Source organism: Zingiber officinale, chromosome 2A, assembly GCF_018446385.1.
Source record: "Zingiber officinale cultivar Zhangliang chromosome 2A, Zo_v1.1, whole genome shotgun sequence".
Classification (NCBI taxonomy): Eukaryota; Viridiplantae; Streptophyta; class Magnoliopsida; order Zingiberales; family Zingiberaceae; genus Zingiber; species Zingiber officinale.
The window spans coordinates 134,314,916-134,366,392 of NC_055988.1; the positions used below are offsets into that span (position 1 = coordinate 134,314,916).

The 51,477-nt window shown below is 34.7% G+C and overlaps 1 protein-coding gene across 6 annotated transcripts; it reads right to left on the reverse strand.

The window, feature by feature from the left end:
• Nucleotides 1-1,317: 1,317 nt before the first annotated feature.
• On the reverse strand, nt 1,318-38,474 carry LOC122042375 (psbP domain-containing protein 5, chloroplastic-like). 6 transcript variants are annotated; one of them, XR_006129208.1, is made up of 12 exons: nt 38,318-38,474; nt 38,086-38,231; nt 34,869-34,989; nt 20,868-20,917; nt 20,664-20,731; nt 20,391-20,489; nt 18,152-18,211; nt 17,983-18,042; nt 17,784-17,851; nt 17,486-17,535; nt 1,769-1,883; nt 1,318-1,624 (listed from the first exon to the last, which is right to left on the reverse strand). XR_006129208.1 is itself a non-coding variant. In XM_042602466.1 (12 exons), exons 1-11 carry the CDS (start codon nt 38,398-38,400, stop codon nt 1,785-1,787), a joined length of 891 nt encoding a protein of 296 aa, XP_042458400.1. In that variant the 5' UTR covers nt 38,401-38,474; the 3' UTR covers nt 1,318-1,624; nt 1,769-1,784. The 6 variants fall into 6 exon arrangements, 3 of the variants coding, with proteins under 3 accessions (XP_042458400.1, XP_042458401.1, XP_042458402.1); XM_042602466.1 differs by having other exon boundaries at nt 17,797-17,851; XM_042602467.1 differs by having other exon boundaries at nt 1,318-1,627; nt 17,797-17,851.
• Between the last annotated feature and the right edge of the window lie 13,003 nt (nt 38,475-51,477).

Consider the following 51,477-nt stretch of genomic DNA (forward strand, 5'->3'; position numbering starts at 1 on the left):
GTCCTCGTTGCAACGCGAAGGGGGTCGTTGTCCTCGTTGCAACGGGAAGGGGGCCGTCGTTGTCCTTGCCGCAGCGCGAGGCGACCGCTGACGTCCTCGCCGCTACGCAAGACGGTCGCCGATGTCCTCTCCGCAGCCGCCTTGCGCAACGCAAGGTGGCCACCGACGTCCTCACTGCAGCGCGAGTTGCGCGACCTCGGGCGTCAAGAGTGCGAAGGAGAGGGTTAGGTTACCGAGAAAGGAATTAGGCTAAGAGGGAAATAAAGTATTGGGAAAAGAAATTAAATAAGATTAATAAGTTTAAAGAAAAATTAAAATTTATATATTATTTTAAATCTATTTTATCTTTTATTTGTAATTTTTATTTATAAAAATTTATTTTCAACTTTATCTAATATTTATTTTATATTACATTTTAAATTCATCTCTAATTTACATATATTTAAAATAGATTTTATTTATCTTAAAAATATGTCTCTAATTTATAATATGTATTTATTTTTATTTATAAAAAATATTTATAATTTCATCTCAAATTTATTTAAATTACATTTTAAATTAATCTCTAATTTACGTAAATTTAAAATAGATTTTATTTCTATCTTAAAATTCCATCTCTAATTTATATAAATTTGAAATAAAATTTTCTATCTCAATTTTTTATTAAATTTTAAACGATATATTTGATAGAAATTATATTATTTTAAATTTCGTAACAAATATATCTCTAATTTAAATCTGAAACATATTTTATTTATATTTAAAAAATTATCAATAATTTATATAAATTTGAAATTGATTATTTTTTATGTTAATTATTCATTAAATTGTAAATAAATTTATGGCAGAAATTATACAATTTCAAATTTTATTTGTAACAAATAAGTTTTATACCGAATGTGGCTCTAATTTATATAAATCTAAAATCGATTTTAATTCTATTTAAACAAAATTTATCATTAATTTATATAAATTTAAAACAGATTATTTTCTATCTCAATTTTCATTAAATTTTAAATAAATTTTGTGACAATTTATATGAATTCAATTCTATCTATAATTTATATTTATTTTTTCAATAAAAATTTATTTATAATTTCATGTCAAATTCATTTCAAATTCTGTCTCAAATATTTTTTTTCTTCTAAATATTATATTTTATTAAAATGAAACGTAATTAGTAATTTTGTAACAAATCCATCTCTAATTTATCTAAACCTAAAATAGATTTTAATTTCATATCAAAAATCTATTCCAAAGCCATGTTTTCTCGTAGCGATAGCAGCCACTGCATTCACATGTACAAACATCTCATAATTAAATTTGAAAGAAACAATGATTAATTTCTCCCAAAAAACAGAGGATTGAGTTCCCCACGCTCATTTGAAAGAAGGAATGAGGTCTCAAGGAGAGAGTATCAAGGGGGCAAACATTAACAGTTCAAACATACATCCACACTGAGAAAAAAAGAATCTAAAATATAATGCAGCTGGCTAAAAATGTTGGGAAAAGAACTGCAGTAGGCTACTAGTACAGGATGATAGTTTTGCTTCACAAGCTTTCCACCTAAAATGGTGCAAATTCTCAGGGAGCAGACGTCATGTAACCCAGCGTGCTGATGCAGCTGCTTCAGAAATAAAGCATAGTTAAAGATCCCCAGTAGATGATGCAGTGCTCATTCCTTGCATAAACAAATCCAAACACCAAGCAAGGTATATACAAAAAATACAATGAAAGCCATCTGTAGACACGTTGGAAGGTTTCATACCAAAACATTGTAGTCGTCACCAAAACCTCCAAGGGTCCTTAAATGGGGGAACATAATTTTCCGTAGGAGGGAGGAGACGAAAAGATTCTACCGTCTTTTGAAGTACAGGGCCCAACTGCAGAAAAAACCCAACCGTTCAGAATGTTACGGATTTGAAAGAATTTTAGTTCTGAAACTGGAATCATATGATCCTGAAATCAGGGAGATAATAAAACCAATGGGATAGTGAAAATCAACAATATGTGAGTTTGAACATAGAGTAACAATAGTGAATCCTAATCAAACAGAACGAGTTTGATAAATTCTAATGAACTATAAAATTTGGAGGGTGAGATAAGAAGTTGGAATCGTCCATGGAAAACTTGAAATATTTAAAAATGGTGAGGGCAACACAAAGTTTTAATGTAGAAATTAAAAAATAAATTAAAATATTTACGGACATAATATTAAGAAAAAATGAAAATTTGAGGGTGAAATTAAAATCAAAAGAGTAAAATTAAAAATTAAAATATATGGGATTAGTAAAACTTTAGTGGTAAAGTTAAAATTAAAAAAAAAAAAAAACTAGTGCAAAGTGTGATGTGAGAGAAATCTATAAATTTAGTGTAGTTTTTAAAGGGTGAAATAAATATTAAAAAATATTTAAGCGGGTGCATTGTAATTTTTATGCATGATATGGAGGATAAAATCTCACATTTTGATCAAGGAGTATATTGTAATTTTATAGGGTAAAATTGTGTTACAAAATGAGGGATAACTGATCTTTTAAAAGTTTAGGATTGAAACAAAAATAAAAAAATTTTGATTGGTAAAGTGAAATTTAAGTGTCAACTTTTGGGGGCACATTGAGAGATTCAAAAATGATGATGGTCAAGTGAAATTTCAATTTCAAATTTAAAATAATAAAAAATTAAGGGCAATAACTAAATTTGTAAAATGGTACAACGTGAAATTTTGAAGGTGAAATTGAAATTTAAAGTACAATTATATATTATAAATTTATTAAGTTTAGTGAAATTTCATGGTGAAATTAAAATTATATATCTCTTAAGGAATTTATGAAACTATTAGTGAAATGATTTAGGGTAAAATATAAAAATATATTTGTAGTTACATTAGTTGACTACCTATATCCATCACTCAGATTGGTCAAAACTGACCAATCTCAAAGCTTAGCTGACTCATAGTTGCATTAATCAATTGAACCAAAAAATGACAAAAGCATAGTGCTAATGGTTACATTAGTGTGTTGGCGCAATCGAGATCTCGGGTCAAGATTGACTAAACTCGAGTTAGGTTTCGATGTTTAATCAATATGTTTGATGGTTGAGCAAGACGTAAATAGATCAAGGACTAGATACTTGATAGTGAAAAAATTCAAGTGAGTCACAATTGACTTGAAACTTGCTACTTGAAAGTCCAATAAGGAGTTGGCAAAAGCGAAATTCACGTGGATCACGATTGACTCAAAACTTGCTAGTTGAAAGTCCGACAAGGAGTTGGCAAAAGTGAAACTCACAGTTGATCGGACACTTGACAATTGGAAGTCCAATAGGGAGTTGGCAAGAGTGAAGTTCAAATAGGTCACTATTATCCGAGCACTTGGTAGTTAAGGCTAATAGAGAGTTAGCAAGGGTAAAGTCTAAGTGAATCATGATTGACTGAATACTTAATAATGAGAGAAGTCCTAACAAGTCATGAAGAATTGGATGTTAGGCATGTGAGTGAAGTCCTAATAGGTCATGGAGGATAAGATGTTATGTATGTGAGTGAAGTCCTAATAGGTTATAAAGGACCGGATGTTAGGCATGGGAGAGAAGTCCTAATAGGTCATCGGATGTTGAGCACAATAAGTTATGAAGAATTGGATGTTAGACATGTGAGTTGAAGTCCTAATGGGTCATAAAGGATTGGATGTCAGGCATAATAAGGGAAGTCCAAGCAGTCAAGATGGTTCGAATATTTTGCAATGGTGAAGTCCCGATAGGTCAAGGTTAATTGGATGCTAGGAAGTAAAAGTCTTGGTAGGTTAGAATCAACCGAATACTAGACAAGGTAAGAGTTTAGCTTTGGTAAGGCTGAAACAAAGGTATGAGTCGGTTGATATAGCATTACCAGGCGATTGATGAGAGTCACGAATTATTTATAGTATGAGCAATCGACTATTTGATGGTAACAGTCGACACAGAAAGCTTTCCAATCGATTAAGACAGTCGATTGATTATCAATCAATCGACTGATGCTTTGATAGATGGAGTCGTTAAACTAATAGAGTAGAGTAATGTTTGAATTGTAGCATAATAGTCGATTGCAAAGGAGCAAGCAGTCAACTAATAGATGAATTCCAATCATGACAACAACCTTGAAAGAGGATTTTCATGGATATTTCAATAGTCGATTCTTCGAAGGTTGGTGACCTTTAGGAAGCAACCTAAAGTAACCACAACACGATCAAAGCAAAATTCTTTTGTGCAAACTTGTTTATTTCAATTGCATTTGATATCCTTTATATATTTATGTTCGACTTGTATTGTTTGTGATCCTGTCTGAAATCTACGAGATGACACGTTAGCTCCGATGAACGATACTCCTTGCTGAAGATGATCTAGAAGAAGTCCTCCGCGATCCTACGCACAGTGAGACAAATCAATAAAGCGTTAGTGACCTAAGATCGGGGTGGGGATCCCTGGCTAGACCCTCCGACGCTCAAGTCAATTTCTCTCTCAAATGTGGAAGAAGAAGAAGAAGAAGAAGAAGAAGATGAAGAACAATAACTAAAATACTTTGAAACAGAGTTTAAATGCTAGAACTTGCGTACCTTGCCAACGTAGAGGATTCCCCTTTTTATACTACCTCACACGACCTCCGTAGTCGTGAGGTGATCCTCGATTTGTTAGAGTTTGTTACAAGATGAAGTCATCTTCTATGCTTCGTGCAATAATCCTTTAAGGAATCTTTTTTTATAACCCAGATGTACCTTTTTTGTCGTTTGTGAGATATCACTATAACTGAAGAAGCTTCTAGAAGATGTTTCCCGCTAAATTTGATAAGCTGTCATATTTATGTGCTTCTATAGAGAATGTTTCGGCCAGTTGTTTAAGCTAGCCGCATATGTAATAAGAATGCCCTCTGTCAAATGTCTCGGTCGGTCATTCAAGTCGGCCGTATATATATATATATATATATATATATATATATATATATATATATATATATATATATATATATATATATATATATCATCGGTTAAGCATGTCACGGTCGGTCGTTCAAGCCGACCGCATTTATAAGAATACCTTGGTCGATCGTTCAAGCCGACCGTATATATAACAGGAATGCCTCGGTCGATCGTACAAGTCGGCCATATATATATAACAGGAATACCTTGGTCGGTCGTTCACCATATATATAATTAGAACACCTTCTGCTGAGTAGGCCCTTACACTCAGTCGGTCTTCACCCGGTTGAGTGTACATAAACGCCTTGATGCTTGCTCGACCTTCATTTGGCCGGTATCATGCTAAAAGCGATATAAGGCTAAGTATCTCTGCGCTCGATCGGGCTTTGCCCGGCCGAGCGTATACGAGCACATGGGTGCTCGCTCGGCCTTTGATCGGCAGTAACGTGCTGAGAACCATATATAAGGCTAAGTGTCTTTACACTCGATCGGACTTTGTTCAGCCGAGCGTATATGAGCACATGGGTGCTCGCTCGGCCTTTGATCGACCTGTAACGTGTTGAGAACCATATATAAGGTTAAGTGTTTTTACGCTTGATCGGGCTTTGCTCGGCCCAGTGTATACGAGCACATGGGTGTTCGCTCGGCCTTCAATCGGCCAGTAACGTGCTGAGAACCATATATAAGGCTAAGTGCCTTTACGCTCGATCGGGCTTTGCCCAGCTGAGTGTATACGAGCACATGGGTGCTCACTCGGCCTTCGATCGGCTGGTAATGTGCTGAGAACCATATATAAGACTAAGTGGCTTTACGCTCGATCGAGCTTTGCCCGACCGAGCGTATATGAGCACATGGGTGCTCACTCGGTCTTCACTCGACCGACTATATGCTTCTCTTATCTTTCTCGACCTTGTCCCCTCCTTCATTCGCCAGGCCGACCTATCATAACCCATATCAATTTGTAAGAACAGATTCATAAGAGGTTTCTTTACCTCTGGAAAATCTCCAACAAAAAGAAAGAAGAGTGATGCTACTTAGAGGTTTCTCTACCTCTAGGCTGTAAAGTAGGAATAAGGGGCTCCGAATCATATAAAATTGAGGTATTCTTGAGTTTGTTATTAGGATGTGTTTTTATTTCCACTGCATATTAACCTTTTGTAGACAAGCATGATGTGTGTAATTCATGCATAGTTTTTAGTATTGTTTTGCATACCTTTAGTTTCATCACATGAACATATCTTGCATACTTTCATTCTCTTTTTGTTGCTTTTACTCTTTTCATTCAAAGATTTGCTCTTTGTGCTTTTAATTGACAGGATGTGAAACCAAAGCTTAATTAGAGCTAAAACACCTTGGAATGCAAACTTACAGCAAAGAACACACTCTAGTTGTGTCCCATGACACGAGCGTGTTCCTCTAGCCAAAACCAGACGTGAAATGGAGCAACCATGACAATTCCAGAGCCTGTCACGCCATGGTCGTGCCCCCAGGCACGACCGTGTCAATCTCTATCGCAAACAGGCCTTTCCAAATCCTATCAAATCTATGATCTTCATTCCCGAGCCAGACACGGTTTGGCGGTGCCAGCTAACACGGTTGTAGTAGGCCCTGTCTCCAACTGCTTTGGCACAACACGAATTGGCAGTGGCTCGAGGGCGGCACCTCGCTACTTTAGGAATTCATAATAGATTTGGACGCGTTTGGAAGGTTATAGAAGCCTCTAAGAGGCTCTTGAACCAGGGAGGAGGTGTTTCCTCGTGAATGGGAACCCTAGGAGAGTTGTTTCCAAGGAGCCTTAAAGTTTCCGTCCACCATAGAGCTTGGAGTTCTTTCAAAGACGCTAGCAACCATCACGACTAAGCTTCCTCTTCTCTTCTCTTTGCTTTGAGTTGTAGAATGTCTTCCCTCTTGTCTTCCGGTTGTAACTTCATTTCCATGAAGTAGTACTTTAAATTCTAAGATTAGGGAGTAGCCCAAATGTATTGTCGACGTTCGTTTTATTATCTTTCTTTGCTACATGATATGTTTATTCCATGGTCTGACTTTATTGCACATACATGACTAACAATACATCTTCATATTTCATGGGAGCGGAAAAGGACCGAAAGGTGAACCCAACTCTCCGACTCATAAAAATCGAGACATGAGGGGTTGTTTACGAAATTAATTTAAAACCTCACAAGGGTAGCATTAACTATCACAAAGCTTAATGGGTTTACCCTGATTCGGTATCATGAAGTAGGGGATAACACCTACGTGCAGTATCATAATAGGGGCCTCCCTGAGAAAGCAATCGCTTTAGTAAGGTTACCCTGAAAGTAGACATCACGTTTGGGTAGACACACTGATATAATTCCAAAAGTCTATACCGGTCACCTCAGGATAGACTACCTACATGTGTATAAACATTGAGGCAAGAGAGTGAATAGTATTTAGTGTGCAAACAATCTTCGTAGCAAAACCGAAATCCTAAGATTACTCTTAAGACCAATTTTCTCATACGACTTCTCGAATTTTCTTGATTTGTTTTCTTTCTCTTTCAACTCTTGTGTTTTCGATCATTTAGATAACCTGCTTCACGATTCTGAGTAGTATTTGATTTGTCCATGTAGGATGAATAATCTTTTATTACTTGACGACAGTCATACATTGCGGTTTTTACCCATCAAAGCACGTGATCAATGAACAAGAAATGTGAATCGCTATTCACCCCACCCCAACGCTGTCAATGGACATGACACATGAACTATCTAATTTCCATCTGTCAACCGGTTAAACCTTAAAACTTAATTCACATTTGTGGTTGCATTAATTGATTGATGTCCATCGTTGACTACACCCAAAACCACATATCTTGAGTCTTTATTATTGTTGAGTCAATTGTTTGGAAATCATAAGTTAACTAGCCTAAAACCACAAATTGAGTCAATAGGATTTTAGGTTTTCCGATTGTCTACTAAAGCTCAATCATTCAAATGATCGAGTTTTGCCTATGTTTAAGTTCTACACGCCCTTAAGCATACAATTCACTCAAGACTCTCAAAGCTCACCAAAGCTTATAATTTGCCAAAAGGCATTCGTGCATTCGAAACTTCCATGTCTCAAGTCTCATCATCTCTGGGTCTTTGTTGCCTAGCATTCAGTCCGCTAGGCCTTCATCGTTGTCAAGAATATGCTCCTCGACCTTCCTAAACTTCCTTGCCTAGCATAAGACATCCGATTTCCCTAACCTGGACTTCATCTATATTAAGAATATGATCCTCAACCTTTCTGGAATACCTCACCTAACATCCAATCTCATGACCTACTAGCACTAAGTATTAGGTCATTGTCGACCTACTTAGATTTTCATGATTACACTAGCATACCTGTCAAGTTTCTTCCATTTGCATCCTTGACACACCATGTAAGATCAAAAATAATACCTAAGTTAAAACTTGGTCCAAATATTGAAACCACATACCCCCTTCCTTTTGATATTTGACAACTCATTTAAGTTAAGTCAAATAAGAGCAAATATACATCCACAAGTAAGAAACATGTACGCGGAAAAAAATAATATAAGAAGTAATGCAACATCAAATAAGTATAACTTAAACCTATCTTCTTCCCCTTGTCATCCATCAAAAATAGTTATAACCTCAAGGATCAAAGATACCTGTGACTTCCCCTCAAGAGCGGCAGTATCCTATGTGGGAAAAATTACTTTTAAAAAAAAAAATTCTTAGGGGTTGTCAGTAAAAATTGATTTTGGTAAGCGCCAACCATGTATCAAGAGGGCGGTATTACAGTGAATTGTTCTGTTAGTCCTTTATCATGGGCGATAGGGTGGCAAAATACAAAGATAGTCTAATGGGCAATTAACTAAGACCTACAAATCAATAAAGGCATATTCTAATCGTGTTTTACCTGGCTAATTTGATGATTCATACAAACTGTATAAAGTGAACAACCACAAGCTGTATGGAATGTACCATGCACATCATCAAATAAGGAGGATCACACACAAGTGATAACAATAATAAGAAAACACAAGCTAGTATTACGAAAAAAAACATGCATCATAAACATCAAAATGTTCATACACATGGAAGTGCAAATAAAGTGTATTCTAATGGACAATTAGCCAAGACCTACAAATCAATGAAGGCATATCCTAAACGATTTTAACCTCACTAATTTGATATGACTCAAACAAAGTGTATAAAGTGAAAACACACAAGTTGTATGAAATTTACCATGCACACCATCAAGTAAGAAGGATCACACATAAGTGATCACAATTGTAAGAAAGCACAAGCTACTAGTACGAAAAAGGAAACATGCATCCATAAACATAAAAATGTTCATACATATAAAAGTGCAAATAATCATCACTGAAGAGAATGAATATCAAATACAAGCATATATGACATCTAACCAAAGTGCAACTAAAAGCCGGAGGATGTTGGCCAATATGTCACTCCCTCATCATCTCACACATCTCGAGTTGCCAATGTTGGAAGACGTTGAACTGGGAGCTGAGCACAGTAAGTCGAGTGTCAATCGTTCTATATTCCCGCTCAAGCTCAACTAGGTGAGTGTCAACTACCTCCTCAAAGTCAACCATATGAGCAAATCCAATGTTCATATTCTCCTCCATAGGAGATGCTCATGGATCAGGCTGATGGCAATCTAGATATATCATGGTCATCATCAACTCTCGCCTATTCTGCAGCATGGTGACCTTCCTTCTATCCTTTGATAATGTTGGTCAAGGAGAGTTGATAATAATATTCAGATACTACTTTGACATTTCCCCTAGATACATTAATGCCCCCAAGAATACTAGGTATGTAGTTATGATGTGGCAAAATAACACGCAAATCTTCCCCCAAGTGGGATTAATAAAATAAGTGATGTAATGGAAGAGTAGAAGAGTTATGTCTATATCCGTGCATTGTTTTTAGAGAGTACATCATTGAATAAATTAGGTCTACACTTGTGATTTAATTTGTGTATCTAAGTGTGGGGCTTAAGTATATTTACATGTAGTATTTGATGATTCAAGGTTTAAATTAGATCGGAGAAGGTTAGTATGGAACACACGAGGTATTGTAGGACAAGGACAAAACAAAGGGATCGCAAGACAATAAATCAAAGATCCTTGTGTTGAGAGGCAAAAGATGTGAATGAGCATAAAGGATGACACGGAAAGGGAGCTAAGAGGCTTCGTGCATTCAAGGAACAAGGACTTTGGTAGAAGAGTATGAAGAACAAGCAAGTGGAACGAGAAGGATGGCACATAAAAAAAGTTGGAGGATCTGGTATATCCAAGGGGCGAGAATTCTAGCGGCAAACTATTGAAGATGGCAAACGGTAGTTGTTGTGAGTTGAGAGGTAAGTGAACTTGTAATTGGGCAAGAGTAGAACTTTAATTACCAATCCACTAAGGGTAGCAAACTAACCTATTAGATAAATCAGAATTAAATTATCATTCGTCTAAGAGTCAATCGACTAGAAACTAACTGTAAGTTTATCTTAAGTGGTATAGTTGACTATCCGCTTATAACTAGTTGACTGCAACTTCAGAATCAAAATGGTCAATACTAGAAAAAACGATGAAGGCAATCCACTTATGAGCAATGTTTAGTCAACTAACGACCTTGGATGAAGTGTTCATCTCAAGATTCAATCTGATGTCGGGAGAAATGATTAAACTAGTCAACTGTTGATGGACAAGTGATCCACTTATGGTCTTGGATGAAATTGTAGTCGCAAGAACAATCACAAGCAGAGAAGCGATCAATCGACTAATCTATTTTATTGTTCTTTTGTTGAGGAGCTTTCTTACAAAGCTCTAATTCCTTGTCATACTACTCTAAGATATAATTGACAATTCTGTAAGAGATTTCTCCATCTTCGATATTTTACTGAAGATGAGAAAGTAAAAGAATTCCGGGAGTGATCTTCCAAAAGATCATAGATCATGGACTAGGAGCCTAGGTGTTGTTGAACCATGTTAAACCACCTAACCACGTTAAACCAATTGTACCATTGCATACAACATGTGCTTATTTTCTGTATATATTTTCCACTATTAATGTTTTTATGAACTTGCTAAGATTGTAGTAGGATAAAAATAAATTTTATTTGCGGCACCATATTCACCCTCCCCTTTAGCAATCCAACATAGCGCCATCACTTTTAGCCTCTTGCATGATCAACAGAAGATATCAAGTGATTCTTTCTATCTTCCATGTTGATCACGAGCATGCGAGAAAATCATGGCCGACCACGCAAATTGTAGTAAAATAGAGAGAAAAATTTTCTTATCTTCATTCACAAAAATATACATTGTTTAGATATAAGTATGTCAATCAAAGAAATAAGGAAAACTACTCTAATAAAGCATATAATCGGGTTACAAATTAATCCCTACAAATTAGGGATTATAATTCATCCAATCCCATGAAATCAGTGATAAGATCTTTCCAAATATATATCCAAATCTCAACACTCTCCCTCAAGCGGGTGAATGAATATCTTCCATTCCAAGCTTGTTAATCATACGTTGGAAAGATATACCCAATTGTCCTTTTGTAAAAATATCTGCCAACTGGTCTTTGGTTGAGATAAATGGCGTGAATTAGCCTGTTATCTAGCTTCTCCTTTATGAAGTGTATGTTCACTTCAATGTATTTCGTTCGACCATGTTGCACGAGGTTATGTGCAAAGCTAATTGTTGAATTGTTATCGCAATATAATCTCATAGGACCATCCCACTTTACTCTTAAGTCTTCCAAAACTATTTTTAACCACAACAATTTACATATTCCTAGTGCCATTGATCTGAATTCGAATTCACTTGATCTTGCCACTACACTTTGTTTGTTACTGCTCCATGTTACAAGATTGCCCCTAAGAAATGTATAATAACCCGAGGTTGATCTTCTGTCAACTAGAGAACCAACATAATCAACATCTGTATAGGATTCTAGTGTTATGTTTCTTGCTTTCTTAAGCAAAATTCCTCTTGTTGAATTCTATGAACAACTTTGAGGTGCATCGCTCTTGGAATGTGCAAAAACTGGCTGGTCACACTGACAACAAAAGCTATGTCAGGTCTTGTGTATGACAAATATATCAATCTTCCTACAAGTCTTTGATAGGAATTCTTATCAACTACTATACCTTCAGGGGCATCAGATAATCCATGGTTAGTTTCAATTGGTGTACCAATTGGCTTACACCCTAGCATTTCAGTTCCATTCAACAAATCTAAAACATATTTATGTTGTGATATAAAATTTCCTTGCTTTGAATGAGCCACTTCAATTTCTAAGAAATATTGCAATCTGTCAAGCTCCTTAATATCAAATTATTTTTCTAAGCACGGGCTTAATCTTTGCATTCCTTCAGCATCATTCCCTATTACTACAATATCGTCCACATAAACTAGTAATGTGGTTACTTGCCCTGAATTTGAATGTCGCACAAATAGTGTATGATCCCCTTGGAATTGCTTGTAACACAATGCGATCATTGCTTTTGTAAATCTTCCAAACCAAGCCATGGGGTCTGCTTGAGTTCACAATGCCTTGTTTAATTTGCAAAGCATCCCAATTTCTGATTTAACTCCCGGAGGAATTTCCATATAAATTTGCTCCTCGAGATCACCATGCAAAAAACATTTTTTACATCAAAGCAAGTTCCATCCAAAGTTAGCTACCAATGACAAAAGTACTCGGATTGTATTCATCTTTGCAACTGGAGCAAATGTTTTCATGTAATCTATGTCATAGGTTTGGTTATATCCTTTTGCAACCAAACACGCTTTATATCTTAACAATGAACCATCTGACTTGTATTTAATTGTCAACGCTCATTTGCATCCAACCAATTTCTTCCCTTTCGGCATCTTAACCAATTCCCAAGTTTTATTTTTCTCCAAGCCTTCCATATTCACTTTCATGGCATTTTCCCACTTCTTGTTCCCTAATGCTTCAGTTAAGTTTTTTGGAATGGGAATAGAATGTAAATTAGTAAGGGAGGCTCGAAGATTCTGGGATAAGTTCTGGTAAGACAAGAATGAATGCAAAGGATGTTTGGTGCATGTTCTAACTCCCTTTCTTAGTGATGTAGGTATATCCCAATCATTTGGCTCTGTGGTGTCATGGTTTGATTCCTTAGGGGTTGGAGCTGCTTCTTTATTTGAGTCCAAAATAATCTTGGAGTTTGAACATGATGGTTAGGTGGTTGAACTATAGCTTGAAAGGTGATGATTGAACATCCTTAGTGAAAGTGTTGAGCTTTGGCCTTCTAGCATAAAATTTTAGTGGAGGTGTAGTGGTGTCTTGAATTCCTTGTTCCTTGATCATTTCATGTGAGCTAGATTAATGGGTAGGATTTAAATCAGCGATAGTAGATGATGGTTCCATAGTGGTACAACTAGATTGACTTGGAAACTCGAGAAAAAACTGATCTTTTGCTCTATCTTTACTTAAATTCTCCCCCCGAAGATAGGAATTAGGAAAATAGGATGCTGCTTCAAAGGTAACATCAACCGATACAAAAAAAAAAGTTGGGGGATGGAAACATTTGTACCCCTTTTGAATGGAAGAATTGCCGATGAATACACATTGAAGAGCTCTTGGGTCATGTTTTCCCCTATTATGAGGATGAATATGGACAAAGGCAATACTACCAAAGATCAAAGGGATCAGATTGTTTGAAATTGTGAAGTTAGGAAAGAATTTCCAAAGGACTTTTAAGCTCAAGGATCTTTGTTGGGAGTTGATTTATGAGATAGGTTGATGTAAAAAGATGGTCATTTTATGAGCATTTTTATGAAATGAGGATGCTATTGTGATAGCAAGAAGATGGTCATTCTTCCATTCAGCTATCTCATTTTATTGAGGGGTGTAAACACCCGAGGATTCATTAATGATTCCTTGTTTTTGAAAGAAAGGAGTGAGTGTTTGATTGAAGTACTCCCTAGCATTATCTGAATGAATTCTTTTGATTCCAACATTAAATTGAGTTTTGACAATGTGATAGAAATTCTGAAAGATAATGCTTACATCATATTTATTTTTCATTAGGTATATCAGGTCACTCGAGTACAATCATCAATGAAAGAAACAAGTCATCTTGCCCCAGAAATGTTACGTACTGTAGAGGGTCCCCAAATGTCACTGTCAATAAGTGAAAAAGAAACAAATGCCTTTGTATTACCTATTGGAAAAGAAGAGTATTTGTGTTTAACAAGCTCGCAATCAATACAATGAAAATTCTTAAAGAAAAGACTTGTTAACCAAGGACGGGAACATAAACCTAAGAACATGAATTGATGGATGACCTAAAAGACAATGATAAAGTCAAACTTTATCTTTATTGAAAATGGTGGACAAACAAGAAAAGGAAAGGAACTCGCAACTCTATTACTTCCACTGTGTTCTTCAAATGGTAAAGACCTTCACTTTCACTAGCATGTCTAATCTTCCCCTTCGTGCCTAGTTCCTGAAATATACAATGAGATGGGTAGAGGATCACAGTACAATTAGAATCTCTAGTGAGCCTTTTGATAGAGACTAAATTGGTAAGGAGTATGGGAACAAGAAGAACATATTTTTGAGAGATTACCATTTATATAAACATCACCCTGACCTGCAACAGTGACAGTGAATCCATTGGTTACTATGATCTTCTTTTGGCTAGAGCATAGGGTATAGGTAATGAAAATTTTAGAAGAATAGGTCATATAGTTCGTGGCACCCGAATTAATCACCCATGTGCTTAAATTTGAAGCATTAGGATAACAAGGCAGAAGAAATACCTGAAAACCCAACAAACATGTACCTGCTATAGATGGTGCTTCACGTGCCCCTAAGAAATTCTTAAACTTAATATCTTCTTTGCTTAACCCAGAATTTGAGTTTTCTTCCCTGCTTGGATGGCTATTAGCAGTATGTGCTTATCCTCATTCTTTTTTAATTTTGCTGGAGAAATTTCTATTCATGTTTGGAGGTCTCCCATTTAATTTCCAACAAGTCTTCCATGACCTAATTTTCTACAATAATTGCACCAAAGAGATTCCCTTGATTGCTTGAAAAAACAACTTTGAAAATTCTGCTGGCTTATTGACTTCTTCAAGAGACTATAAAGTGATACATTTTGTCACAAGGGCTGACCCATTAGAGGTCTGATCTTCAAGCATAACACTCCTACCTTCTTCAGTGTGGATGATGGAGATGGTCTCATTTAGAGATGGTAAGTCCTCTTTTCCCAAGATCTGTATCCTTAGTGTATCAAATTCAACATTAAGGCCAACAAGAAAATCATAAATGTGTTTCTTTTCAAGAATGACCGCATTAGTCCCACACATTTCGATACACTAATAGTGATTTAATTCTTGCCATAAGCCTTACAAGAGGTTAGAGTACTCAATGATTGTACACTCTTCCTTGTTTCGTGGCTAAGGTTTTGGTCAATCTCATATATTTGGTCTGCGTCATGAACTTTGGAATATGTTTGCTTGATGGTATCCCAAATTTCCTTGGCTGTCCCAAGGAACATGCATGTGTCACTTATTCCTAGAATCATTGAATTCCACAACCACGACATCACTAATGAATTTGTTTCATCCCACACAGCAAACTTGGGATCTTTTGAATCAGGTCTTGTGCATATTTCCTTCAAGGTTATGCGAACAAGTTGTGACCACTTCAAATAATTCTTTCCATTCAATCAATATGCAGCTTGAATGTTATGTAAATCACCTGAAATGAGGGTTGGTTGATCTGTTGAGTGCATATCCCAAATATTTTCAATTGTTTCCGACATGATTGATTAACCGGAATCTCAAAGAAAAGTGAAGAAATAATTGGACAATCCCAAGATCAATTCGATTGCTATGATACCATGTGGTAAAATAGAGATAAAGCTTTTCTTATCTTCATTCATAGAATATACACTGTTTATATACAAGTATGTCAACCAAAGAAATAAGGAAAACTACTTTAATCAAGCATATAATCTGGTTACAAATTAATCCCTGCAGATTAGGGATCACAATCCATCCAATCCCATGAAATCAGTGATAAGATCTTTCCAAATATATATCCAAATCATAACACATCTTGTGTAGTATGACCGATACATTAATGCCGATAAGATCTCATCGTCGACACTATAACAGAATAGTAAAAATCCCCATATCCAATGGCATAGGTCAGTATCGAAAACACTAACATTATATCAAAGAGGTAGAGTTATATGACTAGAGCTTTGGCCTCGACCTTTGAAAGAGTTTCATGATTACTTATAATATGAAGCTTTGGCTCGCTTTTTGAAAGAGTTACATGACTACTCATGTTAAATTAAACAAAAATTAAATGGTTCTACTATAGAGTTTCAGCTCAACACTCTCTAAAAGTTATTGCATTATTACTTATATTAAATTAATGAATTAATAAATGCAACACTTATACTATAAAGCTTTGGCTCCTCATTCTCAAGGAGTTGCATGACTAATTATGTTGAAGTAAGAAAATGTAGAGCTTCAGCTCCAAGCTGAAGAAGTTGCGTGACTACTTATTAAATTAAGCAAAAAATGAATTACTTATATAATAGATCATTAGCTCCGTGCTCAAAAAGGGCCTTTGCGTATTTTTAAGTTTTGATCATTTTACATAAGATGTCCTTCTCAGGTGGATTGCGGATTGTTCACCACTTAGTTTTTATAAGGTGCATCTCTAGGACACACACACACACACATACACGATGCATCTCATTCACCATATATATTGATATATGCTTATGATGCACTTTGTTCTAAATGAATTGAGTCATTCATCCTTATATGTGATGCACCATTTACTAGGTAAATTATAGCTATCTTCCCTTATATTCTGCAAAGGAGAAATCAGTCACCCCCCCAACAGAGTAAATCATGTACCAAGCAAGCCCCCATGTGAGAGGGCATGCCCATGGTTTGGTTGCCGGGAGTCGACCCTTGCTTAATTCTGCAAATCTACCACATGGTTACCGGCTCGGCTATCTTCCCTTATATAATATTATATAAGTTGGTTCTTGAGTAATTAAATTAAGAATACATGTAGAATGTAGAATGCGAAAATATGAGAAATGATGAAACCCATGGAGCGTAAATTTAAGAGAAATATGTGATAAGAGATTAATGAGGTTAGGTATTAAAATGTTGACCTTGATTATTTAGTACTCATTGGATTCTATTATTAATATATTATTTTACATCGTGCACTTCTTTCTTATATCCACTGTATTTTTATGATCACGTTTAAGAGTTTTTTACCTTTAAGTTATTTGTTGAAATTTATGCCAAATAAATATCCATCCATTCACATAGACCTAACAAGGGAGTTCATGATTTAACATTGTTTGATTCATTGGAACAAGTTGATAAATTTAGTAAAAAGTTAGGAACATGAATATTATTTTGAAAAGTAAGCAAACAGACTTGCAGGCAGTAAATAATTTTATAGATTTCTATAGTAGAATTGATAGGATTGAGAACATACATTTTCCCACTGTTTGCTAAGCGTTGATGCATTTAAAGAGTACAAATATCCTGCAAAAGGTAGCACAGGATTCAAAATTAGATCATTTAAGGCATTGAAATATCAGCCAAACCTACAATTTTTTGTTATCGCTAAAAGAAGTAAACATGATGAAGCAAATTATAACAAATAGAATGGATAAAATAGAAATTCTAGGCATGTAAAGATATCAATAAGCAATAATTATTTTACTGCATCCTTTGAAATAGACAATAGAGAAACATAAAAGTAAGCAGAAACAAGGACGAAAAACACAAACCAAATCAATATACCATCTCGTTCGGCTGTTGAAGCCACATTGTGTCTAAATAGATTTGGCTCTGGTGCCTGAGAAAAAGGGATTAATCAAAATATGCACATAAATGCTTCCAATTAACCAATCAAATTTTCATAAATCGTGAAATGAGGAATGCTTAGTTTCCAAAAATAAGTGGTCTGGAAATATCAGGCGTACATACAGATTTTGTTGGTGATTTTCGAACAAGGTACTCATAATACCAGTAAGGTTGCTCATTGACCTGCATAAAATAAAAATCTGAGTTGGCATCACTATTTTCTTGGAAAAACGAAGAGCTTTTAAATAAATATAAAAAGGGAGAAATTTTCTCAAATGTTAACTTTGCTTACTATCACTGAATGTGAATCAAGAACAGAACTCTCAGCCATGCGCTGCCCAGTTGTTATACGCTGCAGATGAATAGAATAAGGATTAGTATACCCGTTGGATTAGAATAAGGATCATATCAAGATTAAAATTTTATCAGAACTTCTACAGGGCAGAATAAAACTCTATTTCACGAAAAAATAGAAAGATAAACAACTGTGAATGTGTCTACAAGAAATCTCACTTTTAAGTTTCAACTAACTAAGCAAATCAACTTCTCAAGAAACAAGTAATTTGTTTTAGAAATAATTTGAATTTTAAGTTGTTTCAAGTTGGCTGGTATCAGTCATGTTTATGGTGATTTATTAGTTTTGACACTCAATCAATAATAATTATTATATTTCCTTAAATGTTTAAATTTATTTCCTTAACAAGTAATTTATTTTATGTGCAAACCTCGCCGTCAGACCACAATAACTGCTGAGTTTTTTAAAATTATTTTTTAACTATTAATTATTATTTTATTTTTTAACAGTTAATTCTTTCCCCTCTTAATTCTTTCTCCTTCCTCTCCACATTTTTTGTATTCCTTTTCTTAAACACATGGAAAAAAAATTCCTTTTTATTTTTTTTCTTATTCCTTTCCTCCTTGAATATATGGGAAAATATTAAAATAAATTAAATTCAATTTAATTTAAACCTACTTCCTAATCATTATGCCTACACTTTAATTAATCCTAATTTGATTTTTACTCAATCCAAAATTTTAAAATACTAATTTAACCTAATAGTAAGTATTTTGATGTGGACGCCGAGGTGGATGCCTTTGTTGAACATCGCTATAGTTGGAAGCAAATTAATTACTACCTAATTAGCTATTAGAAATAAATTAACTATTGCTTAATTAGTAGAAAATAAATAATGATCTAATTTAACTACTGCTACAGTAGAAAACAAATAATGGCCTAATTAGCTTTTCTATTTTTGATTCCTTATTTTCCTTTATGATTGGTCTTTCCTAATCTTGTCATGTTTGACTCTTTATATAAGGAATGTTATTATTAATAAAGGGAAAGAAAAATTGAGTAATTGGGACTCTGTCTAAAACGAGTCTTCCCCTTTGAGTGATTTGGACTCTGTCTAGGACGAGTCTTTTCCTCCTCCCTTTCCCCCTTACGTGTTGCATGACCAAGTACGGATCCGGATCTCGACCTGTGACTCGATTCTATATTCGGGATCATATCATATTTATAGTAATCAAATATTATAATAATATTTTTTAATTAATATATTTTATATTTAAAAAATACCAAAACTGTATTGGTACGACACGATACTAAAATCGTATTTTGTTCTAGTCATAAACTGAAACTATGGTTCAAAATTTTAAACCATATTGTATGCCTTAAATGAATAGGTTCTAGTATACTTGGTGCATTAGAATAAGCATCATACCACCAAGGCTTAAATTTTTATCATAACTTATCCAGAATAAAACTTTATGCTTCATACAACTAAAAAGAGAGAGAAAGATAAAAAAATTTGTGAATGTACCTACAAAGGAATCTCGCTTTCAAGCATGCTTTGACATCTCGTATCGTGTCAACATCGAAAAGGTCGAAACATATTATTTCGGTAAATTACCAAAACTTGACACAGTATTAAGATTCAAAATCTCAAGTCGTGTCGTACTTTCAGTCTTTGACGGGAAAGATATTATTTCAGGATTGTGTCAATGCTCCGATGGCATGGTGTTGATGACAAATTAGAGGTTGAAGGAGGAAGAAGATGAAGCAAAAGGAGGCATTATTTGTCCAGAGTGGTATTGAATTTAAGTAATTTAACAGAATAATATGTTTCGACTATTTCTCTCAACATGGTACGAGATTTAAAACCATGTTTGGCACAGACAATGTCTCCTTCCTTTGTAACCCATTATCAGCACCATACAAGAAACATCATCATGATACCGATACAATATCGTTCCAATTAAAGTCAGCATGGCTCAAGATTTTGAATGTTGCTTTCAAATTGCAACTAAGCTAGTTGACTTATGCAGAGGTAGTTTGTTTAATCTAGAAGTGTACAAGCAAAAAAAATAGTGATTCTAGATCAAAAGTAAAATCATAACTTCAGATTTAAAAGTTGAAATATATAATTATACACAACCTTATTAGTATACATTTCTACAAAGTTGAATACGACACTTCCATTTAGCTTCTTTAAGATGTAATTACTAATTAAGAAAAAGGTATTAATTACCAGTGAAGACTTGTCAGCAAGAACAGAATTGGCCACATCTTTGGCGTTCCATGAGCTCGTATCATTTGAAGTTAAGAAACGTGAATTTGGAGGTCCAATCTGCAAAAGACAGATTAATTTCAATAGATAATAATGCTGGATCCTCAGGGAGCTCTAGAAGTCAAACATGGGCATCGAACCTACATTCTAGAACTACTAGGAAAGGAAACTAATAACTCCACAAATTTAGTATATCTAAATAATGTTCAGTGGAGAAATAGTTGATCAATTTACTGATACGGAAATGACAAGATTGTTGATCATGTCAACACGCTCAGACACAATGCGTTGTCGTGCATCAGCTGTATAACAAGTAATTAGTTATTGAATGGACATTTATTATAGTTACAAGGAAAATTGAGAAGATAAGATTCACACAAGTTTAATAAAAATTTTGAAAAAAGTTTAATAACCCAAACATTATATAATAATACTCACGTGATAGAGGTGCAGCCGAAGAATAGCGTTCGGGTTTTCTGGATTCTACCCTTCAAAATGATTCAAAATTCATTTATAAAAAAATGTAATACTTTTAATTCTAATGAAAAATGAAAGTTATTAAGAAATTGTTCATCTTTTTGGTTTCACTATATACTCTAAAATTGATTAAAGTATAAGAATACCAATTTCTGAATAAAAAGCATAGAAATATGTTCAAATCCAGCTAGTTATAGAAAAAAAATGAAAGGGAAAGGAAAGCACAGTAATTTACAAGTATTCGATTGGAAAGAAATAACAAAAAAAAACTTACAACAATCTAGCAACTGAAAAGAATATTTGTTATATAAGTTACAGATAAAGATAACGGAGGCATCAAATTTCATTTCTTGTTTTGTTAAGATGTTTTGAACAACTAAAGGACAAGCATGCTAACGCATATAGATATACAATGGAAACATCAAAATCATAATCAAAGTTAACCAAGAACAATAGCCTTCCTTTTTTGATAACCAATTCAATAGTCTTAAACTGAGCAACATGATAATCAATTCACAAGATAACCATTTCCATTAAAAAAAAAAAACCAATCCTGATATTTAAACTTGATCAAGTTTTGTCCTTTATCATCTCCACCATCAATTGAGACAACCCACTCTTAAGATGTACTAGTCTGATAGATGCACAGCTGGGACATGATTATACTAAACCAAATACATTTCAACCTACAATATTCTATGTCTCTGCTCTCAAATGCCTGAGACTGTAATCGCATAATTGTCAATTGTTGAATATGCAACCCTCTCATCCTTTCGTTAAATTTGAAAATCATTGACTTCACAATGTACTTCAAGGGAATATGAATGGGCATTAGTATCAAGGCTGCTTGGGTCAAAAAATCTCAGTATCCATTCAATCAAATAAGTAAAACATTAAAATTAAAAAAGAGAGTTCAATCAATGTGTTTAATAAATGAGAAAAATATTGATAATATATTGCTATTCAGTATTTAACAATGGTATTTTATAAACAAAAATTGAATCATGTTTTTTCATTTTAAAATCATCAATTACATCTATAGATGAATATTCTGCTAAAATATTATGAACAAATACTATTACATTTCTTACATATGAGAATTACAATATTGTATAATTTATTAACCATAATATTGTTGCAATGATGCTAAATAGAATAGTAATATCAATTGATAACTAACATATATTATCATATTATTATCAATGGATAATATATATTTGTCAATATTTTATATTTGATTAAAAAACACACTCATTATATTTATTTTATTATAAATAGATATCAAACAATATTTTATTATTATTTATTTTTAAATATACTGATATTTTTAATACTATTTGATTTATAATTAGTAAATAATTCTAGTTACCAATTAGTAGTACTATTAAATAAGAGCAAATATGAACACAATTAGTATTAACTAAAATATCAACATCTTAAAGATCAATATTAATACATATTGGCATTATTAACTTCCACCTCCTGTACTCAATCTTGTTTTCACCCTAATCACTGATCCTCCATCTCTGGTGTTGTGCATTTACAAACACTTCAATAATCTTCCACTATACAATGCCTAGCAACAATGTTCTTCCTCTCCTTGCCAAATCTTTGCAGATTGAGTCAATTTTTTTTCTACTGTTAATTCAATTTAAGAGGGAATAGACCCTCTCCGATGACTTTGATGAATCCCATATGCCATTCAGGTTGCTTGGACAGAATCAGATTGATCTTTGCTGATTTCAATCCAAATGAACCAATCCGAACCAAGATCAACTCATCCTTAAAACTATGCTTCACAAATCTCACCACCTTTTCCCAAACCACACAAAACCTTGAAACAAATTGGATTCAATTGTTCTCTAAGAAGAAATCTATTGGGACCAACAAACAAAACTAAGTAGGTCTAAGGTTAGAGAGCTTATATCTTTCCACATTGCATTGAACCACCTTTGTTGTAATCATGCACTCTTCCTTCTATCAACAGTCAACTGGAGTACCATCACTGATCCATACCCAAAGCAAAGCATTTCAAAATCAATTATTATCCATCATTCAATCACTTACAACCCCAAGATTTGACTAAACCTAGACTGCCTTTTCCCCTCTTCTAAATACACAGCCAACTTCAACCTGTTGCTAATGACTCCTATACTCTTAATGGCCTCTTCTTTTTTTTAAATTTTACTAAAGTTTCAAACAAGGTTTAAATTATCATTCAATTAAATAACAAAGTTTTGGCCTCTAGTTGGAATGCTATGCTTTCAGTACCCTATTGTGTTGATACTCAGCACACTTCAACATGTGTTGAGATCATCTTGAGAGTTGTAATCTCTAAGCCTCTTCGATTTATCTTGTTCACATCCAAATATAAGCTAATGGCAATTAAAACTCAATTGAATTAAAATTCTAAAGCAACAAGCTACAGCCTATAACTAGCATCCTCGATTATGACTTGTCAATACTAAAATAAATTTGTTTCTCCACATGCTCAAAAAATATATCATAGTTAACCACTAGACTTAGATTTGATCTGCACAGCTGGAACTAGAAAAGGAACAAGTACAGTATGTGGATTTAAGTCAATTTCTCAATGTCACTTCTCTACGTTGCTGTTAATGCTCAGATTAATGCTTCTCCATTTTTCCTTTCTTATGTTCTTATAGTGTTTCATCTCCTCCCAATGACCAACAAACCGAATTGAAGGATACATCCTAGAAAGACATTCTTCCTTTCTGGACTGATTCTGGATGATATCAACCAAGACACCCTATCTTAGTCTCTATCACCAAACCTATGATTAGCATGGGTGGCACAATCATTTATCTATGCCAGCATAGCATCAACATTAGTTGGAAACTAGAACGATATATTTCGACTATGTCATGCTAACTGACACTTGATGGCTGCACACTTAACCATTCCATCCATCGGTTTTAATGTAAATGGGGTTTACCCTCCTATTATTGATTACTATGGAGATTCTTAACTAAGACTTAGCTCCTTGACCACAAGGCTCACTTGCATAGTAGAACAACATCTCCATTAGAATTCAAGTTATATAAGCAGGTGACTAAATTGTCCACAGAATCAATCCTATCCATTTATGAAAACTTATTTGGATTACACTAAATATAAAAATAAAAATATGTTTTACAATGTCCATGGCCATGATCTGATGATTTATCCATTACCTTTGGGCACACTTCTAGGAATATGCCATGAAACAACTATAATCACCATTATTGAAATTGATTGTCATAGAGAAAATTATCCTTCTTTCCTTTCTCTTTGAGAAAAGGGAAAAAGTTGAGGAACTTCGTTTTACAAATGTAACTCCTTTTGTAGGGGATATTGTAGATGCAAAAGACATCCCAATGGACACAAGTGTTGGTGTAATCAGCCCCAACCCAAGTCTAATCCTAATAGGTGAAGTTTTGTGCTTTAATGTTTGAACAATAAATTTGGTGCAAATCATATTGTGGGCAATATCATTGAGGTGACATTAAATATGTCGAGTAAGTCATGACTATACTTGACATTGGACGAAGTCTAAATGGATCGAGGTGAATCAAACATTTGGCAGTATTGAGTCCAACAAGTGTTGGCATTAGAGAAGACCAATAGGCGTTGGCATTGGAAGACCAACACGTGTTGGCATTGGAGAAGGCCATCAAAGAGTTGGCATAGGAGAAGGCCATCAAAGAGTTGACAAGATGAAAGTCTAACACTAGTTAGCAATCCAGAAATTCAACAATAGTTGGCAATGGAGAAGTTCAATAGTAGTTGGCAATAGAAAAGTCCAACAATAGTTGGCAACAAAGAAGGAAGTTGGCATTGGAAGTCTAAGCACATTAAAGAGGCCTAGATGCTCGGCAAACATACAAGTCGAGATAAGGTGAACCGAATAATTGACCGTGAAGAAAGTCTGTCAAGGTCAAGATTGCTAGGATGTTTGGCAACTGATGAAGTCCTTTGCCTCTAGGCAAGTGAAAGTTTTGCTTGTAAAGGTTAACTTGAGACCGGATAAGTGGAAGTTCTGAAAGGTCAAGGTCATCCAAATATTAAGCAATGGATAAACCCTGGGATAAGTGGTATATGAGTACGGGTATCAAAAATGGACCCGACCTGCTGACCAAACATGAGTCGACCCGAAAAATATCGGGGTTAGGGTTGGGTTTTTGAGTTCGGGTTGATTCTAGTTGGGGGGTTTTGGATTGGTTTAGGTTCAGGTTGGATTCAGGTTGACCTGAATTTAAGATTTAGGAGTCTTTTAGGGTTAAATCAAATTTTATTTTGAAAATTAAGATGTTTCATCTACATAAATAGCAAAATGTTAGTATAACAATGATGAAATATTGAGATAAACGTGAAAAATTATAGGGAAATAACAAAAAAAAAATCGGGTCTAGCGGGGTTATTAGGTTTGGTGGGGTTATCTAGGTTCGGTTTCAGATTCGGGTTTAGGATTTCCCTGATGAGTTCGGGTTTGGGTTGGAATTTTTTTATAATATTCTTGCTTCGACCTGGTCCACCCGAATTGATACCCCTATATATAAGCATTGGAAATACTTGTAAGTCAAAGTCAACTTATATTAGGTAGACAAGGAAATGTTAGAGACATAGAGTGTCTTGGCACGATGATGATTCAGCCTTAGAGTGGTTGGATATGAGCATTAGTTGATTGGTACAGAAATTCAAATGATTGATAGTTGAATCGATTAGCTAGACAACTCAGGCTAGTTTTCCATAGAACATAATGTTTTTTATTCAAGAGTCAGTTGACTAGGTACTAGACTAATGGTAGAGGTAGAAAGCAAGAAAAAGACACTAATCAAAAAGTTGCATGGTAAGAGTTAACTACAAGACGTCAATCAACTAATATGTGGTTTCAATCAACTGATCGACAAATTATAGAAAACAACATGTAGGCTACAAAAGGAGAAAGACTTGGGTTAAAAGAAACCAACAAAAGAGCAAAAGCTTAATTGTTGTGATTTCTTCTTTGTGTTGTATGTTATTTTTATCTTTGTATCCTTCTTGAACCTCGGATAAAAAAGAGTGAGGATTACGCGTTAGGTTGTCGGCCAATGTGGACTTTCTGACAAATATTCAATGAATAGATTCATCAAATTATTGTGTTAATATTAGGTTATTCCCCGGAAGGAACGCGTTGCAAGTAACCTCTAGACAAGGACTGCTACATCTCCATGATAACTCGGGTGTAGTGTTAATATGCAAGAATTCACGTTACAAGCTACAACGTATTGACAAGGACTGCTTCATGTCACACCATAGGTTGACTAAGAATAAATATTATAGGAAAACTAATCATCTAAGATTTAAAACATGAAATCTAGGAATGTTCACGGGTAAAGCCATGGAGGTAGTAGATATGATGATTAATAGAATAATTAATATTTTATATGTACAAGAGACAAAATTGATAAAAGAGAAGGCAAAGATGATAGGGAATTCGAGTTTTAAGTTATAGTAAAGAAGTAAAATAAGAAATGGAGTAGATATTGTTGTAAATAGTTCACTAAAGGATAAAATAATAGAAGTAGTTAGAAAGAGGATACAATTATAGCTCCCAAGATAGTGGTGGCGAAAGAAACTATTAATGTAATTAGTATATATGCACCTTAAGCAAGATTAAATGAAAACACCAAATCTAGATTTTGGAACAACTTAGATGAGACATTATGAAACATTCTGCCAAACAAAATGATTTTAATTGGAGAAGATCTAAATAGGCATATCAGAGTGAAAAATTAGTAGTATGATAGGATATGTGGGGTTATAGATTTGGAATAAGAAAAGTACGAAAACTATATTTGGATTTTGCAATAGCATATGACCTTATACTAGTAAATACGTTTTCAAGAAAATAAAAAAAAATGCTTGGTTACATTCAAAAGTGGGAATAATAAGTCATAAATTGACTTTCTTATGGTTAGGAAGAAGAACAGAAAGATTTATAAAGATTTTAAGATCATCCTTAGAGAAAACTTAACCACCCAACAAAGGTTAGTAGGGTTCAATATGCGCCTCAAGCATAGTATCGATAGAAGACATGTGCACGACTTCTAAAATTAAATAGTGGAAGTTAAAGGACAGAAAACAAAACATATTAGAGAGTAGGAGAACAAGTATTAGAAGAAATACATGACAACTCAAATATATGTTAAAATTGAAAATAATAGCCAAGAGTGTACTCAATAAATCAACGGGTCATTCACTACCCAATAAAGAATCTTGATGGTGTAATGAGAAAATACAAAAGAAAGAAAGGAAAAATGAATGGCTAAGTTATTATAGGCTTATAAGAACGAGGAAAACTTTTAACAAATATACAGTAGCCAATAAAGTAGTGAATGAAGTAAAAAAATGAAACCTATAAAAGCTTATATCGAAAATTGGATACAAAAGAAGGTAAAAAAGATATTTACAAAATAGTTAAAATGAGAGATAAGACATGAGATCTTATTCAAATAAGATGTATTAAAAATGAATATCTTATAAAGATGAATACAATAGGGTACTATTGAATGATGAGGAAATAAAAGGAAGATTGAAGAGGTATTTTCATCAATTTAAATAAGGTTTAGGTGAACACCTTAACTTAGGTAATTTAAGTAGATCAAATGAGTATAGAAATTTAAATTTTTATCGTAAAATTCAAACTTTATAGAACAAACTTTAAATGGAATGCAAAATAATCTCTCTCTATATGGAGCTGAATGTTGAGCTATAACTCAAGAACATGGGTAAAAGATAAGAGTTGTAAATATGAGGATGTTAAGGTGTGTGTGCTGACAGATAGACAAGATAAGAAATGAAAATGTTAGAGAGAAAGTCGAGGTTGCACCTATTGAAGGAAAACTATGAGAGACGTATTTAAGATGGCACAGACATGCAGATGATCAATAGAAGCTCCAATTAGGCAATGTGAAATTATGACAAATGTAGACATCAAACGAGGAAGAGAAAGACAAAAAATCAAACAACAACAACAACAACAACCAAGCCTTTTCCCACTAGGTAGGGTCGGCTCAATAATAAAATAAGATAAAATTTATTTAAATATAAATGATGATATAGTAAAGGATAGAGCTCAATGACATAGAAGGATCCATATAGCTTACCCATCTAGTGGGATAAGACTTAATTGTTATTGTTGTTTGTATCCTTCTTGTATTTGTTGTAAGCAACAAGAGTTCTAAGAAGTTTCTCCACAAAGATAGAGGGTTTCCAAGAGTGATTCACCAACAAATCATAAGTCATGGAGTAGAAGTTAGAGTCAATTGTCACGTAAAAGCCACATGTTTATATTGTTTTCATATGTGTTTATGCTTTGAGTAATTGTTTTATATTTTTCATTGTGCTAACTTACAAATTGTAGAAATAAAAAGCAACCTATTCAACCCCACCCCCTACACTCTAGCCTCTCCAATGATCCAACAAGCGGTTCTAGTTGGACTAACCACTAATAGAGCCAAAGCTAGAGACGCCAGATTCAAGATGGATTTCAAAGATGAGCTCGAACACCCTTTAGAATAGAAGGTTTCCCAAATGGAAGTTAAGAAAGGAGATCTTATTTCAAATAAACATTAAAAGTTGGTTTGCCGTAACCAAGGTTTTTAATCTCCAAAGGACAAGAAGGGAAGCCCTCTCAAGAGGAATAAATGGACCAAGGAGCAAGTTCAAAAGTTTAAGGCAAATAACAAGGAAATCAAAGTGTTGATTAATGTTTTGCCTAAAAATATTGAGTCAAATAAGTACAAGGATGCACGAGAATTATACAATAAGGTGATCAAACTCCATGAAAATTCTTCGTAGGAACAAGTGGAAGAACCCAAGGAAAGAGATTATTTACTTAAGAACGAGAGTCGGAGGATGAGAGGAGCTCAACCTCCAAAATGGTAGGAAATATCAATTTCCTCATTTGAGAGTAAAGAGGAAGTGGAGAGATTTAAAGAAAAATCCAAACCTTCACAAATTAAAGAAGAAGAAATTTAAAGTCCAAGCATTAGGAAGCTAATGAGGACACTAGACCTCTTTATTGGATGGGTCAAGTGGGGAGCTATCCACGTCTTCAAGAACTAAAGATAAGTCCAAGCAAGTTGAAAAAGAGAACTTGGAGAAACCTCCAAGTACCTTAATTTAAGTGGAGACCAAGGAGCACATTATATACTTTAGATGCAACCAAATGGGGCACTACAAGAACAAGTGTTCATTAGCCAAGAAAGAAGTAAAGTAGAAGGTAATTCCTAAACTTGGTGAATTGTTTCATAATTCTACTAATCCAAGTGATAGGAAAAAAATAAAGACCATATAGGATGCTTCAATTGTCAAGAGAAAGGTCACTACAACACTAAGGGGGTGCTTGGTTGGAGGGAATGAGAGTGGGGAATGAGAAAGGGATTGAAAGTGGATGTTTGGCTGGGAGGATTAGTGGTGGGTCCCACGGATTCATTACCCCAAACATGGGAATGAACCATTCCCTAGCAAAAGGAGGGGGAATGGGAAACCCCCCATTCCCATTCCCCACTTCTATCAATCCCATTCTCATTCACATTCCCTTATGTGAACCAAGCACCCCCTAAGTTCCCAAGAAGGGATGTAGTGAAGGAAAACAAGTCAAAGAAAGAATGGAAGAAAATTAGAGTCTCAAATGAAGGGGAGCTCCAAACATAAAGAAGGTATCCCTAAATTGAATTTAAATTCAAGATTTAGCAAGGACTAGGATTGAAGTTCATAATAACTCTAGGAGAATATGTCATGATAAGAAAACTTTAACTAGGAATCAAAAGGTAGAGATGGAATACAAGTAACACAAAAAGAGTAAGCATATGCCAAGGAAGAATGTCCAAGGAGCCATAACAATTCTAGAATTAGAAAACTAGAATTGAAAAACCATGCCTAGTCTTGAGGACAAAGTTTGATGACTTAGAGAAGATTCTAGAGAAATTCACTAATGAGTCTAAGGGTCTTGACATAGTACTAGGAAGGTAAAGATCTAACTATAATTGATCAGATTTGGGATATGAATCATCATCACATAGGATTGAAGAACCATTAGATGCTAGGGTGGCATATGATTATGGTACGAGGGAACAATCGGGCGAGCAATGTCAAGAAGATATTTGGACCTAGAAGGGTTGATAGAGATGGTATTTCTAGTGAGTGCCCTAGGAGCCAAATTGAGACCTATGATCTTTGGATCACAAATAAGGGATGCATGGGTTACTAGAAAGGTTTTAGGGTGTACCAATGTGTTTAAGGATAAGAAGCTTATCCTAAAAAATTGGCACAATAAGATGGTTCATTAAGATGGACAGCTAGAGATTTATGGCTAGAATGCATGAAAAATAATTTCTAGGTTGAGTTGGATACATACTCTAGAAATCCTATGTGTGCCAAATTTGATAAAGCTATATCTTATGATTTTAGCACATTGTTAGGTAGTTGATACATGACAGGGAAAGGCATGCTTAATTATGTCAATTTGGCTATATCTTTGTAACTGATATACATCTACACTTATTCTATGTGATGACTTGTATGGTTTTATTCATGCCTTAATTAATTTACAAGTTAGATTTATCAATTAGTTCATACAATTAGCAAGGTTTATAATTTCAAACCAAGTTGACGTTTAGATCTCTAACCAGAATTATACAATTCCAGTCTCATGTTGTGTTAGTACAGTTTTGATACTTCTTTGATTGAATTTCTATTAATATGATTAATTTTACTTCGTGTAAGTTGTATCTTTTAATTAACATTTTATCGGCATTAGTTATTTATTTATTTAATAATTAATTATATAGCTAATGCATGTTTGTTTTTTATATTTATTAATTAATTTGATCACCTAAGTCTTTAAAGTTAAAAATGCTTGCAAGTAATTAAATTTAAATTTTTTTAACTTTAGTCATTTATAAATTATATAATTTTTCACTTTACATTATGATCTATTTAAATTTTGCAAGTAAATCACTTGAACAAACAATGAGGAAATGAGACCGACATTTTTATGAATTAAGGCATAATTTACTTTTTGAATTCTATAATATTAAAGCAATTTCAAATTTGAAGGTCCAAAAAATTTTCAATGTTAAAGCTATAATTTTATTTGATATTAATGTATATTTTTATGGGTTTACGTAATTGTGTTTAAAATTTATTCAGAGCATTTGTAAGAAATTAAATAATAAATATCTTGTATTTTGTTTGATAAAACATAAATAGATGCAATGAAAAATTTGAGAACATTTTGTGTTTCTAAGTGTAATTATTAAAATAAAAGAAAAATACAGATATCTAAGATTTTTTTAAATTTTAGAATGTAAAATATTATATTTTAGGCTATAAATTAGGTTTTTAAAATTTTTTAATTAAATTTATTTGATTTTTATATAATTTTAAAAAATATAAAATATAAAATACGACTCATATTTGACGCAAACCAAAAAAAAAGGAAAGATAGATGCACAAAACTCCCACCAATGCGAGATTCCGGAAAATGAGCTATTGTACCAAGTTTTACCTTGCACACAATCGAATTTGAAAATTTTAAATTCAATATTTATTTAGTACAATTTAATTTTAATTTTTAAAAAATATATACTTCCAAATTGAACTTTATAGATTTTTTTTTCTTTAAACATAATTAACCTATTCAATGCAACATAATGTACTTATGATATATCTTAAAAGATATTTCAATAAAATAAATTAAAGAAATAATTAAATTATTTTAAATTTAATTTAATAAATTATTTATTTAATTAAAATATAATATGAAACTCTAATTTTTTTTTTTTATGTTTCAACCAAAGCAGAGAAAAGTTAAAATGAGTAAATATTATATAGTTAAATCCTAATTTTCTCATTGTTTGTTTACCTACTCTGCTTAACATGAATACAAAAGAATATTTGTCCATGTTAAATATCAAATTTACATTATTTATTCTTTTATTTTTAAAATAATTTTTAAATACTAATTAAGCTAAATTTAATTATTATTTTCAGTTTTGAGAGCTGAAACGTGAAATTAGGGCTAGATGGAGCCCATCAAACAGATATAAAGATTAGGATGTAGTAGGCTCAAACCGGACACAATTTTAATTTATTTTGATCGGTTTAAAACAAACCAAATTTATACATACGATTATTTGATTCATTAGTACTAATTTAGTAGTATTTTTAAATATGAAAAATTATTATATAATTCACATTCCTTTCCATTTTATCTATCCATACTTTTTTCTCTCGAGCCCTCATCTTCTCTCTCGCAACCCACTTGTTGCCGCCACCAGCGATCATTGCTCGGTGCCACTTTCTTCTATCATGCCTGCACACCTCCTGTAATCCACCCACCTCCACAGGTCGCCACCCCTCACACAACACCTACTCGTCACTAGCGCGTCCATTGTCTGGTAATTTTCCTCTTCCTAGCTTCTTCCCTATTTCTAATCTCTTAATTTTGGTTGACTCCCATATTAAATCAAGTGTCATGTCAGTCAGCAAGTGGAACGACTAATTTTGACTGTCAACAAGCAACAAGTGGAATGACAAATTTTGCATGGTTGAACCTTAGAACCATCTCATAACCTAGAGTTGACTTGTTTGTGTATTTACACACATAAAACAAGTGAGATATTAGATGATAATCTAAGTTAAAGATGTTTGACGTGGTGTATCTAAATTAACTATATACCATCGATAAATAAGAATCATGTATTGGCAAATCATGAAAAAGGTTTATATATACTTCATGTGCATATAGCCTAAGGATCATGATTGAAAATTATTTTCAAATAGCTTTTAAAAACTTTGGTGTTACTATCTACCTATTTGTTGATAGAAGTCATCAGAAATGACACTAATACAAAGCTTAGAGTGAAACATTGAAAGTTTCAATAGTTTTCATCATTTCTTAAAATAAAAGATGCATTTTTATAGAAAAAATATTTTTCCATAATAATTTATGAATAATATTTATTCAAAATTTCCTAATTTTTCGAATAGTATAAAATTATTTTTGAATTTTTGAAATTAAATTATTGGAGAATTTAGAAAGCAATTGACTAAATGAGAGAAATCAATTGATGTTGACTAATACTTGAGTTGACTAGGTAGTCAACTCAAACTGATTTGCCAACAAATAAAATATTTATATTTAGGAGTGTTACTACATTCCTGAACGTTCTCTAAATAATTTAACTAAAGAAAGCAAGCAAAATAGCTTCTTTGGATTGTATTTTTGCTATCTTTTTTATCCTTCTTGTAAGACGTTTCTCCAAAGGTATCCAAGAAAGCGAAAAGACCGAGGGATTCCAAGGGTAATCCATTGATTACCATGAAGTAGAAATTGGAAGCTACTGAACCACGTAAATGACATGTTTTTGAATAAAAAAAAATAATGTGTTTGTGTTTTGAGTTATTATTTTGTATTTTTCACTATGTTAACTTGAATTGTAGACACAAACTTAAAATCAAATGCAAATGAAGATATTCATTCCTCCCCCTCTAGTCTCTCCAACAATTCAAAAGTCCCCATGTTAATTATCTTTGGAGAACTATCCTTTGATTAAAGAGTTAAAATAGTGTCAACCATAAAAAAAAATTAACATAATTTATTTAGAATATCCATTACATGAAGAATAAAATGAAATTAAGTTACATGTAATAAATATAATGTATTAGTATAGTTTCAAAAAGTGCCCTAGGTAGCTGTGGTAGACCTCCTCTTTGTCTATTGTGGAGGTGGTTTCCTGGAAAGCAACCCATCTAGACGCCCTTGGCGACTTGCCTAAGGGACTGCTTTAGTTGTATTTCAGTGGATGAAAAAGGGGCATTCACTTAATAACCCTAATTTTTTCTCTTCTCCCACATCAAAACCAACCTTCTGACTCTCCATGAAACTTCTCCCTAACACTCAACACCTCCGAACACATGTCGGAAACACTTAGTGCCTTCTCCTAGAACTGTCCATCAACTACCACAACTCCTTATGCAATCTTCCTCCATGCATTGATCCATTGTCATGTACCACAACTGCTCCACCCTCCACAAGTGTTGCTGATCCCTCTCCCTCAGTAACAACATTGATCCTTCTCCCTCCGGTATCCACAACATCCCTCCATCCATATCAGTAGTTAGGTCACACTCTACGATAGTAACCAGCAAAACATTTGGTTAGGTTTTCCTCTTATCTTGATTTACTTTCAGTTTTAAATCAATAATTATTTGATTGTATATTTTGTTGTCTTGTTACTGTTTCGAAGATTAAAATATGGAAAACAACCTTGACACTCTAACAAGAACAACTTGAATATTGGTAAGTGCAAATTTTATAGGCAGACAAGGGAGGAAATCTACAAATTTAAGCAACAGCTTGCTCATATTCTAGGTAATATTTTGGTTTGTCAAAAGGTACAACTGAAGCTAAGAAAGTGATCCTGAAATACATGGAGTCAACGAAAAGAAGAAAAATGACAAGGCAAAGTTGCTTGAATAAGAAAGAGCAATTGTTAATATTTATAGGGAAAGGTATTAAGAAATTTAAGAAGTTGGCAGTTAAAGGCCAAAAACGTTAAAATATATTGATAGAGAAAAATGTTAATAAATTTAAGTAGTTGGCAGATAAAGACCAAAAACTAAAGGTTTATAATGGTTTGTGAATTCTGACTTATATCAAGTAAGAACAATATAATACAAAACAAATACTTGATAGCAATCACCATGTAGATAATAACTCATAATATGGTTAAATGAAACCAATCAAAGAATCTAAACCATCACCGAGCAAATAACATGCTTAAATGGAACTAAGAACCTTAGTTATACATTACTAAGATAGTATCACAGAAACAAGCATAAAACAAACTAAAATGTGATGCATCAGAAGTTTGCAAAATAATGCACAAAAGCTACAACCCAAGTACTCACCATTTGAAGGCAAAATTTTTAGCTTGCAATTTGATAGGATACAAGAAGGAATATGCATTAATGTCATCAGTGAGTACTTCCATCTTCACATCATCATCTAATTCAACCATGGCATGCACATCTATAGAAAGAGGTATAAAAAAAGGGTTAAAAAGACATGAACGATAGCTCAGGTTTCAGCAAGAAAATGCATATATCATTAAACTTGTACAAAAAGTGGATGTAGCATTCATACTTGAATTTTTAATTAGACTAAATTGCATGAGTAACTAGCAGAGAAAATAGACTAGTAAAACTCATTTTCACTAATAGAATATTTGTGATGTGTGTAGAATTATCCATTAATCTCATATCGTTGAGAGGGCAACATTGTCGAGTAGGAACCTAATTGTAGATATATACATTATGACTAAAATGTAGCATGAGTAATAAATAGAGAGAATTATCTAGGTAATTAACCCAAAATAATTTTTACCTATTATAGTATTATTATTATTATTATTATTATTACTATTACGTGGAATTAGGATCAAATTTTCTCTCTAATCACTTTCTCCACCTGCACATGGTGAGCTCTATAAATCAACATTCTCAATTCTTCTCTCTCCTACCCCTCGCTTCTGCCTATGCATGGTGTATGAGACAAATCTCCAATCCTTATCTCCAATAGTGGTCATAAATGCATGTGCCTACCATGACTCTGCTAGCTCATTTACTACTCATGTTCACCATCAATCAATTAGAGACCATAATGTTGGCGTTGGGTGCACAACATTTAACCCAGAATTTTGATGTATGACTAAGGTTAAAGTAGCGGTGCAAATGAATTGAGCCGGTTCGTGAACTTTTCGAGCCGGCTCCAAAAATATTTGATTCGTATTCGAAATTATTGAATTCAAGCCGAATTCGAACATGTTCGATAATTTTTTCGAGCCGAATTCGAACCCATAATATTTTGTTCGATTGTGCACGAGCCAAACTCAAATCGAATTCTAATTATTTTTACACAATTCTAACTTAAATATATTCAAATTATGGTTCGAATAATTTGAATCGAATTCGAATTTAAGTCATTTCAAATTATAGTTCGAATATGCTCGAACCAAGGTTCGAAAAATTCGAATCAAACTCGAGCTCAAATTTTATTTCGAACGAGTGCGAGCCAAAATTACTTGCATTTTTGAGCTTCGAATATCATATATATTTTCTGAGCTTGAACTCAAATATCAATATTTTCATATTATTCAGCTTGATTCGATTGGTCTGCACCCCTAGGTTAAAGTTAGGTTAGTTGTAATCTAACCAATTGTGTCAAGTGTGCAAGTTACTTGACAAGTGTTGAAGTCCTGGTTATGAACTAGGCAGTGGCTAAGTTCTAACGAATCTAGGCATCTAAAGTCCTAATTGGGAGTCAGACATGAGCTAAGTCTTGGTTGGAAACTAAGAAAAAAATTTCTAGTCGGAGGCTAGGTGAATCAAGTCCAAGTGGTGAAGGCTTAGCGGACAAATTCTTAGCTAGAGAATAGGTGAATCGAGTCCACATGGTGAAGGCTTGGCATCCAAAAGTCCAAGCTAGGTGTTACGTGAATTAAGTCCAAGTGGGAGCTCAAGCTTGGCAAACAAGTCCAAGTGGAGTTCGGAGTTCGGAGTTCGGAGTTCGGAGCTGTGGCTTGGCACCTCGATCTAGACCGAATGTAAGTGCGAGAAACTTTAAATTTTGTATCCTACTCATTATGTGTAACCCGGGTAGCATGTTCAACGATTCCAGGCTACCGAAGGGAGTCTAGGGCAACTGGCAGGTGAAACTCTCAACGAAAGAATTTTGGAGGGTCCAAATGACCGTATTGGTTCAGGCAACCAGAGCAGCTTCCAAGCGACTGAGAGATGACGTTATCTGCAACCGGAGCGAGTCAGGTCAAGATGAAATTTGACCTTTGTCCAGTCAACCAGAGAGCTTTGTTAACATTATCTAACGGATAAATGTTGTAGCCACGTCAACAGCAATACAAGCAACCAGGAAGGCTCCAAGCTACCGGAGGAGTGCTATAAAAGGAGCTTTGAGGCAGAGCTTAGGAATCAACTCAATTACTCATTCACACATTCTCTTGTGCTCGTTCTCCTGTGCTCTCACGCCTTATGTGCTACGACACGTTGCGAATTGTGCTTCATTTCTGATCAGCAATACCTAGAGTAATATCTTTATTTGTTTTAGTGTTGCCTCATTTGTTGTGCTTAATTTTTTAGATTTTTTCTGTAAGATTTTCCTATCTCCAAAGGCTTTTTAGAAAGGGTAAATTAGAAATAAAAATCATATTTTATAGCTTCCACACGTGTCTATACTTCTGATTTGGTTAATCAACTATTTGCATGCTTATATTGCCTTGTTTTACTTGATTGAATCAACTTAAGTAATCTTTATTTCCGTTGTACTACTCTGTTGATTCAATTATTTTTATTTACTATCTGCTCACTAAAATTTGTAATGTTATTCACCCCATCTAACGTCGAGTTCGATCCTACACATAACAACCCAATTTTAGCACCTATTGTTGTACCTTCCAACTCCACCTATGGAAGAGGATATCGACCAGCCTAACCCCCTTCGATGGAGACAAAGAACCTACTTAGAGAACCATTTCTTTTGACAATCCCATAGCACCAAAAGTAGGCTGCCTATTTGTGAAGGAACAAGCCCAATTTGCATTAGTACGCCTTATAATTTATATATTACCTTGACCTAGAGATTCTTTGCCTATACTGAACCGTGTAAAGGAATGTCCATACATTTTATTCTCCCTTCTCTTTTGTCAATCAAAAATCAAAATGTCACTTCAATGCCCTTCTATGTGATGGTTTCCACCACTTCTCTAGCTGGGTAAAGTAGAGACAGAAAGAGATTGAATCATGACCCTGGGCCTGCCCACCCCAATATCGATTAACTGATCAATTAAAACAAAATTTTCAAAACAATATCTAAACATAAGTAGGTTATCAAACTCTGACATGAATAGTCTCAAACATTGAAAAAAAAAAATTGTGATGGAAATACGTATTCTCGGAAACATTCCCCTTAACCAGACCTTTTATTATTAGTGTGGAGAAAAAAATCGAAGCTGCATGATTTATTTTTCCAACTACAAACCCAATAAGAAACCATAGATGGTTTCTATAAGCAGACGACTAAAAAAAAAAAGCAAAGTTAGAGTAAGAATCTAACCGGAGACTGGAAGAATGAAAGTCGAGAGACCTGAGAGCAACAGATCCCTCCTGCAGAAGCTGCTCGTGGAAACCACGGTAGAGGAATCAGGACAAACCGCTGGACAGCTTGTCCCACGCGCCGAACAATTGGGGTTTCTTCGATTTCTGTGGAAGCAAGGAGCCAAAAACCGCATGAGCAAAGTGGTGACCAAAACGGAGAGGGAGAGGGAGAGGATAGAGCAGGAACGCACGGCAGGGTAGCGCGAATTGCTAGAAGAGACGAGAAAGAATTGGTGACGGCGAAAGGAGGCGAGAGACGAGCCACCGCTGCCATGCTCGCTCCACAGCAGCAGTGATATGCTATCCGTGTTATCGTAACCAACCCCCACTAACAAAAAGGCAAACTTTTAGGCGTGAGTTCACTCCGGATTTACTCGGTGGCAGTCAAAGGCCGTCTACCTATTATAAAAAATGAAGAAAAAGACCTTTTAGGCGTGTGTTCAATTTTAATAAATTTTATAACTTATGAAGATTGTTTTTTATTATAGTTAGATGTAGGAATGAATAAGTGTTCATGAATAAATTTAGTGTTCAATTTGATAAAAGCTTATTTATGTTTGTTTAATATACACAAGATTAATCAAATAAACAAGCTTGAACAGCTCGTTAAACTAAATAAATAAATTTGAACACATGTGTTCAGCTCGTTAACGTTCGTGAATAATGTGCATGAACAATATTTATGAATAACGTTGGTGAACAATATTTGTGAACAATATTCACGAACCATATCCATTAATAAAACTCTTTTTAATATGTTAAATAAATAATAAAATAAAATAAAACAAAACAAATAAATAAGTTTAAATTATCAAGTTCAATAACCAATCAAACAATTAAAGTTTTCAAACAATCAAATAAGCTTGAATTGAGAGCTCGATAACATCTAAACAAACCAAACTTGAACCAAATTCAAGCCAAGCTCGAACTAAGCTCAAGTCAAGCTTGAATTTAGAGCTTGATAACATATAAACAAGTCAAGCTTAAGTCAAGTTTCAAACAAGCTCATAAAAAAATAAACAAAGTCAAACTTGAACAATCATTTCAAAAGCTTGATTCATTTTAAACTCGGCTCGGCTAGACTCGGCTATCTTATCAAATAAGCTTGAACACCCCAAAGCTTGGCTTGGCTCGACTCATTTACAACCCTAGTCAGATGCCATTACGAAGAGAACCATTTGATAGGCATAAAACGTCTCCATGACAAATATATTATAATAGAATAAGGGATTAATTTATAACAGATATATATTTTAGGAAAAAAATCTCTTTCACCTCATAGTCAGTTGAGGATCGGTTATAGGTTGGCCCCGTAATTTACCTCTCGTCACATAACCTAGGGACAAACTATGAGAGATATTTAAGATAAGTATAGTTACTTTTTGCTATAATTTAATAGACATAAGACGAGTTAACGAAGGCCTCAATAAATATCCATCCCTCTATAAGGTTACTATCTTTTTTCTTAAAATACTTTTAATGCGAATTGATACCTCCTCTTCACTATCAACTTGATCTGTCATTGTGGACGTGGCAGGTGGGAAGGAGCTTGGGAGTCACTTCTTCCTTATTTTTATTTTTTTTTTAAATTTTTAATTAATATAATTATTTTAATTTTAATTCAAAAGGTTAATAATTTTTTTTATTTTAAGTATTTTATTTCAAATAAGGTAATTTATTTTGTAATTATTAATATTATTTAATGGTAATTTATGAATTTACATTTTATTTATATATAAATAAAATATAATGAAAAAACATGGGACCCATAAAGAAGTTGGTTAGAGTTTTTTTTTTTTTTTTTTACAATGGAGAGAGGTGTAAGGTTTTTTACTTTTGACATCGCGTAGATGTGATAACGAAAAAGTTTATAGAAAAGTTCCATGACTATGAATGCCCTAAGTTCTAATCCGATAGAGCTCCCGTCCTTCAATTATCTCCTATCTCCTTCTCTTGTTACACATGCCTCCCTCTCTTGTTACAGACACCTCCCTTCATATACCAATTAGACAATCTTCCACCCAAGCTGCCACGTGTGATGGCAGAAGGTATGGACTGGTGTAAGACCTCTATTCCCTTCTGTCAGAAGAACATAGGACATACTGTGGCATGGCCCAAGGTTGGTTGTCTCTCACCATACCTAAGGCACCACCTTTCTCGTTAGAGATCAGCCTCCTCCTTGATAGCTCTTATCAAACTCATGTTTAAGATACCATTAGCAATAATGATTAGATTTAAGAGTGGAAGGGATTGGGTTTAGGAGAGATATTTCGTACAAGAATGTTCTTACGACCTGGATTGGCATATAGAGGACATTCTCGGACGGGGATGCTCTCGCATGATAATTAGTAATGAAACTATAAAGTAGTTGATCCTGTCCGTACGCTGAATCAACGGACGCTGGGCACGTGGCGCTCTCCGAGTTACTGACGTGGATCTCCGACCGGTCGTACGGACCTCCGGCGAACCTGCAAGGAAGTCGGGCCGGGAAGGGGTTCCCGGCGACGACCCTCTGACGCTCAAGTCGGGTAAGTGGACAACAAAGAGGTGACTTCGAATATCAAAGAACGCGTACCTCCGGTGAGGTATGAGGGCCTTTATATAGGGCTGTAGAGAAGCGAGTGCACACCTACCGAGGTGTACACGTGTCCTTTCCCATATCGTAGTATGAGCTTGTCAGAGGAGCTTACCTGACACCATACTGCTACAGTCCGAGCACGTCTCTGATGGGACAGCGGAACTCTCTGTTGTAAGATTTTGAGTATGGCCTGATCGTCGAACATACCCGCTGTCAGAAGATGTTCCCCTGTCCTTTTGTCTCTTCTGACCCCGTGCCGAGCGTCCGGTCGGTCTGCAGTCTCCTTCGTCCGGCCAGTCGTAGGTGTTGGTCCGCTCGGGAGATTCCCGGTGGTGTGCTCTGTGGACTGTTCGCAGTGTTGCTATTTTATGTCTTCGGCCGAGCGGGCTACCCGATCGGCCCGGCGACCTTGTTCCTCATGAGCGTCGGAGACCCGACTCCCCATCGGGCTGTTTTTAATTCCGCTGAGACCCCCTTCTGCCGACCGGCCTTCCCTTCTTCGGTCGACCGTTTGACCCTTTGACTTCCACGTGGCGATGACTTCCCCCAGAGGGGGGGGGTCCCTATTCTTACTGTCGGATCAGTAGTAGATTTAGGCTATCTCCCCAAGGATGCCTCTGATAAGAATGTTCCCAAACGAGTAGGCTCTCTAGGATGTTCTTGAACAGGGATGTTCTTAAGTCGCAATGTCTTTTTTCAGAGATTTTCCTTTTGATTCATCCTCTTGCCTATCTAGTCACATCTCTGATAGGCATACGTAGACTTGTTCAAATATATATACCTGAGTAGGGTTTGCAAGGCATATCACATGCCTCTCTAATTTAGCTTGATCGAGGAATAGCTAACAAGGTCTAGCTGTGGACGTGGCAAGGCATAAATGATGACGGTTGACACTTTCGCTTGTTACATGTCAAAGACAATTAGAATTATGAGTCAAAGGGATATACCTAGGAGGGATATTCTTGAATGGAGAGGTTCTCGTGACCCGAGTCGATGTGTAGAGGATGTTCTTGGTCAGGATGCTCCTATATGCTAGTTAGCAACGAGGCTACAAGTTTGTGCGGTCTTTCTAGGGATGTTTTTGAGTCGAGATGTTCCCATTTCGGCACAAGCTTCCCGAAGATGTTCTCGAGCAAGGATATTCCCAAGCAGCAATGTCTTTTTCGGAGATGTTCCTAAGCTTCAACACCTTTTCCAGAGAGGATATTTCCAAGCTGTAACATCTTTCTAGGATGTTTGATAACGCATCTATGTTGTAACCATGGTTATAATTCAATTACCAAACTCTTTAACTAATGTAGTATAAGGTAGCTCGGATCGTCTCTCTCAAAGAATATAGTGATAAAGTGATAATCTCAAAATGAAATGCTATTGTTTGGGGTTTGAGGTTTGGGGTTTTTGATATTGTAAATGGGGGTTTGTGTTGGATTTGAGGTGACGTTTGGTTTTTTCTTAGGAATCGGAATGGAAATAAGAATGTGTATGAACATGAATATCATTCTTAAAAATAATGTTTGGTTAGTTGAATATTTTCTATTAAAATAAATAATTTTTTTTTACCCTTAGGAAAATAAAAGGGAAAAAATCATATATGAGAGAAAGTGATAAGAGAAAGGATGAGGAGAGAGAAAATATAATGAGAGAGAGAAAGTGATAAGAGAAAGGATGAAGAAAGAGAAAATATAATGAGAGAGGATAAAGAGAGAGAAAGTGTGATGAGAGAAAATGAGGAGAGAGTGTGTGATGGGAAAGTATGATGAGAAAAAATGACGAAAGATAGTGTGGTGGGAGAAAATATGATGAGAGAGAAAGTGTGATGGGAGAGAATAAAGAGAGAGAAAGTGTGATCAGAGAGAATAAAAAGAGAGAAAATGAGGATAGAGAGTGTATGATGGGAGAGATTGAAGAGAGAGAAAATGTAATGAGAGAGAAAGTATGATGGGAGAGAATGACGAGAGAGTGTGTGTTATGGAAGAGAGAAAGTATGATGAGAAAAAATAACGAAAGATGGTATGATGGGAGAGAAAGCATGATGAGAGAAAATGAGGTGAGAGATAGTGTGATCAGAGAGAATGAAAAGAGAGAAAAGTGCAATGAGAGAAAATGAGGAGAAAGTGTGTGTGATGGGAGAGATTGAGAAGAGAGAAAATATGATGAAAGAGAAAGTGTGATGATAGAATAAAAAGATAGAAAGTATGATGAGAGAAAATAAGGAGAGAGAAAGTGATATAAAAGAAAATTTGAACAAAATATTAAGGTATTTTCGTCCAAAACTTATTGCTCATTCCTATTCCCATAAAAACCCAAGGGAGGAGGTGAGTTTCATCAATATCCAAATTTTTGGGTTTCATTCCAAAATTTTAATTTCATTCTCATTAACCAAATACAAGATTTGAGAATGAATTCATTTCCTCATTACTAAACCCTTAAACCAAACGCCACTTGTGTGTTGAGACTAACAAATGAAAAGTATCCTAATCTAATCTAACCTAGCTAAATTACGATTACAAGAAAATACATGAAAACGTTAAGTAGGACATGTTAATCTAACTTAACTTACTTGCAATCTAGATGAAGAACAAACATCACTAACATTAAAATGAAATAAAGCATTACAAGAATTTAAATAATTGAAATGTATTAACAGAATTGAAAATAATATAAAAGCGTAAGGGAAAATAAACCAAATATGTTGTAAGCATAAAAACTAAACTAAGCTAAGTATGAGCTCTCCTTCCAATCCGATGAATGGTTGATCTGAAACGAACCTAGGACCCCATAGCTCGTGTATAGAGAATGGAAGTGCCTCTCCCAACCGAGCCGAGGGCTTGTCAGTGGGGGATTCTGGCTGAAGATGGGAGTGCCTCTCCTAATCGGGCCAAGGGCTTGATATGAATAAGATGAGGCGGAAGACCTCCACACCTACTTCTTGATCGGAGATGGATTTGTGAAGCTAAGAAAGTGGAAGACCTCCACACCCTCTTCTTTTCTTCAGACAATATGTTCCCTCGGGAGGGAACCTTCCCAATCGGGATGAGATGGAGGTGGAGATGCTCGCTAAAGATGGTGATGATGGTGAAGCTCCATCGGAGAGACCTCTCCAGCGGAGGATGAAGGTAGTCCGGATGGAGGTGGAGGAGAAGGAAGAAGATGACTCTCAGTGCCCTAGATCTCGAATGCCCTTTTATATCTCCCAATGAATTAACTTCCTTCAAGTGAACCTACCTAGCCATGCACGCCATGGCTGTATCAGGGGGCATGACCAGGTTGTGTTGACTATTGAGGTAGCCTCCAATCTTACTTCAATATGGGACAATGTCAAGCCGTATCAAGGGACACAACCATATATTCCCTAATATGATGTGCTTCTGGAGCTCTGGTTGACATCTCTTCCGTACAAGATATAGTTTAAATCTTAGAAAATAATACTCTAAATATAATAAAATTATAATGAAGCTCCAAATTAACTCTTGCTCATGCAATACAATATAAATACAAATTTAAGCACACGAGAGGATTAAAACTCTAAGTAAAAACACAAAATAATATGTCAAATTATTGGTTATCACACCCCCACCCCCACTTTATTTTTTGCATGTCTCGAGCAAATAAATAAAACTAGAAAGCAATTAAAAACTCATTTCCCAATTAATTCCCTATCAACTCTTCAAAGATGGTAAAAAATAATTACTTAGGACTATCAAATTTATAAGAATTAAAATATTTATGAACTCAATTCTTACACAAGCTAATAAACATAGTGATTTCAATCAATTTGAATAAACTAAGAATGATAGAGTCTCACAAGGTAAGTAGTTTTGCTCTTGCTCTCATAAACATTTTCAAGGTAGAGTTCATTCAATGCTACTCATGACATTGTGTTATCATATACTTGCTTATTTTCTATTCTCCACTATTGTAAATATACAAATGCATTAGTTTGAAGACTTATTAGAGTTGTAATGCGACAAAAAGAAGTCAAAAGTAACAAGAAGCATAGGTAAAACAAGAAGAGAAGCCAAAGAGAAAATGAAAGTAATGAAATGATGAATATAATGAGTACAATCAAGTAAGATAACATAGGCTCACCCAAAATCTCAACTTTGTTTATACATTAATCCATCCCAATCAAGAATGACTTTTTTCTTTTCTTTTCTTCTTCTTCTTCTTTTTAAATGGAATATGGGTCATGGCCTAGCTATGGTGCTAAACATGGTCTAATCATTTTTTTTTCATGGAACGTCTAGAATGTGGCACGACCGTGTTCCTCAACACAACCTATCCATGTTTGATTTCCTGATAATTTTTTTTTTATTTTGAAACTCTTAGGTGGTTGTATTTTTCAACAAGGCATGCTTGTGTTGCATTACAAACAGACTCATTTTATTACTTCTTCCATGCCTAACTTCAGCCCCTCAACACGTAAAACTTGACCATCTTAAACAGTGTAACTCATCATGATAACATCCAAATTCTTTATAAAGGGAGGGCAAAGAATAAACTACGGGTGTAAACGAACCGAATCGAGCCAAATATACAGAAAAATCTAAGGCTTGAATTTGGCTCGTAATAGGTATATTCGAGTTCGAGCTTGATTTGAAGCTTGAAAAATTTTAAATTTTTTGTTCGAGTTCGGTTTGAATTAAGGCTCGGGTTCGAGTTTAGCTCGAAAGATTCGAACATGTTCATAAACTATTCGAATTATTGTTTGAAAATAGCAACTTGAAAGGCTCAAAATTTATTTATTTAATATATATTTAACTTATATTAAAAAATATTAAGGTTCACGAGCAGCTCACGAACTATCAAACAATATAATTTAGGCTCGAGTTTGGCTGAAAAATAGTTTGAACATGTTTGAGTTCAGTTTGAATTTGATAGATTCAAATACGAATCAAATATTTTTCAAGCGGGCTCGAAAAGCTAGCGATCTGACTCGATTCGTTTGCACCCCTAGAATAAACCAATAAAGACATGACAAAAAAAAACAATAATAATCAATGAAAGTATTAGGTGGATTATTTAACTAGTAACACTAACTAAGCAAGGGAAGAAACCATAAGATGAACAAGAAAAATGACTTTCATCACATTCATACATACTTATGTTACTATAATTTTGAAAAGAAGCAAAGCAAGTGATGTGTATTTTTTTGCATAGTTTTTAATCAGTATTATTTTGCACACATTTTATTCCATCATATGAGCATATCTTAATGCTTTCATCTTCTTTCAATTATTTTCACTTTTTTTCATTAGAAGATCTGCTCTTTATGATTTTCAATTGATAGGACATGAAATCGGAGCTTAATTGGAGCTAAACACCTTGAAATGAGGATTTATACAATAAGGAGTACACTTTGGCCATGTTCCATGACACGAGCATTTTCCTCCAGCCAAAACCAAATGTGAAATGGTGCAGCCATGATAATTCCAAAGTCTATAATGTCATGGTCATACCCCCAGGAACGACCATGTCAGTTTTTACCGCAGATAGGTCATTTCCAGACATTGTCACGTCGGGGTCGTGACATCCGTCATGGTCATGGCCTTCTTTCCCGATATAGTCATGGCCTAGCCATGTCACAACTATGACTCATGGGTAGTGACCCACTATTTTAGGAATTCATAAGAGATTGGACACATTTAGAGGGCTATAAAAGGTCCTAGAGGCTCTTGAATACGAGAGGAGGGTTTTCTTCGTGATAGAGAGCCGTACCAAGGAGTGTCAAAGTTTCCATCCACTCTAGAGCTTGGAGTTTCTTTTGAAGACACTGGTAACTCTACGACTAAGCTTTCTCTCTCCCTTCTCTTGATTTGAATTGTAGGATGTCTTATTCATTATCTTTTGGCTATAACTCCGCCTCCATGGAGTAGACTCTAGATTCTATGATGAGGGAGTTGCCCGATATATTGTTAACATTTATTTTCTATGCCTATTTATCTTTCTTTATCGTATCATATGTGTATTCCATGATCCATCTTTATTGCATATACATGATTATGACACTAATCGTGCATCTTCGTATCTCACGGATGTAGGGAAGGGCCAAAAGGTGAACTTAAATCTCTGACCTATAAAGACCAAGATGTGAGGGGTTGGTTATGAAAGTAATCCAAAACCTAGGTATCCAACAACATAAATAAGTTCATGGGACTCCCCTACGTTAACAAAAAAATTTTCCTGATTTTTACAGTGCCCTAGGTTCGTCAGTCGATTTTGTCCCAAAAATGGTTGATAGACATAGAGTTGTCCAAATGATAACTAGGAAGGATATCCTCATCTTGTTTTCTAAAATATATCTATGACCTTAACGATTGACGCGATATACCATATTGAAAGCAGAGTATTTTTCCCAAGCATATCTTTATATATTAAAACCAATACAATTTTACAGATACAATGACAATATAATTTGATATCATATATAATATCATTTTACAATTGATATACTATAGTTTTTCAACAATAACACTAATCCAATAAAAACAAGTGTTATAACTCAATCCAGCATAATTTTACAACTATCATACCATAAAACTACAATGACAATAACAAGAGAATCAACTGATTTATTTAGTTGCACAAACACAATAGACAAAAAGATCACAATAATTTTAACAAATCAATTATTAGTAGTACTACAATGACAATAATGTATACAACAACACCACCACCAACAATTTAGACCAAGATAATTTACAAAACAACACATCACAAGAGCACAACAGTTAATATATCATTTGATATACATTACAAACACACTACACATTATCACCAATGAGATTGATGATCCACTCATTCTAATTTGAATTTACTAAACTTGTCCCTTAATGATTGAGACTACAACCTCTATTCTAAATTTACTAATATCTTTTTGCATGAATTCTATATTGATATTGTACATTAGATGTTGAATATATTGCATTATGAAGAAGCCACAGTCATACCTACAGTATTACAAGTTTCAAGTAGTAATGTAAATAATATATCAAAATAACTATTTACTCATGTACTGAATTTACTTATAAAAATTTTATTGGAGATAATCAACTTGTGTACAGACTCATTCATCTAAAGATTGATAATCTTCTAATCCATCATGTATTTCTTTGAATTCATCGCTAAGGAAAGTTTTTAAGTCTACTTACCTATAAGGATCATATGTAAAACATAATTTAATATAGAGCGATCATGTATCATAATGCAATAACGTTAATTCACAAATTTTAATAATAACTAGCTCTATAAAATATTCATCATATGTTGGATGCATGACATCAAATTAAAATGATATAAGGTTTTCATATCGGTGTCCATAACCATTAAATGAAAATATGTATGATCAGTATTCAAAGGTATAAAAATACACCTTGTTGATTAGCACGATTAATTTTCAATATTTGGTATAAAGTTATTTCCCATAAGTGTTCATATGATGACTGCAAAATTCAAGATATGTTCATAATTTATTGCACTAATATCACAAACATAATATAAGTTATCATATGAAAGAAAATTCTTACCCTAAATTCAATTAAGCAATAAATGGATTGCTTATATATCCTACTAGACGAGAATGCTTCCCTAAAGAGTATCAAAATGTATTCGTTGATTACTTTCTCGTTCATAAAAATGTTGCATAAAATACATGTAAGGAAGACATGTCTTATCAATGCGTAGTAACCTTCCTCCCATACAAAGGCAGCAATAGGCTATCTCAAATTCTCAAGTACTGATATATGGTAGGTCACATCTTGGTCTCATTTTTTCTCTTTCGTTTCTATAAATTTATCTTTAATATATTGCATATAAACACAACTACAATTATTTAACAAACAAAATATTAAGTGAAATCTATGAATTTCCAAGTAGTATTAAAGCATTACTACAAATATCTCAACTTACTTTAACAACCTTCAACCTCATTGTGTTGAGTTCCTTCTCCCTTGCCTATATTTTTTTGGCCTCCCTTGCTTCATCAATCTTCTCGGTCACTAATATAGTATTGTATTCTTGTTTCATTTTTGTTTTGCTAAATTTACCTTCAAGTTTCTACAAATAAATAAAACTCAATGTATTTAACAAATACAACAAAAAGTGAAATCAATGAAATTACATTTATTATTTATGAATTACTACATATATCTCAACTTGCTTTAATTACATTAAAAAAATAAAATATTGACTTCCTTGTCCTTTGCCTGCCTCCTCTCCTTCTGCCATCTCATTGGTGATTATTATAGTCTTCTCTTCTTGCATACCAAATTTTTTACCTTGTTTTATAAATTTTTTACCCCCCTCAATCTCCCATATTTTTACCCTGAACCTCTTCACACCAGATTATTCGTTAGGAGGGTTTCTACATGACCTTTTATTATGACCTAATTATTTACAGTTGTTGCACATTTTTTTTTTGACCTTTTTGCTATACTTCGACTCAATCTTCGCTTTCTTCCTTCTGCTAGGTTGCATAACACTACTGGATGGTAAAATAATATAATCTTGTGCACCTATTGATCATAATTCTTCTTCTATATATACAATTTGCATAAGTATTGTTCTATGTTTCAAATAAAAAATATTACTCACAATTCAAATACAAGACCATTTTCCTGAATGTACATGTCATGCCTCAGAAGAGTCCCTGTCAGAAGAAATTTCGACAGCATCTCCCCTGTACAGGTGACAATCTGAGACATATCTACAATGCCCTCAGGGCCACATATACCTCGGCCAACAGGGTCAGAATAATAACAATAAAATAATTAAACAACCACGTAATTATATATGTAGCAGCCCACTCGGCTGTACTAAAACCAAAACACAGCGAAAAATGATAGAAAACCAAATACAAACCAAAATACAAGACTGCTAGCCGACTAGGCTTACACAACCATCAAACAACACAAAACACTCCATAACAATACTCCAGCGCCAAAACCAGAATATACAATGCTAAGTACTCTTAATACAAAAAACAAATAAAAACATAAATGAAACCGGTAAGTCTTCAGATGTGACGTGGGAACCGGCAGACAGGATGCTCCAAGCGACTCCGTAAACAACCTGGTACCTAAAAATAGTGTCCACGGGGGGTGAGTTCAACAACTCAGCAGATACCTAGTTGACATGTATAGTAAACTATAACAAATAGTAATAACTATGGAGTACAGTCTTCTGGACAAAAGCTGGAAATGCACAATAGAAAAGGCTGAAAAGAACTGTACTCACCAGGGCCTCCTATCAGAATAATCAGGTCGTCAGACCGAGAGTATTATAAATTCTGTATGCATGTCAAACATATGCATCCATCCAAATGTAGCATATAAGTGCAACAAACACAATCAGTAAATGCTTAAATGCGTATGATGCCAATGATGGGTCCTGGTCACCCCTGACGCCAGTCAGCCATCTCACACACGATGGTGAGACCGAGTGGGTAGAGCTGTGACAACCGTGCACTCTGCCATCACTACTCCTGATGAGTGACCGAGTGGACGGGATGCTGTCGGAGTACACCTATCCTTCTACCCCAAATCATAAGTGGGGGAGCGCAATGCTCTCATCTCCCGGTGCACAATGACGGGGAGGAATCTTTGACTTGCTACCACGCTGCATCACACTACCCATGAGCGGACCAACGGAGCACTGATAGAGCAAAACTGACGTGCTACCACGTTGCGTCACGCTACCCATGAGCGGACCAGCGGAGCACCGACAGAGATGAAACTGGCGATGTGCTCAACAATAATGGAGTAGATTATCACGCAGCATGCAATCATGCGAATGATGCATGACACTAAGCATGCCAGAATCCTGAACAGCATAGCAATATTCATATATATATAAAATGTGTACCATAGGACAATAAACCAAATCAAAGGTACACAGACCAGATAAGGTATAAAAACCTAGATCCTGAATATAATAGACACATGACTGTGTCACTATCCCTATAAGCATGTATAATCAGTTAGGTACTAACATGAAGTGCATAATAAGTAAACAAAACAAGCATGTAACAAGTATCGGGTAGCGACCAACCGAAGTAAAGACGAACATAATCATTACTAAAGGTTATAACCTACTAAACATATCAACATGACATTATAAAAAATAAGTCAAGGTAGCCGCCTCTAATAGGAAGGTTCAATCCAGTCCAAATCCGACGTCGAGATGCTCGTCTCGTGTTAAAGTTCTGTGATACATGGTATCCAGATTTAGCTAATTACATATAAATAAATTAGCTAAATCAAATCCGCGAGAAGCTAACATAAATTCAGATCCAATTATAAACTTTAATTGGATCATCTAACTTCTCAATCGATTCTAACCAATCCATTCGAATTAGGACTTACAATAAGCATAATCAATCATAACATCTTACCCAATTTAGCCCTAATTCAACACATATATCAAATCTCTACCCTTGCCTCAAGTTCCACAGTCGTTCGAGCTGCTGGAATCAATAGCTACTGAATGGAGTGGCTGGTCAGAACCAAGAACAACCCCACAGCAAGTCCTACTTCACCTCACGATCACAATTACAGTCTTGAGTGTTGATCCACAACACACAACACTTGTTGGATACTTCACTGCTCGAAATCAAGAAGAGAAGATTCACTTATCAACACCCATCAATACTACTCAGAAATCAACTACTCAATTTACTAGTTAGGGTAGAACACTTACCTCCCAGACCACTGCTGCTTTGGTCGGATCCAGTAGCAAGAGGAAATCTAGGGCACGCGAACAGGAAATCTCCAGAGA

What these genes read in the sequence shown, in the direction of transcription:
- LOC122042375 (XM_042602466.1), bottom strand. Translation starts at nt 38,400, where the DNA reads ATGGCAGCGGTGGCTCGTCTCTCGCCTCCTTTCGCCGTCACCAATTCT. An exon ending in TTGCTGACAAGTCTTCACTG is followed by an intron (nt 18,212 to 20,390) that starts GTAATTAATACC and finishes ATTCATCTGCAG; the next exon opens with CGTATAACAACTGGGCAGCG. An exon ending in GAAAATCACCAACAAAATCT is followed by an intron (nt 17,852 to 17,982) that starts GTATGTACGCCT and finishes CCTTTTTCTCAG; the next exon opens with GCACCAGAGCCAAATCTATT.